Source organism: Carcharodon carcharias, chromosome 2, assembly GCF_017639515.1.
Source record: "Carcharodon carcharias isolate sCarCar2 chromosome 2, sCarCar2.pri, whole genome shotgun sequence".
Taxonomy (NCBI): Eukaryota; Metazoa; Chordata; class Chondrichthyes; order Lamniformes; family Lamnidae; genus Carcharodon; species Carcharodon carcharias.
Window position 1 is genome coordinate 236,898,539 of NC_054468.1, and position 72,089 is coordinate 236,970,627.

Consider the following 72,089-nt stretch of genomic DNA (forward strand, 5'->3'; position numbering starts at 1 on the left):
CAGACACACACACACACACATGCACAGACATACACGTAGACACACACACACATGCACAGACATACATGCAGACACACACAGACATACACGCAGACACACACACACACATGCACAGACATACACGCAGACACACACACATGTGCAGACATACAAGCAGACACACACACACAGACACACCTGCACAGACATAGACGCAGACACACACAGACATACATGCAGGCTCAGACACACACACAGACATACACACAAGCAGAGACACATGCACACAGACACAGACATACAGACACATGCACACACAGACAAACATACACACACTGCCTTCTTTACAGAATAACAATATTCCCTAAAAATATCAAAAAAACCTCCATTTCTCACAAAATCTATCATATAACCTGGAGCACTTGCTCAGAACTTACTCTCAAAGTAATCCTGCAGATTCATATTTCAATCACTTTTTTTTAAAGTACATATCCATTGTTCTCCATTCATTGTGAGTTTAATAGAAGAGATATATTCTTTCCCACTGACCGGACAGCCAGCGGAGGCTCTGATAGGAGATTGGTTGGCTGGCAGAAAGCAGAGAGTGTGCATAAATGGGTCTTTGTCTGATAGTCAGGATGTGACGAGTGGAGTCCCACAGGGGTCTGCGCTGGGGCCTCAACATTTTACGATTTACATCAATGACTTAGATGAGGGGAGTGAAGACATGTTAACTAAATTTGCAGGTGACACAAAGGTAGGAATGTTTGTTGTGAAGAGGACATAAAGAGGCTGCAGACAAATATAAATAGATTGAGTGAGTGGGCAAAGATCTGGCAGATGGAGTTTAATGTGAGAAAATGTGACGTTGTTCGCTTTGGCAGGAAGAACAAAAAAAACAGACTATCGCTTAACTGGTGAATGGCTGCATAATTCTGAGGTGCAGAGGGATCTGGGTGTTCTAGTACATGAGTCACAAAAAGTTAGTATGCAGGTACAGCAAGTAATTAAGAAGGCTAATGGAATGCTATCCTTTATTATGAGGGGGATTGAACATAAAAGTAAGGATGTTATGCTTCAGTTATACAGGGCATTGGTGAGACCGCACCTCGAATACTGTGAGCAGTTTTGGTCTTATTTAACGAAGGATGTAAATGTGTTGGAGGCGGTTCAGAGGGGGTTTACTAGATTGATACCTGGAATGAGTGGGTTGTCTTATGAGGAAAGATTGGACAAATTGGGCTTGTTTCACTGGAGTTTAGAAGAGTGAGGGGTGATTTGATTGAAGTTTACAAGATCCTGAACGGCCTTGACAAGGTGGATGTTGAAAGGATGTTTCCTCTTGCGGGTGAGTCCAGTACTAGGGGTCACTGTTTTAAAATTAGGGGCCGCCCTTTTAGGACAGAGATGAAGAGAATTTTTGTCTCTCAGAGGGTTGTGTGACTTTGGAACTCTCTGTCTCAGAAGGTGGTGGAGGCGGGGTCACTGAATATTTTTAAGGCAGAGGTAAATGGATTCTTGTTAGGGAAGGGAATCAAAGGTTATCGGGGTTAGATGGGAATGTGGAATTCGAAACACAAACAGATCAACCATGATTTTATTGAATGGTGGAGCAGGCTCGAGGGGCTGAATGGTCTACTCCTGTTCCTATTATGTCCTTGATGCTCTGCGGACCTGGGTTCAAATTCCACCATGGCAGAGGGTGAAATTTTAATTCAATAAAAATCTGGAATTAAGATTCTAATGGTGACCACGAACCATTATCATAAGAAACCATCTGGTTCACTAAAGTCCTGGTCTGGCCTACATGTGGCTCCGGACACACAGCAATGTGGTCGACTCTTAAATGGCCTAACGAGCCACTCAGTTTTCACCACCGCCTTTTCAAGGACACTTAGGGATGGGCGATTAATGCTCGCCTAGCCAGCGAAGCCCACATCCCTCGAATGAATTTAAAAAATGTCAGTTTTAAGAGACTTGCATGCTGTGCCAATAGCACATTGGTTCTGCGTATAGTGGGAAAGTGGGTATGGAGGATGCATAGGGGTAATGGAAGGGGGGAGTGGGGGCACGGGGTGGGGGTGGTGGTGGGTGGCAAGAGCTTGAGGGCCCGGCAGTCATGATTACAACTGGGCTGATGTCCCGGTAAACAGAGGCAGGCCTCGTAGCCGTCTGTCTGCCTCCATTGCTGCCTTGGGCTTGGGTAAGGAGGCAGCAGGACCTGACTCGTCCCTGTCCCCGCCTCACCAGAATGGAAATACAGCCTCTTTAACAGAGACGGGCCCGTACCATTGGGGAACTTCCTGACTTGCTCCCACCTCCTTCAGGAAAACCTGGGCCCCAGCCTCCATTGTTAGTCCTTTGGCAATTCCCTCCCACCATGTGCAAAAGAATAGTGAGATTAGTGAACCGTGTCCAGGCTTGTTCATCATGCGGGTTCCCACACAGCAACACACAGTCAGATTTTAATGTTTCTTCATTCTGAACGTTTTATGGTGCTCTAAGGACCAAGGCAGCTGTGGATTATTTTAAAACTGTCCACTTCAAGCAGTAGCCACCGAACCTTGATCTGACATCTAAATTCCATGACATCTCCTCCTCCCCAGAGGAACTCTTCACCCCTCAGTCAGTGCCCCGATTGAGGACAGATCTGTCCACTCTCAGCTTCTCTCTGAGTCCGAAAAGCACTCCGCTTTTGAAATTACTGCTCAAACACTTTTTTGTATTGGTCTGGCATTCCTGTAGTAAATGGATTTGTATCTCCAATAAAACAGCAGCCAGTGGAATACCATCTGATTATATTAGCCCTTGGTATGTGAATGTCAACAATGCTAATCCCTCAGCTCTGGGGGATTTTTTTTGTTCTTGTGCTGGTTGAGTCTGCACTGACACGAGTAGAGTTCTTGGTCATGGGCAAGCATCTGTCAGGCTTCCAAAACTAAATGGGCCACAGATACACTCCAAATTCCTGTTGGTATGGGCCAGTAGACAATAAAAATGTGCCTCGGATGGCCTTGTTGCATTAGCTCCTCAATGTAAATGAGTATCCCCCAGACTCAACCCCCAGATGGACAGTGTTAACTGCATTATCATAGACACATTAGTTCATGCATCTCTATCATTTCTCCCTAGAGACCTCTCCAAGTCACAATTAGTCACTAAAATATTATTGATTGGTTAGTTGTGTTAACATTTGTAAACTTTGGGCACGATAATATAAAACCAGTCAAAGTTGAGCTAAATTTTATAAAGTTTATAAACTTTAATGCTAATTCTGGAAAAGCATTAATTGGGATTGATGTAAAGGGCCACAGAAACAAACTGCTGACACTAGTCTCAGATTTAGAACGGTAAAAGGCTTGTTATGTCAGGACCACAACCCACATCAATCATTGTGGATTAGAGAAATTTGTCAGATGTGTTAAAGTGTCTGCAACACTGGTGTCTACCCCACAACGTGGAAAATTGCCCAGGCAATGTCCTGTTCACAGAAAGGACAAACTGAATCTGAGCAATTATCACCCGACCTGTTTATTCTCGATCAGCAACATGGTGGAAAGTGTCGTCCACAGTGCTATCAAGCAGCACTAATGCAGGCAATAACCTCCTCACTGACGCTCAGTTTGGATTCCGCCAAAGAACCATAGAAAAGTTACAGCACAGAAGGAGGCTGTTTGGCCCATCTTGTCCATGCCAGCCTGAGGACACCCAGGTGCTTTTTCTAATCCCACCTTCCTGCACCCGGCCCATAGCCCTGCAGCTTACAGCTCTTAAGGTGCAGATCCAGGTACATTTTAAAAGAGTTTAGAGTTTCTGCCCCTATCACCAACTTGGGCAGCGGATTCCAGACACCCACTACCCTCTGCGTAAAAAAAAGTTCTTCCTCATGTCCCCCCTACACCTTCTGCCACTTATCTTGAATCTATGTCCCCTGGTTCTAGATTTCTCCACCAAGGGAAACAATTTTATCCTGTCCATTCTATCTATTCCCCTCATAATTTTGTACACCTCAATCAAGTCACCTCTCAGCCTTCTTTGTTCTAAGGAAAATAACCCCACCCTATCCAATCTCTCCTCGTAGCTACACTTTTCTAACCCTAACATTCTTGTAAACCTCCTCTGCACTCTCTCCAGAGCTATTACATCCTTCCTGTAAGGTGGTGACCAGAACTGCACACAATACTCCAGTTGTGGTCTCACCAGTGCTTTATACAATTCCAACATTATATCCTTACTTTTATATTCTATACCTCTGCCAATGAAGGAGAGCATTCCATATGCCTTCTTTACAACCTTGTCTATTTGAACTGTTGCCTTCAGGCACCTGTGTACTTGTATGCCAAGATCTCTCACTTCATCTACTCCTCTTAGTACATTCCCATTTATTGTGTAATCCCTGTAATCTCCAGTGACACTCAGCTCCTGACCTCACACAGCTTTGATCCAAGCATGGACAAAGGAATTGAATTTAAGAGGTGAGTTAAGAGCGATTGACCTTGCATTTGACTGAGTGTGGCATCAAGGAGCCCTAACTAAACTGGAGTCAGTGGGAATCGGGGGGGGGGGGGGGTGTTGGAGTCATACCTAGCATGAAGTAAGATGGTTGTGGTTGTTGGATGTCAAACAGCTCAGCCCCAGGACATCGCTGCAGGAGTTCATCAGGTTGGTGTCCTAGGCCCAACCATCTTCAGCTGCTTCATCAATGACCTTCCTTCCATTACAAGGTCAGGAGTGAGAATATTCCTGGAAGATTACACAATGTTCAGAAACATTATTTTAAATTCTATCACCTTAGGATCAGTGTTTGCAAGATGCTCCCTTACTGTCAGGTTTTTAATGAATTCTAGCTCTTTACTCATTACTCAATCCAGTATATCTCCTTATTCCCAAATCAGGGATTATGAATGGTGCTCACCAGTAAGGGAGCATCTCGTAAACAGTGATCCTAGGATGGCAGAATTTAATATAACATTTCAGACTGAGAAAGATCACACACAAACCAACATATTCAATTTAAGTGAGGCTGACTTCAAAGGATCAAAAGCTGAAAATATCAAACTGCAAGAGTGTTTCATAAATAAATTGATAGAAAAACAGTGGAACTCATTCAAAGAAGTATTTAGCACACACAAGGTGATTCATATGCTCATCAACCCTGTCTGTCATTTCATTGAAGAACTCAAACAAGCTGTCAGACACAATTTGTCTTTAATAACCTACTCTGGCTGTTATTATGAACCCATATCTATCCACATGATAATGAATTCTGTGCTGGGTTATTGTTCTAGAAGTTTTCCCATTATCGTCATTGGATGTCTGAAGTGGATTTATCTGCTTTATCTCCCTCGCCCTTTTTCAATAAGGGTGTAACATTCAAAATTCTCCAACTTCTTGCACCGTAGTTCCGTAAATGAGGAATATTGGGAGATTGAGGTCAGAGCTTCCGGCATTTCCACCCTCACTTCCCTCAGTAACCTACAATGTCATCCATCTGGACCTGGTGACTTTTCTCCTTTGAGCTCAGTCAGTCTTTTAATTACCTCCTCCTCATTTATTTAATCGCAGTCCAATTTCTCTGCTCAGTCCTCCTTTACTGTTACATTAGCGTTATCCACTTCTTTAGTGAAGATTAATGCAAAGTGCACATTTATTGCCTCAGCCACTGTTTGCAGCAGTTTGCTGTCTGCCAAATAGCTGCTGGACTTCTTACAAGAGTGACTAAACTTCAAGTGCTTAAATGACTGTGAGGGTCTCTGTGACGTCCAGGGGCTGTGGCAGGTGCTATGGAAATGCAAGTTAGTCAGGTTGGATGGAATAGGTCAACCTTCCTTTCTCGCAGGTTTGGTTGTTAAACCGGGGCGAGTTTACAGTATAAAACTGGCCTGTTGTCTCTCTCTCTCTCTCTCTGATCTCTATGGTTTGCTCACTTGCAGTAATGAGCTTCATTGATACACACTCAATGTATTCGCAGCATTTAGGCCTGTATATAAATTATATGAAATTTAAACTAATAAAATCCTGAGTGTGGGCAACAGATAAGCACACAATTCTCACATATAAAAAAAACGTAAGAGTGAAACAGCATTTACACCACCCAAGTAAAGGTGCTCAGCTTGGCTCTAGAGGACAGTGCGGCATCCATACTCTGAAATAACCTCTGAGCTGTGACAATACCCCGAGAACAGGCTGTTTCTCCTTTTTCTGTTCCGTTTGCTGAATTTGCAGCTGTTTCCCTGAGAAGGCAATAACTCAGCTCATCGAACCATAGAATCACAGACTGCTCACAGCGCAGAAGGAGTCCCTTCGGCCCATTGTGCCCATGCTAGCTCCCTGCAACAGTGACTCATCAATCCACTCTGAAGAAGAGTCGTATGGACTGCAGACAAAGGTAACTTCTGTCCCTAGTAGTTTTTGAGGCAATTCCTCTGCAAGTGGAGTATCGGTGCTTTCTGCTTTGCCAAATAACTCCTGCTTTAGTGGTCTCCTGGTCTCCCTCTTACTTTGCATTATTTCTTTTCCAGAGAGATCGAGCAGCTTCATAACTGTGAAGCAATGGGAGTGTTTTAATGTAGCAAGTTAAATGTTATTGATTGTAGGAGATTGTCGTGTATGTTGGCTTGACCCAGTTGGCAGAACTCACCTCTGGATTACAAAGCTGTAAATACAATAACTTTGAAAAAATTGTAGGTAGCTTTTCAAATCCACCCTAACTATACTGCCTCTGACTGAATTCCATTATCCCACTAAATGAATGACAGGGAGGAATGGGAGAACGCTGGGTTTACTGCTCCACGATCCCAGCATGAGTAGTTCTGTGTCAGGTGCCCCAAACAATCTCAATATAGTGATAAATTCTCCTTATAATGCTCATGTGCATTTCTGAATGCCACACAAAATGGGAGCAGGCACACACTGTAGCACAAACCATGGAAAGTTCTTTCACAGCAAGTTTAACTTCTCCAAACCAAACTAAAAGCCGTACTTACCCCCAGCAACGCAGAGGGACAGGGTCACACTGATTACCTCAAAACACAGTTCATCCACGCAGCTTATTGTACGTCCAGTTAATACATTGAAACGTGTGTCCCCGCTTTTTTAGTATCCTCTTTCTCAGAGGTTAAAGAATTAGCTTCAAGCAGATAAACAGGAAGTGCAGCTCTCTGTTCTGGCACCTGATGAGCGAATGCAGCTTGAGCCAGTTCCTCTACACTTGATAGTGAAATAGGAGCGAACTGGGATTGACAAAAACAGGTTTGAGTTTTGTTTCACTGGTTAATTACTGTATAGTGGGGCAGAATTTCCGGCCTGTTGAGCAGGAGGAGCAGGAGCGACTGCGATCTGGGCCGCGCCGCCATTTTGTTGCGGGCGGGCCAATTAAGGCCCCTCTCCAGCGCATTCCCGACTCCTGTGAAGAGCGGGAGCAAGTGGCTGCGGCCGGCGTGCACAGACAGCCAGCTCCAATGGCGACCCGGTACTCTGTTTAGATGAAGGCCTGGGAGCCTCCTGTAGACAGGGTCTGTCCCCAGGAGCAGGGCCAGGCTGCAGGGTCTGTCCCCAGGAGCAGGGCCAGGCTGCAGGGTCTGTCCCCAGGAGCAGGGCCAGGCTGCAGGGTCTGTCCCCAGGAGCAGGGCCAGGCTGCAGGGTCTGTCCCCAGGAGCAGGGCCAGGCTGCAGGGTCTGTCACAGGGACAGGGCCAGGGCCAATGTGCCCCTCGTTTTGCAGATGACCGCCTTGCTGCCCTCCTCCAGGAGGTGGCAGCACGGTGGGAGGTGCTGGTTCCTCAGGAATGGGGGGTGGGGGGACGTGGGGAACGAGGAGGCCCCCTCCACATGGTGAAACGTGCCTGGGAGGAGGTGGCGGAGGTGGTGAGCTCCCACGATGTGGTGCAACACACCTGGATCCAGTGCAGTAAGCGCTTCAATGACTTGTCGCGCTCTGGAAGGTGAGTACCGTGTTGGCATTGGGCATTTAACCCAGCAGGTAGCCTTAGCCTTTGAGGACCCCCCCCCCAGCCACCCACTCAAGCCTTACTGTCGCGACTACGTTGAATCGTGTCGGGCATTTCTTGTACGCTGGGGGCTAGATAGTGCCTATGCGTACGTCAGCCTGAGGGATTCATGAGGAGATGAGTTCTTCCCCGCACCATGTGTTGGTCTTAGTCGCACATGACCAGTCCGGGGGCAACCTGCAGGAGATGCAGCTCGTCGCACACTCAGAACTCCAACACATGTCCTGTTCACGGGGATGAGGTGGTGGAAGGGGAGCCTCAAGGTGTCGTGGCCAAGAGCCATCTGCTGGCCTCGGTGCCAGACCTGGTTGCGCCTCCTTGTCATGGGAGCAAATATAGTGTGGTTCCTAAAGTGACGGACGCAGAATGTGTCCAAGGGGCCGTTGGGGGGGGGGGGGGGTTGGGAGCAGGCGTACTATCTTTGTGTGAGTGATCAGCAGTAGCAGGGAGAGGAGGCACTGGAGGTCTGATATGGGCCACTGTGGTTGGGGTGTGGTGTGCGTGTGCAGAGTCCATATGTGATTAGCCACAATGAATGATGTTCTCTGTTTCTCAGGAGAGGAATGCTCACAATGTCTCTGAGCATTTGAGGACTGGAGGTGGCCAGACTCACCTCCTCATGTTAAGCCACTTCGAGCAGGAGGCCCTGGAGCCTGAGAGACACCATGTGCCCAGGTCAACTGGTGTCGCTGAGGCTGGGGTGGGACAGCCAGGTATTTGAGGTGAACAGTGAGATCCGGTCTGTCGTCCCAACATCCACAGCTGATGATTGTTTGATTTGTTATTCTTGCAACATTGCTCGGTCACAGGGTGATAGAGTCAGAGTGTGGATCATAGAAAATGGTTCTTTGGCCCCTCGAGGTTGCACGTGTCAAATACCTTCCTATATCTCCTAATCCCATTTCCCAGCACTAGGCCTTGTATGCCATGGCTTTGCAACTGCACATCCAAACACATATTACATGTTAGGAGGGCTCCTGCATCCACCACCCTTTCAGGCAGTGCGTTCCACATTCCCAACACCCTCTGTGTGCCAAAGTTGCTCATCACTTCCCCTGTAAACCTCATGCCCCTTACCTTAAATCAATGCCACCTGGTTATTGATCCAGCAAGGGGAAAAGTTCCTTTCTGTTGACCCTATCTATGCCCCTCATAATGTTATAAACCTCAATTATGTCACCCCTCAATCTCTTCTGCTTCGTGGGGAAATAACCCCAGTCTATGCTATGTCTCCTCATAAGTCAAACTGTCCAGCCCAGCCAGCACCCTGGTCAGCGACCTCTGCACTCTCTCCACTGCAATCACATCCCTCCCGTGAAGCGCTGATCACAACTGCACGCAGAACTCTAGCTGTGGCCTAGGCAGTGCTTTCTGCACTTGTAACATGACCTCCCTGCTCCTATATTCTATTCCTTGGCTAATAAAGGCAAGTATGGCATTTACCTTCTTAAACACCTTATATACCTGTCCCACTACCTTAACAGACCTGTTGACATACCCAGCAAGGTCCCTCTGATCCTCTTTACTTTCCACGGTCTTACCATTCCTTGTGCATTCCTGTACCTTGTTTCTCCTGCCCAAGTGCAGCACCTCACACTTATCCACATAACATTCCATTTGGCATTCCTTAGTCCATCTGACCAGCCCGTCTGTATCCGCCTGTAATGTAAGGGTATCCTCCTCACTATTTGCCACCCCACCAATATTGGTGTCCATAGGTTCTGGAAGGTTGAGTACATTATGAGCCAGGGGGAAAGGGATGAAGTGTGTCACTGTGTGGACGCTAACTGATCCACTGTCCTTGTTGTTCATTTCAGCATCATCAGAGCCTGCCCAACAGGAGCAATTCCAGATGCCCCTTCTCACACCTGAGGGCCCTCAACTGTCACCAGCGTCACACCATCTCTGCCAGGCAGGCACCAGCGCAGATACTAGCACCTTGGTGGGAGATTGAACATCGGCTAGTGTCCCGGGGCACAGCGGTGAGGGCACTTCACAGTCACTGGAGGAGCTGGCAGAGACAGAGAGTACCCATGGTGCCAGCAGTTGGAGGATAGCAGGGGACCAGGTACATGCTCAGTCGGTGCCTGATGATGAGCCTCTGGAATCGTCCGCGATGCAGCAGCTGCAGGAAATGCGGCCGGGTGTGCGGGAGCATCTGGGGGAGATACATGAGGCTGTGCTTGGCTTGGTATCCATGATGGAGGGGTCCACATGGAGCATCACTGATGCAATAAGCCTCGTGTCTAAGCGCCATGCTTCCTTCCTGGAGAAAGTGGTGACTCTCGTGGAGAGGCTCCTGCAGGAGAACAATCAGCTTCTCCCAGGGTTACACTCGGATGTGCAAACCCTCACAGTACCAGTGGCCACAGCTGGTCAGTGCCAATGTGGGAGATGGAGTGAGCTTCAAATTTCCCAGCTCGGTGCCCGTGCATCTGCGGTGAGCAGGGACGTCCAATGTGACCTCACGTTGGCGCAGCAGCTGCCTGGCGTCTCTGCGAGCTCCTATTAGGGCGCTTAGGATGAGGGCAGCATCTCCTCCGCCCCTCTGCCAGTGACCATTTCATCCAGTGAGGCTGCGATGACTGGGGAGGTGCCAGCTGTGGAACTGGCAGCTCCCTCCCAGGCGGGACCAGCACAGGCTCCAGGGTCCAGAGGACGTTCGCCAAGGTCATCGAGGCCGACAGGACAGCAGGGTCAGCAGCTGGCTCAGATACCACTCCCAGCGAGAGGGCAGCACCAAGATACAGCACCTGCAAATGTTAGCATAAGGCACATTAGACACACCGGGAGTTTATCACTGGTTCTTTTGTGTTGGCCCGAGATTAGGGAATTTATATTTGTTTCTGTTTGAATAACCTTTTGTTTTGACTCTGTGAGAACTTCTGGTGGTGAAAATTAAAACCAGATGTGTTCCCATGGCTGAGGGCAGCTCCTTTGTTCTGCATTTCTATGTTTTACATACATGTCATGAGTGTTTGAGTGGACATTGAAGTTTATGTCCAAAGCCCTTAGATGCAGCTGATGACCTGGCAGATTTAGCACTGAAGTGCTGTGTATGAAAGCACCAGGCAATGCTGCTCCTGCTGATCCATGTGTGTGGAGCTAGCTGAAGGTTCTGGATTAAAGCCTCCTGGGTGTCCCTGCCTCCCTGGAGTATGCCCGGGTCAGCGTTTACCCCCTCAGCATTTCCCTGTCTGTGCTCATCCTCGGACTCACTGCTGGACTCATCGTGTGCAGCTGCAGCCACAGTGTCTACATCTTCATCGTCAACTGCATCCCCCCTTTCCAGAGCAAGATTGTGGAGAGTGCAGCATGCAGCCACTATCACAGAGACATGATCTGGGGGGTACTGGAGTGCACCCCCTGAATGGTCCAGGCATCGGAAGCACATCTTGAGAAGACCGATGGTTCTGTCCACCACAGCCCTTGTGGAGGCGTGACTCCTATTGTACCGCTGCTCAGCTTCTGTTCTTGGATGGTGGAGAGGCGTCATGAGCCACCTTCTGAGGGGATAGCCCTTGTCACCCAGCAGCCATCCATCCAGCCGGGCTGGAGCACTGAAGAGCCCCGGCACCTGGGAGTGTCTGAGGATGTAGACATCGTGGGAGCTGCCTGGGTACCTTGCACAGACTTGTAGAATCAGCATCCTGTGATCACACACTATCTGCACGTTCATGGAGTGGAAGCCCTTCCTGTTGATGAAGGCACCAGGCTCACCTGCTGGTGCCTTGATGGCCACATGTGTACAGTCTATAGCACCCTGGACACGGGGGAAGCCAGCAATGGCCGTGAAGCCTCTGGCTCGCTGTGTCTGACTTGCCTGGTCCCAGCGGAAGTGGATGAAGGTCAATGCCCGTCTGAACAGAGCGTCTGTAAACTGCCTGACACAAGTGTGGACAGCTGATTGGAAGACACCACAAAGATCACCCACCGAGCCCTGGAAGGAGCCAGAGGCATAGAAGTGGAGGGCAACTGTGACCTTCAGAACCGCTGGCATGGGGTGTCCACCCACACAGTTAGTGGAGATCTCAGGGCCAATCATCTGACAGATATAGTTGACTGTCTCCCTTGAGAGTCGGAGCCTCCTTTGGCTCTGCACCTCAGACATATTGAGGTAGCTGCTTCTCCGCCTGTAAACCCTGGCAGCAGGATAGTGGCATCATCTGCGGCCCCTTTTGCCTTGGACAACCTCTTGTCCCTGCGCCCCTTGTGCCTGCACCTGGCCTCCCAAAGGTGGGTCCCCTGGAGGCTGATTGTCCAGTCTTGCCCTCCTCCTTGTTCTATCCCTCCCTTCCTCCTCAGAAGAGCTGCCTCCAGTGGAGAGGTCAGAACCCGTACCCCCAGGCTAAATGGAGGCCTCTGGAAAGCTGCAGGCCTGAGAAAGATTCCTGACTGCAGAGAGCTGAGCTGAAGGTACAAAGGACAGAGAAAGCTGCTGGAATTTATTCTGAACTGTTACAGATCACACAGGCAAGTTTCAAAAGCTTTCTGCATTAAATACTCACAGACCAGATTCACCACCCCACTGAACCCTCATGTCCCGCCAGTGGATGAGTTTTGTTAAAAACTATCTTACCCGCCTGCCCTTGTCCCGACCAGAAGATGGCACGGGTGTCTGAAAATTGCCATTGATTGATGATTTAAGGGTCTTAACAAGCCTGTAATCAATGGCGGGCACGCGTTGATCTTCACCCTGCGCCCGCCCAGCGAAATATCACAATGGCCCAACCCCCTGCACGTCAAACAGAAAACTCTGCCCAAGCTTTCCTTTCATTATCACTGAAATCATGTGTCTGATGGTCTCCATGGTGTTCACATTCCTGAAGAGGAATTCCCTCCCCCTAATATGTGTAAGCTGATTTTTAAAAATTCATTCGAGGGATGTGGGTCTTCGCTGGCTGGGCCCAGAATTCATTGCCCATCCCTTGTTGCCCCTTGAGAAGGTGGTGGTGAGCTGCCTTCTTGAACCGCTGCAGTCCCTGTGTTGCTGGTGCAGGGTTTGATGATTTGTCAAAAGGAGGGAGCATTACTGTCTGTCTGATAGAACAGTGTCTGCAGCACAGAACTGGCTTCGCACTCTGACCTTCTGCTCTTCATTGAGTGAACACTTGCTTCAGTTTAATGTTAGGACTGTTAACACTGATAACAAAAGCTACTAGTTTTGTTCAATGTGTTCGACATTTATGGTTTCCATTATTGGTGACAGTCCTGTAACAGGTGTATATTTCACAGAAAACTCACAATGCGTTAGGTTTCTCAGCCTTTGAGTTAACTTTCCTTTCAAGTGCTGTTGTCTGAGCTAGTTGGATTACTGTAGCAGTTCAAAACTTGAAGAGGTGGAGAAAAGGTTTAATGGAATCGCAGCATTCCATCGAGTATGTGTCCTGAGAGATGGGGGAATTGAGAATCAGGGAGTTGACTAAATCACATTACATAGGAACACAATGGCCCACAGCTCTTCCAAGGGGGAGGGGCCATACCTGTGAGGTACACCAGGAGATGCGCTGCGGGACCCCGAGAAGTCCTCAGGCAAGGGGACTTCCCAGGAATTGCCTGGGAAGTTCAAACTTCCGTTCAAACTTCCATTCAAATCCTGTATTGGGAACCATCCAATTTAAATCACAGACTTCAGACAGTCCTGACTCACTGAGCAGGATAGTTACCAGCTGGAAGAATTAAAATCACTTCTAACTCTTGGGTAACTACAGTACTGAACCCTCCCGTTAGACCCCTCAATTACTTCATTACTCCCCTGGCTTCCCCCCCAAACCCCTGACTACAACCCTCAAACCCACCGACTACATCCCTCAAACCCACCAACTACAACCCTCAAACCCACCGACTACAACCCTCAAACCCACCGACTACATCCCTCAAACCCACCAACTACAACCCTCAAACCCACCGACTACAACCCTCAAACCCACCGACTACAACCCTCAAACCCACCGACCATTCCTCAAACCCACCGACTACAACCCTCAAACCCACCAACTACAACCCTCAAACCCACCGACTACAACCCTCAAACCCACCGACTACAACCCTCAAACCCACCGACTACAACCCTCAAACCCACCGACTACAACCCTCAAACCCACCGACTACATCCCTCAAACCCACCGACTACATCCCTCAAACCCACCAACTACAACCCTCAAACCCACCAACTACATCCCTCAAACCCACCGACTACAACCCTCAAACCCGCCGACCATCCCTCAAACCCGCCGACCATCCCTCAAACCCGCCGACCATCCCTCAAACCCACCGACCATCCCTCAAACCCACCGACCATCCCTCAAACCCACCGACCATCCCTCAAACCCGCCGACCATCCCTCAAACCCGCCGACCATCCCTCAAACCCACCGACCATCCCTCAAACCCACCGACCATCCCTCAAACCCGCCGACCATCCCTCAAACCCGCCGACCATCCCTCAAACCCACCGACCATCCCTCAAACCCACCGACCATCCCTTGTTGTGGAACAGCCGATGGGAAACGCTGAGCTGCTCAAATCCAAGGGAAACTTGAAACTGCTCCCACAACTCTTTTGTAATTTATATTTTTATTTCGAGATGCATGCCTTGAATTCAATAGTAATAAGTCAACCAAGTCTTAGAGGTCTTTTACAAGACTAAATTAAACATCTATTAATAAAGGGAAAGATTTTAAGCACATACATAGATCTACAAATTGCTACTATGATAACTCCTAGCTCCCCTAATTAATCCAACCCCCAGTTATATCTCTGTTAAGGCAGCAGTAAAAACAAAATAGATTTTAACAGACCCAGGCAAAGCATACAATGCCCTGGACAAGGATATCACAGTGAAATCTCTTAGCTTCGGTTCCTATAGGCAGCAGTTTGGTACATAGAGGCTGGAGGCTTTTCACACTTGTTAGATCATAGAATGCCTTCCTCCTTACACATAACCTCATCTCCTCTTTAAATGTTTCACCCTTTTTAATATAAATTTCATTGTTCCAATATGACTTTGCAACTTTGCTTTTACTAGAATATAAATCTTTCATGGTGCTCATATTATGAGTAATCATTGGGAAAAATAAACACATTGTTTGGCTTAGTCTCTGCTGGCTAGGTGTAACATCTTACCATCTCTTTGAAATTCAAACTAATCTAATTTAACTAAAAATGCAAATGTTCTTCACACCTCACATTCTAAAATTTCAGCCATGTTTATGTATTTAGCATTTCAAACCTAGTTTCCCTTCTCATACATCAGTCTCTGGATAAGGGGGGAAAAAACGTGCCCAACATCACCCTCATACTGATGGCCACCTTTGTGTGTGGCTGCATCAAGCTGTGTGTAGACCCTGGGTACGCAAACACCAAGTGTCACTACATGCTGAGGTTCTACCTGTCCCCGGTGTTGTGAAGGATGGGTCTGGTCACGCTGCCGCGGAACACTCCAAGTAGTTGGACCGTGCTGTACCACCTGTCCCTCGTGGGAAAATTTATGCAGAGAAACACCTTTGACCACAAGTCCATCAGGCAGTGGTCGGCACGTAACGTCTTAAAGGCCCTGAGGGACAAGGAGAGGGTGGATCCTGTGGGATGGTTCCCCAAGCAGACTGACAAAGTCATTTGGTAGAATGCCTCATCGCCAGAACTTTCCAACAAGCACCAAGACGTAGCTTGGCTGGTGGTGAGAAAGACACTCCCCGTCAGATCCTTCCTACGCACCATGAGTCTCACCCCCTCTGCATGTTGCCCTCGAGGTGGCTGTGGTGGGGACGAGACCGTTGTTCACCTCCTTGTGGATTGTGCCTTTGCAAAGAAGGTCTGGAGAGAGATGCAGTAGTTTCTGTCGAGGTTCATCCCGAGCAGTTCTGTGACACAGGACTCTGTGCTCTATGGACTGTTCCCAGGGACACACACCGAGACAAACATCAACTGCAGCTGGAGGATCATCAACTCAGTGAAAGACGCTCTTTGGTCTGCCCGAAACTTATTGGTTTCCAGCGCAAAGAGTTGTCCCCGACCGAGTGTTGCAGACTGGCACATTCCAAGGACTATGTGCTGAGGGACACAGTAAAGCTTGGGGTAGCCACCAATGAGGAAAGGTCGCTGTCTAAGACCTTTCTGCCACAGTGCACCGAGGGACTGGGAAAGGGATAGACCCCTCGGTATGGCTCACAATGAATGTACGTTGTGAATACTAAATGTATCATCATTGTATTGAAGCACTGCAGAGTGCAACATGATGTATGTGGATAGTGCAATGGGATTGGAGTTGTCTATCTGTAATGACCATATTGAAATGTCTGTAATAATTCATTGACTGTACTGAAGCACCTCATGATCCATATGTAAAAGTTGATCCTGATTGTACTTTTTGTGATGGTGATTTAGAAATGGTTTGTAATGTTCTTCCAGATATTTTGAGAATAAAGTATATTTTTTCAAAAAAAAAAGTGCATGGAGATTCTCTTTGAGTGTATGACTCACACTGAATGCGTGCAGTGAATATTACAGGTGTTAGCACCTCAGAGTGTATCACAATCTCTGGAGACACCTTAAATACCATTGCACTGTCTGTTATGACCATGTTGAAATGTCCGTCATGTTCCTTGATCATACTGAAGCAGTTTTGGATGCCACATGATCTAGGTGGAAAACTAAAATCTGATTGCGCTTTTTAGTGATGGCCATTTGGAAATGGTTTGTAATGTTCTTCCAGAAATTTTATGAATAAAGTATAATTTGCAAAAAAAACCCCACAAAGTTCAGGGAGACGGCCAGTCGCCAGATCACTAAGTTTCCAATGACTTAAGTACATTTTAGGATGATGAAAGGGACAGGTCTTCTGCTCTGCTGTGTTGGTTCTCAGACTTGCCCTTGAACATCAACTCCCCCAACAGTTGTCTCAGCCCTTGTGGTTGATGTGTGATCTTGCCCCTCACAGTGGCTGTTTCTTACTTCCTCTTAATGCTTTGATGTCACTATTGGTTAGAAGTAGAGAGTTTTGCAGTTTCATTTTGACACATTGCACGCTTGGACACACCACAGCATGCGGACCAACAATTTGTAAAATAATCGTCCAAGATGATCATTATTATCCTCGTTGTCACCTTGATACTGACCCTCTCTGCTGGTGTCGGCAAGTACAGTTTGAGTGGTTGTTGCACTGATTTCTGTTACTAACGATGCTTGTGGGTTTTAGGGTGTCTTTTTTCAATCACTATATCTCTGTGTGTGTTTGTCAGACAGATAATTCGTCGAAGAGGTCATGCTGGTCTTGTTAATGTAGATCACAAGCTAGCCGTGTTGTATTGCGACTATTCTAATCGTTAAGATAAAAGCCAAAAAACTGCGGATGCTGGGAATCCAAAACAAAAACAGAGACAGAAATAGCTGGAAAAACTCAGCAGGTCCGGCAGCATCTGCGGAGAGGGACACAATTAACATTTCGAGTCCAGATGCTGTCAGACTTTGCTGAGTTTTTCCAGGTATTTCTGTTTTTATTCTAATCGCTAAATCAGTGAGGAAATTGCCAATAGGTGAAGGGATTTGATAGGGTGGATGTGGAGACTTGTGGGTCACTCTAGAATAAAGGGGGCCACGAATATAAAATAACCAAGGAAACAGGGATTGGCAGCTCACTGTCGCTGGGGGTTGCTAACACCAGTGGATAGGTCATGTGAAAAGGGGAGGTTTGCTGTCTTTGTGAGGGATGGGGGTGGGGGAATAAGAGCGAGTGTGAGAACACTAGCACAGACCCGCTGGGCCGAATGGCCTTTTCACATGCCGGAGATTCAACGGAATCAAACTCCACGTTATTGTTTGAACAAAGCCGTGTAGAAACCAGGACAATCGTTGAGCATTATTGCAAATGCTCAACACAGAACAAAGAGATAAATTGGGAAGTTTAATTAACCTATAACATCGAAATCGAGACTAGATTAGACAAGCGAATGAAGAGAAACGAGTTGAAGGGATAGGGGAAGAGGGTGGGTAAATCACAAAGCGTTTGCTGACGGCGAGGTGAAGGCCGATTATGAAGTGGTTGAGTTAATATCCTTGTAACTTGTGTGTGATCCTGTGCGAGAACGTAAAAAAAACAATCCTATTGGCTTTTATAACCTCAATGAATTTGTGAAGGGGATTGGGGCTAAAGGGGATTGGGACTAAAGGGACTGAGACTAAGGGGATTGGGACTAAGGGGGATTGGGACTAAGGGGGTAGCTGTTTCAGACAGAGGCTGCAAGTACATTGGGTTCAATAAGCCACTACCTACACTCCTAACATTCTGAAATTATAAAGAGGGAGAATTAGCTGAATTATCTCCACAAAACCAGCAAAGCCTGATAGTGGTCTTATAACAACACAAAAATAGATGTGAATATTCTGGGACAGGGAGGTGAAGCTTGGGTTTCAAGGTGCGGTGAACTTCTGAGAAACCTAAACAGAATATTCCATCACTTATTCTCAACTAGAAACAAATTCAGCTGCACAAAAACTCACAGAGCTTTGATAAATTTGAGTTGAGAACCTGCAGAAGGAAAATGTAAATGCTAGAGACAGAAGAGTTCATAAGTGGAAAATACTGTTTTTAATTTCACATGGATCACGACATAGGAGCAGGAGTAGGCCATTCAGCCCTCGAGCCTGCTCCACCATTCAATAAGATCATGACTGACTCCCATGACTTATCTATCAAAAATCTGTAACTCTGCCTTGAATCAGTTCAAAGATTCAGTCTCCACCACTTTCTGGGGAAGAGAATTCCACACAGCAATGACCCTTTAGGAGAAACAGAATCCACATCTCTGCCTTTAAACTGTGTCCCCTAGTTCTAGTCTCCCCCACAAGAGGAAAGATCCTCCCACTACCCACCCTGTCAACTTCCCTTGGGATCTCATATGTTTCAATAAGATCACCTCTCATTCTTCTAAATTACATTTTGAAACAGCCTATAATAAACTTCACACCATAAATCGGGATCATACAATGACCTTGCATTATTTCCCAACACACCATCTGACTGTTTTATCTAAACATCCAAAGTATTGCACCTTGTAAACACAGCTACAGTCTATACAGAGTAATACACCGAGTAACTGATGGAATCACCTCACAGCACAGAGGAAAGCCATTTGGTCTGTTGGGTGTCAGCACTCTGTAAAACCCATCCAATTAGTCCCACACACATTGCATTTTCCTGAGAGCATTGCAAATCCTTCCTCATCAGGTATATATCCAAACTCAGCTCCTGACCTCATTACAGCCTTGGTTCAAACATGGACAAAAGAGCTGAACTCCTGAGGTGAGGTGAGAGTGACTGCCCTTCACATCAAGGCTGCATTTGACTGAGTGTAACGTCAAGGGGTCTGAGCACAACTGGAGTCAATGGGAATCAGGAGGAAAACTCTCCTCTGATCGAAGTCATACCTAGCACAAAGGAAGATGGTTGAGGTTAATCACCTCAGCTCCAGGAGTTCCATCAGGGTAATGTCCTCAGCCCAACCATCTTCAGCTTTTTTTTATCATTCATGGGATGTGGGTGTCACTGGCTAGGCCAGCATTTATTGCCCATCCCTAACTGCCCTTGGTCAGAGAGCATTTAAAATACCAACTGCATTGCTGTGGGTCTGGAGTTACATGTAGGCCAGACCAGGTAATGATAGCAGATTTCCTTCCCTAAAGGACATTAGTGAACCAGATGGGTTTTTACAACAATCACTTCATGGTCATCATCACAATTTCAATTCCAGATTTTATTGAATTCAATTTTTACCATCTGTTGTTGTGAGATTTGACCACAAGCCCCCAGAGCATTACCTGGGTCTCTGAAATACCAGCCTAGTGACAATACCACTACGCCAGCCCCTTCCCCTTCCTTCTGTCCTTCCTGCTATCATGAGGTCAGAAGTGGGGCACTCGCTGTTGCTTACCATTGAAGTAGCCCGGGATAGCAGGTAACAAAATCTGTACAACATCCAGGCTTGGTCTAATAAGCATTTGTGTCTTGCAAGTGTCCCCTGCAGCAAGGACCATCTTTAAAACGGGAGAGTCTAACCATCTCCCCTTGACATTCAATCGTGTTACTGTTGCTGAATCCCACACTGTCAACATCCTGGGGGTTACCATTGATCAGAAAGTGAACTGAACCAGCCACACAAATACTGCAACTACAAGAGGGAAGGCAGTGGTGTAGTGGCAGTGTCACTGGTCTAGTAAGCTAGAGAGCCAGGGTAATTCTCTGGGGACCTGGGTTCAAATCACCCCATGGGAAATCTGGGATTAAAAGTTTACTGATGACCTAGAACCATTGCTGGTTGTTATAAAAAGCCAACTGGCTCACTTTAGAGAATGTTTAGCCGACATATGACTCCACACCCAAGCCATGTGATTGACTTTTAAATGGCCTAGCAAGAACCACTCAGTTCTTAAGGGCAATTCAGTTGGTAATAAATGCTGGCCTAGCCAGAGATACCCCCATCCCATGAATGAATTTTTTAAAAAAAGAAGCAAGTCAGAGGTTAGGAATTCTGTGGTGAGTAACTCACCTCCTGACTCCCCAAAGACTGTCCACCATCTACAAGGCACAAGTCAGGAGTGTGATGGAACACTCTCCATTTGCCTGGATGAGTGCAGCTCCCACAACACTCAAGAAGCTCAACACTATCCAGGACAAAACAGCCCCGCTTGATTGGCACCACATCCATAAGCATTCACTCCCTCCACCACCGATGCACAGTAGCAGCAGTGTGTACTGTCTACAAGATACACTGCGGCAACTCACCAAGGCTCCTGAGACAGCACCTTGAAAATCAGAGACTGCAGCCACACAAAAGTACAAGGGCAGCAGATAGATGGGAACACCACCACCTGGAAGTTCCCCTACAAGCCACTCACCATCCTGATTGGAAATATATCGCCGTTCCTTCACTGTCGCTGAGTCAAAATCCTGGAACTCCCTCCCTAACAGCACTGTGGGTGTACCTACACCACATGGACTGCAGCGGCTCAAGAAGGCAGCTCACCACCACCTTCTCAAGGGGCAATTAGGGATGGAAATAAATCTGGGCTTGCCAGAAATGCCCACATCTAGGAACCAATATAAAAAAGTCCCCTCAAGATGCATTTTGTTTATCAGATAATGGGTGATTGGCCACAGTTCAATCCATTGACACAATAAAGTTATCAGTGCAGCATCACAACTTACAGCAACCAGCACTGCCACACCAATTAATGGAGGCTCTTTATTACAGAATGATACAGCACAGATAAAGGCCATTCTGTCCATCATTCCTGTGCTGGCTCTTGGAAATCTATTCATCTAATACCACTCACCCTGTTATTTCCCGTAGTCCTTCAAAAATGTTCCTTTTATACAGAATTACAATCAATTACATTAAAAACACAACACAGAATCAGGTCACTTTACCCAACTAATTTGCAGTTTCTTTACTGGCTCACGAGACGTGGGTGTTGTGAACAATGGCAGCATTTATTGCCCATCCCTAAATTCCCCCTGAACCATGGTCCTGTAGTCCATCCCCATTCAATTCACTCTTGAAAGTGACTGGGTGGATAAAGGTGAACTGGTTGGTAAGTGGCGAGTAGCTGCTGATCAGACAGGTGGTGAGATTGGGAGTTTAACTGCAGTAAATGGGCTTCTCTCTGAGCAGGAAACTGCTTTGGACTGGGCAGTTTATAATGTCGAATTTTTAGGCAGTGCAGAGGGTGATGTCAGACAGAGAAACCTAATTATATTTCTTACATCTCATTCAAATGAGAGTGAATGATGCAAACATGCTCTTTTCCAAATTCTTGTTTTCTCTATTCCAGAGGTTGTATAAAATGTTAATATTCCAGTTTCAATGTTAGTTTTGATTATTTTCAGTTCTGTTTATTTTCCAGCTACAGTGCAGAAACCAGTGCTGGTTCAGTCCCCGCCAGTGCACAGTGTGAGAGTGGGTTGGACAGTGAGTTTCCAGTGTGTCATGGGGAATGCCAATGTTAGCCACGTTACTGTCACCTGGTACAAGGCGCAGCCTGGATCAAGCAGAGAGTTGCTGATCACACATGATGCTCGGAACCACGTTCACCGTTACCCGGGTGTTACATCACGCTTTCAACCTTCTAGGGATGTCACCAATAACAGCTACGTACTGACCATTACAGGCGTGGACCCCAGTGATGTTGCTATATACATTTGTAGCGTGCGGGGATCAAGCTATGGAGCAGGGACCCTGCTGAATGTGACCAGTAAGTAAATCTTAGCATGTTCACAGTAACAACATCACACCAAGCAACTGTTAATGATCAATTAGCAGGGGAAGGGTTTTGGGTGGGGTGAGTACTGGGGAGTTGCAGGGGAGAGTCCATGATCATGAAGGAGGTTCTCCCAGGACGAGGCTATCCCATTGCACTTCGGATGTGCTGATGCCTGCGATGTCCCCAAATGCAGGATACTCGACTGCAAAATTTGTGGCAGTGGGGAGACTGCGTTCACGCTCTCCCCTGAAAAAATAACCCCAGGAAGGAGCTGCTCAAGGTTCATGAGATTTCTGAGAAGAGCAGGAATCTAAAATCCTGCACTGCTCCTGAAGCAATCCTTGGACCATATAAAAAATGCAATTGACAACTGAGGTGAAAAACTGCAATTGGACACAGGAAAGTAGACAAAAATAGATACAGAAATACCTGGAAAAACTCAGCAGGTCTGGCAGCATCGGCAGAGAGGAACACAGTTGACGTTTCGAGTCCTCATGACCCTTTAACAGAACTGAGTAAAAATAGGAAAGGGGTGAAATATAAACTGGTTTAAGGGGGGGTGGGGGGTTTGTTGGGACAAGCAAGCCAGTAATAGGTGGAGATAACCAAAAGCTATCACAGACAAAAGAACAAAGAGGTGTTGAAGGTGGTGATATTATCAAAAGGAATATGTTAATTAAGAGTAGAAGACAGGACAGATAAGGCTATATTGGGGGTGGGGGAATACTAAAAGGTAGAAATAAACAATAGGTGGAAATACATTTAAAAATAATGGAAATAGGTGGGAAAAGAAAAATCTATATAAATTATTGGAAAAAACAAAAATGAGGGGGAAGAAACGGAAAGGAGGTGGGGATGGAGGAGGGAGTTCAAGATCTAAAATTGTTGAACTCAGTATTCAGTCCGGAAGGCTGTAAAGTGCCTAGTCGGAAGATGAGGTGCTGTTCCTCCAGTTTGCGTTGGGCTTCACTGGAACAATGCAGCAGGCCAAGGACAGACATGTGGGCATGAGAGCAGGGTGGAGTGTTAAAATGGCAAACGACAGGGAGGTCTGGGTAATGCTTGCGGACAGACCAAAGGTGTTCTGCAAAGCGGTCACCCAGTCTGCGTTTGGTTCTCCAATGTAGAGGAAACCGCATTGGGAGCAACGAATGCAGTAGACTAAATTGAGGGAAGTGCAAGTGAAATGTTCCTTCACTTGAAACGAGTGTTTGGGCCCTTTGATGGTGAGGAGAGAGGAAGTGAAGGGGCAGGTGTTACATCTTCTGTGGTTGCATGGGAAGGTGCCGTGGGAGCGGGTTGAGGAGTACTGGGTGATGGAGGACTGGACCCCCTCCCACGGCACCTACCCATGCGACCGCAAAAGATGCAACACCTGTCCCTTCACTTCCTCTCTGCTCACCGTCCAAGGGCCCAAGCACTCCTTTCAAGTGAAGCAACATTTCACTTGCACTTCCCTCAATTTAGTCTACTGCATTCGCTGCTCCCAATGTGGTCTCCTCTACATTGGAGAGACCAAACACAGACTGGGTGACTGCTTTGCAGGACACCTGCAATCTGTCCACAAGCATGACCCAGATCTCCCTGTCGTTTGCCATTTTAACACTCCACCCTGCTCTCATGCCCACATGTCTGTCCTTGGCCTGCTGCATTGTTCCAGTGAAGCTCAACACAAACTGGAGGAACAGCACCTCATCTTCCGACTAGGCACTTTACAGCCTTCCAGACTGAATATTGAGTTCAACAATTGTAGATCTCGAACTCTCTCCTCCATCCCTACTAGAGCCTTATCTGTCCTGTCTTCTACTCTTAATTAGCACATTCCTTTTGATAATATCACCACCTTCAACACCTCTTTGTTCTTTTGTCTGTGACAGCTTTTGGTTATCTCCACCTATCACTGGCTTGCTTGTCCCAACAAAACCCCCCACCCCCACCCCCCACCCCACCCCCCCCACCTTAAACCAGCTTATATTTCACCCCTTTCCTATTTTTACTTAGTTCTGTTCAAGGGTCATGAGGACTCGAAATGTCAACTGTGCTCTCCTCCGCAGATGCTGCTGGACCTGTTGAGTTTTTCCAGGTATTTCTGTTCCTGTTTTTGTTTTGGATTTCCAGCATCCGCAGTTTTTTGCTCTTATCACAGGAAAGTAGAACCGGCATGTTATACCCGTTGCATGTTTGTATGTTCAGTACGTCTCACTAAGAGATTCTGAGGCTTGTATAGTTGTGAACATTAAGGCCCGAATTTTTCAGACGGGTGGGTGTGTAGGTGGGCTCGGTGGGAGCAGACAGGGGTGGTCGTGCAGCCAATCACTGCCCACGATCCACTCCACACCCCCATATTACGTGGATGGGCTAAGTAAGGCCCATGCAGAGTAAGCGCTACCTGTGCGGGTGGGGGGAGGAGGGAGAGTCGGAGCAAGTGCTCTTTCATGCACCTGCGCAAAACAGCGCTTCAACCTCTCTGAGACACGGAGCTGTCTCTGGGAGATTGAAGGGCTTTTGAAACGATTAAATAAAAGGTTTAAAAGTTAATTTAAACATGTCCCCTCATGTAACTGTGTCACCTGAGATGAGCCAGGTTTTTATATTTATGAACGTTTTTAAATGTAATTAATAAACGATTTAGGAAACCTTTTCCCCCTCGTGGATGAGGTTTCCTAAAAAAGTTCACGGCCGCTTGGCCTTTTCGCCTGCCCCCCAACGTAAGGCTGGACAGCCAGACGTTTACAATTTCCTTAATGGCCTTAATAGGCCCTTTACACATCGGCGAGTGCGCAGCCAACTCCAGCGCTCGCCTGTTGAACGAAACATCGCAACTCAGCGCGATGACATCAGGACATACACCCGATGTCAGCGTGCATCATTTTACACATCGGCGTGTTGGACCCGTCCCCGCAAGCCCACTTAAAAATCCTGCTCTAAGTGTTTATTGATAACACAACATGATATACATGTGTACAGGGTATATCCCAAGCTATGAGCTAACACCATGCTTGCTACTACACAGGTCTCTGTCCAGTCTGCAATTGAGCCTAGTCTCAGGTCATGTGTCCCTTGACATCGCTCTGCGGATGCTACTATTTCCCAATCCACATTAACCCTCACTGTGTTGGATACCCTTATATTAAAATATGGACACATAGCACCACAACCAACCTCAGTGTTCCTGGGCTAGGCAGAAAAAAAAATCATTTTTCAGTAATCCCAGTAAGCACTGGACATAAACACAATGGACACGGGTCTCCACACCACCTCAACTCACCCACTGCTGAAACTCTCATTCGTGCCTTTGTTACCTTTGGACTCGGCTATTCCAACACACTCCTGGCCGGCCTTCTGCTCTACAGAAGCTCATTCAAACCTCTGCCGTCAGTACCAGACCCCTTTCAACCATCACCCCTGTACTTACTGATCCACATTAGATCCAGGTTGAACAATGTCTTGATTTTGGAATTCTGGTCCACTTATTCAAATCCTTCCTTTGACTTGCCCCTCCCGATCTCCGTAACCCCTTCCAAACCCACAATCCTCCGAGATCTCTGTGCTCCTCCAATCCTGGCCTCGGACATGTCCCCCATTCCCATTGGCCCACCGGGCTGCTCAATTGTATCTGTTTGGTTCTGAGGTGCCCGTGGTGACCAGGTTTGTTGTGATGATGCCAGTTGGGCACCTCTGTGTCATTGCGCCAGCATCATTGGAGGGGCAGCCTCTGTCACAGAGCCTGACTCACCCATCGGAGGGGCCATGGAGGCTGATGATGCTGACGGAGCAGATTGAGGCACGGCCCCCTCATTACCAACTGTTGCTCCTTCAGCCCTTCCATGGCACCCTAGATTTTTGGAGGGGGCGACCCACTGGGTAGCAGCCGGCATCTACTCCATTCTTTGTTGAGCCATTTGCACAACTGACTGGCGGATGCTTGAGGCTGCAGCGCGTATCCTGTGCATGTCAGGCTGCAGCGTGTATCCTGTGCATGTCAGGCTGCGGCGTGTATCCTGTGCATGTCAGGCTGCAGCGTGTATCCTGTGCATGTCAGGCTGCAGCGCGTATCCTGTGCATGTCAGGCTGCAGCGTGTATCCTGTGCATGTCAGGCTGCGGCGTGTATCCTGTGCATGTCAGGCTGCGGCGTGTATCCTGTGCATGTCAGGCTGCAGCGCGTATCCTGTGCATGTCAGGCTGCAGCGCGTATCCTGTGCATGTCAGGCTGCGGCGTGTATCCTGGGCATGTCAGGCTGCAGCGTGTATCCTGTGCATGTCAGGCTGCAGCGTGTATCCTGTGCATGTCAGGCTGCAGCGCGTATCCTGTGCATGTCAGGCTGCAGCGTGTATCCTGTGCATGTCAGGCTGCAGCGTGTATCCTGTGCATGTCAGGCTGCAGCGCGTATCCTGTGCATGTCAGGCTGCGGCGTGTATCCTGTGCATGTCAGGCTGCAGCGTGTATCCTGTGCATGTCAGGCTGCAGCGCGTATCCTGTGCATGTCAGGCTGCGGCGTGTATCCTGTGCATGTCAGGCTGCAGCGTGTATCCTGTGCATGTCAGGCTGCAGCGCGTATCCTGTGCATGTCAGGCTGCAGCGCGTATCCTGTGCATGTCAGGCTGCGGCGTGTATCCTGTGCATGTCAGGCTGCAGCGTGTATCCTGTGCATGTCAGGCTGCAGCGTGTATCCTGTGCATGTCAGGCTGCAGCGCGTATCCTGTGCATGTCAGGCTGCAGCGTGTATCCTGTGCATGTCAGGCTGCAGCGTGTATCCTGTGCATGTCAGGCTGCAGCGCGTATCCTGTGCATGTCAGGCTGCAGCGTGTATCCTGTGCATGTCAGGCTGCAGCGCGTATCCTGTGCATGTCAGGCTGCAGTGTGTATCCTGTGCATGTCAGGCTGCAGCGCGTATCCTGTGCATGTCAGGCTGCAGCGCGTATCCTGTGCATGTCAGGCTGCGGCGCGTATCCTGTGCATGTCAGGCTGCAGCGCGTATCCTGTGCATGTCAGGCTGCGGCGCGTATCCTGTGCATGTCAGGCTGCGGCGTGTATCCTGTGCATGTCAGGCTGCAGCGCGTATCCTGTGCATGTCAGGCTGCAGCGTGTATCCTGTGCATGTCAGGCTGCAGCGTGTATCCTGTGCATGTCAGGCTGCAGCGTGTATCCTGTGCATGTCAGGCTGCAGCGTGTATCCTGTGCATGTCAGGCTGCAGTTCCTGCATCTGCTCTCAGTACTTCCACATATGGTTCCCCATGAGGTTTGCTGCCCTCTCAAGAGATGAGCTCCTGTACTCAAAGCTCTGAATCATTGTGTAGCTCATGAGATGAGTTCTCGAGGTAAAGCTGCCAGGATCATGATCTGGGAGCTTCTGCATTTCCAGGTTGCTGAACAGGGCAGCTCCTGTCCTCAATCCCCCGAGGGAGACTGGACAGAACTGACCCTGACACAGCACCGCGCCCGTCCCCACCCCCACCCCACCCCACCCCCAGACCCACACCAACCCCCACCCCAACCCCACCCCAACCCCACCCCACCCCCAGACCCACACCAACCCCCACCCCCACCCCACCCCACCCCCACCCCCACCCCAATCCCACTCCACGCCACCCCAACCCCACCCCCACTCCACCCCCACCCCCACCCCCACCCCGACCCCACCCCACCCCCAGACCCACACCAACCCCCACCCCACCACAACCCCAGAACCACACCAACCCCCACCCCACCACAACCCCAACCCCACCCCCACCCCCACCCCAACCCCACCCCAACCCCACCACACCCCCAGACCCACACCAACCCCACCCCACCCCCAGACCCACACCAACCCCACCCCACCCCCAGACCCACCCCAACCCCAACCCCACCCCCAGACCCACACCAACCCCCACCCCACCCCAACCCCACCCCCAGACCCACCCCCACCCCCACCCCACCCCCAGACCCACCCCAACCCCACCCCACCCCCAGACCCACCCCAACCCCACCCCACCCCCAGACCCACACCAACCCCCACCCCAACCCCACCCCACCCCCAGACCCACACCAACCCCCACCCCACCCCACCCCCAGACCCACCCCAACCCCACCCCACCCCCAGACCCACCCCAACCCCCACCCCACCCCCACCCCAATCCCACCCCACCCCCACCCCCACCCCCACCCCAACCCCACCCCAATCCCACTCCACCCCACCCCCACCCCAACCCCACCCCAATCCCACCCCCACCCCAATCCCACTCCACCCCCACCCCACCCCCACCCCACCCCCACCCCCACCCCAATCCCACCCCACCCCCACCCCAATCCCACCCCACCCCCACCCCCACCCCAATCCCACCCCACCCCCACCCCAACCCCACCCCAATCCCACACCACCCCACCCCCAGCCCACCCCCACCCCAACCCCACCCCAATCCCACCCCCACCCCAATCCCACTCCACCCCCACCCCACCCCCACCCCACCCCCACCCCCACCCCAATCCCACCCGACCCCCACCCCAATCCCACCCCACCCCCACCCCCACCCCAATCCCACCCCACCCCCACCCCCAACCCCACTCCATCCCAACCCCACCCCCACCCCAATCCCACCCCACCCCCACCCCAATCCCACTCCACCCCACCCCCACCCCCACCCCAACCCCACTCCACCCCCACCCCAATCCCACTCCACCCCACCCCCACCCCCACCCCGACCCCACCCCAATCCCACCCCCACCCCCACCCCAACCCCACCCCCACCCCGACCCCACCCCAATCCCACCCCCACCCCCACCCCAATCCCACTCCACCCCCACCCCCACCCCCACCCCAATCCCACTCCACCCCACCCCCACCCCCACCCCCACCCCCACCCCCACCAAAATCCCACTCCACCCCACCCCCACCCCAACCCCACTCCACCACAACCCCACCCCAATCCCACTCCACCCCACCCCCACCCCCACCCCCACCCCAACCCCACCCCAATCCCACTCCACCCCCACCCCAACCCCCACCCCCACCCCAACCCCACTCCACCCCAACCCCACCCCAATCCCACTCCACCCCACCCCCACCCCCACCCCCACCCCAACCCCACCCCAATCCCACTCCACCCCCACCCCAACCCCCACCCCCACCCCAATCCCACTCCACCCCACCCCACCCCACCCCAACTCCACCCCCACCCCCACACCCACCCCACCCCCACCCCAATCCCACTCCACCCCACCCCCACCCCAATCCCACTCCACCCCACCCCCACCCTAACCCCACCCCCACCCCAATCACACTCCACCCCACCCCCACCCCAATCCCACTCCACCCCACCCCCACCCTAACCCCACCCCCACCCCAATCCCACTCCACCCCCACCCCCACCCACACCCCAATCCCACTCCACACCACCCCCACCCCCACCCCAACCCCACCCCAATCCCACTCCACCCCCACCCCAACCCCACCCCAATCCCACTCCACCCCACCCCCACCCACACCCCAATCCCACTCCACCACACCCCCACCCCCACCCCCACTCCCACCCCACCCCCACCCCCACACCCACCCCCACCCCCACCCCCACCCCCACCCCCACCCCCACCCCACCCCCACCTCCACACCCAGACCAACCCCACCCCAATCCCACTCCACCCCACCCCCACCCCCACCCCAACCCCACCCCAATCCCACTCCACCCCACCCCCACCCCAATCCCACTCCACCCCACCCCCACCCCCACCCCAACCCCACCCCAATCCCACTCCACCCCACCCCCACCCCAATCCCACTCCACCCCACCCCACCCCCCACCCACCCCCATAACAACCGCACCCCCACTCCAACCCCACCCCGATCCCAACCCCACCCCATCCCAACCCCACCCCAACCCCAATCCCACTCCACCCCCACCCCAACCCCACCCCAATCCCACTCCACCCCACCCCCACCCTCACCCCAACCCCACCCCACCCCAACCCCACCCTCACCCCAACCCCACCCCAACCCCACCCGCACCCCAACCCCACCCCACCGCCACCCCAATCCCACTCCCACTCCACCCCCACCCCCACCCCCACCCCAATCCCACCCCAATCCCACTCCACCCCCACCCCCACCCCAACCCCACCCCAATCCCACTCCACCCCACCCCCACCCCACCCCACCACAACCCCACCCCCAACCCCACCCCATCCCACCCCCACCCCACCCCCCACCCACCCCCACAACAACCGCACCCCCACTCCAACCCCACCCCGATCCCAACCCACCCCCACCCCCACCCCAACCCCACCCCCAATCCCACTCCACCCCCACCCCAATCCCACCCCAATCCCACTCCACCCCCACCCCAACCCCAATCCCACTCCACCCCCACCCCACCCCAATCCCACTCCACCCCACCCCCACCCCCACCCCCACCCCCACCCCAATCCCACTCCACCCCCACCCCACCCCAATCCCACTCCACCCCAACCCCACCCCAATCCCACTCCACCCCACCCCCACCCCCACCCCCACCCCCACCCCAATCCCACCACCACCCCCACACCCAGACCAACCCCACCCCACCCCCACCCCAACCCCACCCCCACCCCCACACCCAGACCAACCCCACCCCAATCCCACTCCACCCCCACCCCACCCCCACCCCCACCCCAATCCCACTCCACCCCCACCCCCACCCCACCCCAATCCCACCCCCACCCCCACCCCAATCCCACTCCACCCCCACCCCACCCCCACCCCAACCCCACCCGCACCCCCACACCCAGACCAACCCCACCCCAATCCCAGTCCACCCCCACCCCCACCCCCACCCCAATCCCACCCCAATCCCACTCCCACTCCACCCCCACCCCAACCCCACCCCAATCCCACCCCCACCCCCACCCCCACCCCAATCCCACCCCAATCCCACTCCCACTCCACCCCCACCCCAACCCCACCCCAATCCCACCCCCACCCCCACCCCCACCCCAATCCCACTCCACCCCCACCCCAACCCCACCCCAATCCCACCCCCACCCCCACCCCAACCCCACCCCACCCCCACCCCAATCCCACTCCCACTCCACCCCCACCCCCACCCCCACCCCAATCCCACCCCAATCCCACTCCACCCCCACCCCCACCCCAACCCCACCCCAATCCCACTCCACCCCACCCCCACCCCACCCCACCACAACCCCACCCCCAACCCCACCCCCACCCCACCCCCCACCCACCCCCACAACAACCGCACCCCCACTCCAACCCCACCCCGATCCCAACCCACCCCCACCCGCACCCCCACCCTCATCACAACCCAAACCCCACCCCCACACCAACACCACCCCCACCCCACCCCCAGCACCACCCCAACCACACCCCAACCCCACCCCTACCATCAAGCCACCCGAACCCCCATCTCACCCCCACGCCACCCCAACACCACTCCAACCCTACCCCCCACCACCACCATGCCCCAATCCCACCCCAACCCCACCCCACCTCCACTGCACCCCAACACCACCCCCACCCCACCCCCACCCCCACCACTCCAACCACACACCCACCACCACCCCAACCACACCCCAAACCCACCCGCACCCTCACCCCACCCCCACCCCCACCACAACCCCACCCCCAATCCCATCCCACCCCGATCCCAACCCACCCCCACCCCACCTCCACTGCACCCCAACACCACCCCCACCCCACCCCCACCCCCACCACTCCAACCACACACCCACCACCACCCCAACCACACCCCAAACCCACCCGCACCCTCACCCCACCCCCACCCCCACCACAACCCCACCCCCAACTCCACCCCCACCACAACCCCACCCCCAATCCCATCCCACCCCGATCCCAACCCACCCCCACCCCACCTCCACTGCACCCCAACACCACCCCCACCCCACCCCCACCCCCACCACTCCAACCACACACCCACCACCACCCCAACCACACCCCAAACCCACCCGCACCCTCACCCCACCCCCACCCCCACCACAACCCCACCCCCAATCCCATCCCACCCCGATCCCAACCCACCCCCACCCCACCTCCACTGCACCCCAACACCACCCCCACCCCACCCCCACCCCCACCACTCCAACCACACACCCACCACCACCCCAACCACACCCCAAACCCACCCGCACCCTCACCCCACCCCCACCCCCACCACAACCCCACCCCCAACTCCACCCCCACCACAACCCCACCCCCAATCCCATCCCACCCCGATCCCAACCCACCCCCACCCCACCTCCACTGCACCCCAACACCACCCCCACCCCACCCCCACCACTCCAACCACACCCCAAACCCACCCGCACCCTCACCCCACCCACACCACAACCCAAACCCCACCTCCACCCCAACCCTACGCCCACCCCCAACCCCACCCCCACCCCCACCCCACCACAACCCCACCCCCACCACCACCCCAAACCCACCCCTTTCCAGCCCCACCACAACCCCACCCCCACCCCAACCCCACCCCATCCCCGCCCCCACCCCCAACTCCACTCCCATCCCCACCCCAACCCAATCCCCATTCCCCACCCCCACCCCCAGCCCGCATCCCCAACCCACCCCCACCCCTGCCCCCAGCCCCCCACCTCCATCCCCATCCCCAGCCTCTACGTCAACACCCAACCCCACCCCCAACCCCACCCCGCACCCACCCTTGTTCCCACCCCCACCCCTGCCCACACCCCCACCCCCGTCCTTGATCCCACCCCCACCCTTACCCACATCCCCACCCCCGCCCCCACCCCCCACAGTCTACCTGACTCCAAATATAATTAATGACGCAGACAGGACCAACGATATTCACACCCATAAACCTGCTTTACAATAAACCAGAAAAAAATTATGAAAATTATTTCAATTTTGTAATACCCCATCACCTGGAATTTCCCCTCCAAGTCACTCACCATCCTGACTTGGAAATATATCGCCGTTCCTTCACTGTCGCTGAGTCAAAATCCTGGAACTCCCTCCCTAACAGCACTGTGGGTGTACCTACACCACATGGACTGCAGCGGCTCAAGAAGGCAGCTCACCACCACCTTCTCAAGGGGCAATTAGGGATGGACAATAAACGCTGGGCTTGCCAGAAATGCCCACATCTAGGAACCAATATAAAAAAGACCCCTCAAGATGCATTTTGTTTATCAGGTAATGGGTGATTGGTCACAGTTCAATCCATTGACACAATAAAGTTATCAGTGCAGCATCACGACTTACAGCAACCAGCACTGCCACACCAATTAATGGAGGCTCTTTATTACAGAATGATACAGCACAGATAAAGGCCATTCTGTCCATCATTCCTGTGCTGGCTCTTGGAAATCTATTCATCTAATACCACTCACCCTGTTATTTCCCATATTCCTTCAAAAATGTTCCTTTTTATACAGAATTACAATCAATTACATTAAAAACACAACACAGAATCAGGTCACTTTACCCAACTAATTTGCAGTTTCTTTACTGGCTCACGAGACGTGGGCGTTGTGAACAATGGCAGCATTTATTGCCCATCCCTAAATTCCCCCTGAACCATGGTCCTGTAGTCCATCCCCATTCAATTCACTCTTGAAAGTGACTGGGTGGATAAAGGTGAACTGGTTGGTAAGTGGCGAGTAGCTGCTGATCAGACAGGTGGTGAGATTGGGAGTTTAACTGCAGTAAATGGGCTTCTCTCTGAGCAGGAAACTGCTTTGGACTGGGCAGTTTATAATGTCGAATTTTTAGGCAGTGCAGAGGGTGATGTCAGACAGAGAAACCTAATTATATTTCTTACATCTCATTCAAATGAGAGTGAATGATGCAAACATGCTCTTTTCCAAATTCTTGTTTTCTCTATTCCAGAGGTTGTATAAAATGTTAATATTCCAGTTTCAATGTTAGTTTTGATTATTTTCAGTTCTGTTTATTTTCCAGCTACAGTGCAGAAACCAGTGCTGGTTCAGTCCCCGCCAGTGCACAGTGTGAGAGTGGGTTGGACAGTGAGTTTCCAGTGTGTCATGGGGAATGCCAATGTTAGCCACGTTACTGTCACCTGGTACAAGGCGCAGCCTGGATCAAGCAGAGAGTTGCTGATCACACATGATGCTCGGAACCACGTTCACCGTTACCCGGGTGTTACATCACGCTTTCAACCTTCTAGGGATGTCACCAATAACAGCTACGTACTGACCATTACAGGCGTGGACCCCAGTGATGTTGCTATCTACATTTGTAGCGTGCGGGGATCAAGCTATGGAGCAGGGACCCTGCTGAATGTGACCAGTAAGTAAATCTTAAACACAAACAGAATTACCTGGAAAAACTCAGCAGGTCTGGCAGCATCGGCGGAGAAGAAAAGAGTTGACGTTTCGAGTCCTCATGACCCTTCGACAGAACTTGAGTTCGAGTCCAAGAAAGACTTGATCAAGTTCTGTCGAAGGGTCATGAGGACTCGAAACGTCAACTCTTTTCTTCTCCGCCGATGCTGCCAGACCTGCTGAGTTTTTCCAGGTAATTCTATTTTTGTTTTGAAATATAAGCTGGTTTAAGGTGTGTGTGTGGGGGGGGGGTTGGGGGGAGGTGGGGGGGGTGCGGAGAGAGAGAGAGAGAGAGAAGTGGAGGGGGTTGATGTGGTTGTAGGGACAAACAAGCAGTGATAGAAGCGGATCATCAAAAAATGTCACCAACAATAGTACAAAAGAACACATAGGTGTCGAAGTTGGTGATATTATCTAAACGAATGTGCTAATTAAGAATGGATGGTAGGGCACTCAAGGTATAGCTCTAGTGGGGGTGGGGTGGGCATAAAAGATTTTAAAATATTTAAAAATAATGGAAATAGGTGGGAAAAGAAAAATCTATATAATTTATTGGAAAAAAACAAAAGGAAGGGGGAAACAGAAAGGGGGTGGGGATGGGGGAGGGAGTTCAAGACCTAAAGTTGTTGAATTCAATATTCAGTCCGCAAGGCTGTAAAGTGCCTAGTCGGAAGATGAGGTGTTGTTCCTCCAGTTTGCGTTGGGCTTCACTGGAACAATGCAGCAAGCCAAGGACAGACATGTGGGCAAGAGAGCAGGGTGGAGTGTTGAAATGGCAAGCGACAGGGAGGTTTGGGTCATTCTTGCGGACAGACCGCAGGTGTTCTGCAAAGCGGTCGCCCAGTTTACGTTTGGTCTCTCCAATGTAGAGGAGACCACATTGGGAGCAATGAATGCAGTAGACTAAGTTGGGGGAAATGCAAGTGAAATGCTGCTTCACTTGAAAGGAGTAAATCTTAGCTGACACTGGCATGTTCACAGTAACAACATCACACCAAGCAACTGTTAATGATCAATTAGCAGGGGAAGGGTTTTGGGTGGGGTGAGTACTGGGGAGGTGCAGTTCTCGAGGTAAAGCTGCCAGGATCATGATCTGGGAGCTTCTGCATTTCCAGGTTGCTGAACAGGGCAGCTCCTGTCCTCAATCCCCCGAGGGAGACTGGACACAACTGACCCTGACACAGCACCGCGACCGTCCCCACCCCCACCCCACCCCAACCCCACCCCACCCCCAGACCCACACCAACCCCCACCCCAACCCCACCCCACCCCCAGACCCACACCAACCCCCACCCCACCCCACCCCACCACAACCCCAACCCCACCCCACCCCCAGACCCACACCAACCCCCACCCCCACCCCACCCCACCCCCACCCCCACCCCAATCCCACTCCACCCCACCCCAACCCCACCCCCACCCCCACACCCACCCCAACCCCACCCCACCCCCAGACCCACACCAACCCCCACCCCACCCCACCCCACCACAACCCCAACCCCACCCCACCCCCAGACCCACACCAACCCCCACCCCCACCCCACCCCACCCCCACCCCCACCCCAATCCCACTCCACCCCACCCCCACCCCCAACCCAACCCCACCCCACCCCCAGACCCACACCAACCCCCACCCCACCCCACCCCACCACAACCCCAACCCCACCCCCAGACCCACACCAACCCCCACCCCACCCCCACCCCACCCCCACCCCACCACAACCCCAACCCCACCCCCACCCCCACCCCCACCCCCACCCCAATCCCACTCCACCCCCACCCCCACCCCCACCCCCACCCCAACCCCACCCCAATCCCACTCCACCCCCACCCCACCCCACCACAACCCCAACCCCACCCCACCGCCAGAACCACACCAACCCCCACCCCACCACAACCCCACCCCCACCCCCACCCCAACCCCACCCCACCCCCAGAACCACCCCAACCCCACCCCACCACAACCCCAACCCCACCCCCACCCCCACCCACACCCCACCCGCACCCCAACCCCAACCCCACCCCAACCCCACCCCCACCACAACCTCCACCCCAACACTCCCCTCCCCACCCCAACCACACCCCAACCTCCACCCCAACCCCCACCCCAACCCCAACCCAACCTCCACCCCAACCCCCACCCCAACCCCACCCCAACCCCACCCACACCGCCACCCCCACCCCACCCCCACCCCAACCCCACCCCCAACCCCACAACCATCCCCACCCCAACCCCACCCCAAATCCACCCCCACCCCCACCCCCACCCCACCCCAACCCCAACCCCACCCCAACGCCACCCCCACCCCAACCCCACCCCACCCCACCCCACCCCAACCCCACCCCACCCCCAGACCCACACCCACCCCAATCCCACTCCACCCCCACCCCCACCCCAACCCCACCCCACCCCCAGACCCACCCCAATCCCACTCCACCCCCAACCCCACCCCCACCCCAACCCCACCCCCACCCCACCCCCACCCCCAGACCCACCCCCACCCCACACCAACCCCACCCCCACCCCCACCTCCACCCCCACCCCAACCCCACCCCAATCCCACTCCAACCCCACCCCACCCCAACCCCACCCCACCCCCACCCCAATCCCACCCCACCCCAACCCCACCCCCACCCCACACCCACCCCACCCCACCCCCGCCCCCACCCCAACCCCGCCCCCACCCCACCCCACACCCACCCCACCCCCACCCCACACCCACCCCCATCCCCACCCCAATCCCACTCCACCCCCACCCCCACCCCAACCCCACCCCACCCCCAGACCCACCCCAATCCCACTCCACCCCCAACCCCACCCCCACCCCAACCCCACCCCCACCCCACCCCCACCCCCAGACCCACCCCCACCCCACCCCAACCCCACCCCCACCCCCACCTCCACCCCCACCCCAACCCCACCCCAATCCCACTCCAACCCCACCCCACCCCAACCCCACCCCACCCCCACCCCAATCCCACCCCACCCCAACCCCACCCCACCCCACCCCACCCCAACCCCACCCCACCCCCACCCCAACCCCACCCCACACCTACCCCAACCCCCACCCCCACCCCAACCCCACTCCACCCCCACCCCACCCCCACCCCAACCCCACCCCAATCCCACTCCACCCCCACCCCCACCCCCACCCCAAACCCACCCCAAACCCACTCCACCCCACCCCCACCCCCACCCCAACCCCACCCCAATCCCACTCCAACCCACCCCCACCCCCACCCCAACCCCACCCCACCCCCACCCCCACCCCAATCCCACTCCACCCCCACCCCCACCCCAACCCCACCCCAATCCCACTCCACCCCACCCCCACCCCCACCCCAACCCCACCCCCACCCCACCCCAACCCCACTCCACCCCACCCCCACCCCCACCCCAACCCCACTCCACCCCAACCCCACCCTCACCCCAACCCCACCCCAACCCCACCCTCACCCCAACCCCACCCTCACCACAACCCCACCCCCACCCCAACCCCACCCCCACCCCACCCCCACCCCAACCCAACCCCACCACAACCCCACCCCCACCCCCACCCCACACCCACCCCACCCCACCCCCGCCCCCACCCCAACCCCGCCCCCACCCCACCCCACACCCACCCCACCCCCACCCCCACCCCCCACCCCCACCCCACCCCACCCCACACCCACCCCACCCCCACCGCACCCCCCACCCCACCCCACCCCCACCCCCACCCCCACCCCCACCCCAATCCCACTCCACCCCACCCCCACCCCCACCCCATCCCAACCCCACCACAACCCCACCCCCACCCCCACCCCACACCCACCCCCACCCCAACCCCGCCCCCACCCCCACCCCACACCCACCCCACCCCCACCTCACCCCCCACCCCACCCCACCCCCGCCCCCACCCCACCCCCGCCCCCACCCCAACCCCGCCCCCACCCCCACCCCACACCTACCCCAACCCCACTCCAAACCCATCCCAACCCCACCCCCACCCTTACCCACATCCCCACCCCCACCCCCACCCCCCACAGTCTACCTGACTCCAAATATAATTTAATGACCTAGACAGGACCAACGATATTCACACCCATAAACCTGCTTTACAATAAACCAGAAAAAAATTATGAAAATTCTTTTACTTTTGTAATTTCCCCTCCAAGCCACTCCCCATCCTGACATGGAAATATATCACCATTCCTTCACTGTCGCTGGGTCACAGTCCTGGAACTCCCTCCCTAACAGCACGGTGGGTGTACCTACACCACATGGACTGCAGCAGCTCAAGAAGGCAGCTCACCCCCACCTTCTCAAGGGGCAGTTAGGGATGGGCAATAAATGCTGGGCCCAGCCCAGCGACACCCACATCTCAGGAATGAGTAAAAAATAATGAGATAACAGCTCAGGCATTCCCTGAACATGGAGACATTGAGATGTCTTCACACTGTCTCTGGCACACTCCTGCTTCTCTGTCCCCAGCCTCCCTCAAGATGGACATACCACACCAAGCACCTCCTCTTTAAAGTGCATCAGTATTCTGAGCCGTGCCAACCCACCTTCCTGCTGTGCCTCCCTGGGTGCTCTCACTCCTGTTTGTCCTGCAAGGTGAGGAATGATCCCATTACGTCTATTCCTTTCTGCCTCGTCACTCACAGCTTTTCGTTCACATACACTGCAGCATCTGTCGTCCGGCCTCTTGACCAGCAGGGCTGGGGCTCTGACCTATGCCTGTGAGTCAATGAGGCACTGTAGCAAACCTCACTTCCATTGTGAGGAGACCACTATTTGCCCTCAGGTATCTCTCTCCCGGGCACTCCAGTGACCAGTAGGTTTGGCACCTGGCTCTCTCTTATCACTCACCACACCAGACCTAATGAGATAATCGTAACACATTTAACACAGCAGCCAGCAGCTCCTCACCCACTGCTCTCCTGCTGACCCCATGAAGCACCTCTAACCGTGCCCCATCGGTCAGTCTGAGGACCCTCCTGTTAGCGCTGAAAGGGACGAGACAGAATGTTCCTAGAAGCATTGGCCACCTCTGCAGGATCTGCAGTGAAGAAAAACACAGACCTGCCCTGGTACAGGAGCTTTCCCTACCTCAGCCCTCCCTCAGCCCTCCCTCAGCCCTCCCTCCCTCAGCCCTCCCTCCCTCCCTCAGCCCTCCCTCCCTCAGCCCTCCCTCCCTCCCTCAGCCCTCCCTCCCTCAGCCCTCCCTCCCTCCCTCAGCCCTCCCTCCCTCAGCCCTCCCTCCCTCCCTCAGCCCTCCCTCCCTCAGCCCTCCCTCCCTCAGCCCTCCCTCCCTCCCTCAGCCCTCCCTCCCTCAGCCCTCCCTCCCTCCCTCAGCCCTCCCTCCCTCAGCCCTCCCTCCCTCCCTCAGCCCTCCCTCCGTCAGCCCTCCCTCCCTCAGCCCTCCCTCCCTCCCTCAGCCCTCCCTCCCTCAGCCCTCCCTCCCTCAGCCCTCCCTCCCTCCCTCAGCCCTCCCTCCCTCAGCCCTCCCTCCCTCCCTCAGCCCTCCCTCCCTCAGCCCTCCCTCCCTCCCTCAGCCCTCCCTCCCTCCCTCAGCCCTCCCTCCCTCAGCCCTCCCTCCCTCCCTCAGCCCTCCCTCCCTCAGCCCTCCCTCCCTCAGCCCTCCCTCCCTCAGCCCTCCCTCCCTCCCTCAGCCCTCCCTGCCTCAGCCCTCCCTCCCTCCCTCAGCCCTCCCTGCCTCAGCCCTCCCTCCCTCCCTCAGCCCTCCCTCCCTCAGCCCTCCCTCCCTCCCTCAGCCCACCCTCCCTCAGCCCTCCCTCCCTCAGCCCTCCCTCCCTCAGCCCTCTCTCCCACAGCCCTCCCTTCTACAATTCTCCCTGCCCTCAGCCCTCCCTCCCTCAGCCCTCCCTGCTCACAGCCTCCCTTCCTCAACTCTCTCTCCCTCAGCCTCCCTCACTCAGCCTCCCTCACTCAGCCTCCCTCACTCAGCTCTCCCTCTGCCCAGGTTGTGGTTCCATTTTGTGAGGGAATGGCAGCCTCAGTAATGGCCTTGACTACATGAAGAGACTTAATGACTACTACAAAACAAATCCTGTTAATGCTATCACTCGCAGACTGTTCAACGTTTAATCAATTTATGAGGAAAATAGTGTTAGGAAATAGAGATAGTTCAAACAAGTTAAATTTGTATTTGTGGGTGTTAGGAATGAATATTAGCCATAAAGTTTAAGTTTGATTTGTTTTTCTGTATCTGTATGTTAAGAAAAGTTAAAGTTGAGTTTTAGTTTCACTTTAAAAGCTGACTGCAATTCTAATGAGAGTTTTACAACTCTTAAGAGAAGTTAAAGCAAACAAGGGTAGAAAAAACTGTGCTGTTGCCTAGCAACAGGGGCCCAGAGATGTAGGCCCCACCCACACACACACAAAAATGAAAGAAACAGCAGCTCTAATGATCAGTTGGAGGCAGCTGCCAAGCAGAAGCAACCTAGAAGGGACAGAGAGCCAATCCCAAGCTAAAGAAGAAAGTCCCCAAAATCCAGGGGAGTGGAGCAGGAGAAAGTCACAAGCAGAACTTCTAGTCAAAGGAAGGACAAGGACCTGGAAAAGGTCCTGTTAAGTGAAGTTAAGAATGAGGAGCAGAGGAAAGCTCCAAGCTATAAGCTTAAATCTCCATGCTACAGAAAGCAGAATTAAAGTGGGATAAAGGCTTGTGAGAGGTCAGAAGATCCAAAGAGGCAACTAAAGGTCTGTAATTCTTTGCTATGGGCATGTGAAGCGGTGGCATACTGTTGACAGCTGCGTCACTGAGAAAGAGAGTGCATGGAAGACAACTTGAATGCACATGATGATCTAAGGGAGAGGGACATTGGAAGGAGTGTTCGAAACCCTGGAGGTGAACCCTTGCAGAAGGCATCTGAAAGGAAGTGTCAGTTTGGGAGAAGATCCCAAGGTGAGTTCTTAGAGAGTGGAGATTGAAAACCCTTGAGTGAAAGATGGAATTCAGTGAGACTGGTTGGCTCACAATGTGACAAGCATCTGGGGGGAGTTGTGGAGAGACCCATAGCATCTCTTTGGGGTGGTATCTGTCACTTGGTTTCAGAGTGTGGTGTGTGTGACACAGGTCACCTATTGGTTTACATGGACTATGTACTTTCTGTGAACATTAAAATATAAGATAGTTTTTGTAGCTAGTGTTATCCTTACAAATCTGTATATATCTGTGAAGGTATAGTTGTGGGTGAAGGAGCATTGTAATATAGTTCATCTTTACTCGTTAAATAAATGTTTTGTGTTTTTGTTAAAAGTTCATTAGCTGACTCCGGTGACTGTTCAGTAGCCACTCTCCACGTATCCAAACTAACAAATAAAAGTTAGAATCTATCAAGCTGAATTCTACCCTGGGATCAGACTTGCCCAGTGGTAACCTCAACTGGGATTGTAACAATATCAACCAAGGACAGAATCGTGCACAGCTGTGTTGCACATCCAGGTTGAATACCCTGCTAATCCTCACTCTGTGCTCTCAATTCAAAGTCTAACCACTGGGTAAGGTGGCAGAGGGAATTGTATTACACTCATTGGAAAGAAGGGGAGAGAGCTGGGAGGATAAACTAACCCGCCTTCCGTTTTGGATGAATATTATTCAGTATAACGAGAGAAAAAGTTACTGTTTAGAGCCCAATGTATTCACAATGTCTCATCCTTTGCTGTCAGCTTGTTCCCATTCACTCCCACTGATGTTCCCGTTCCCAGGGTGGGATTGTCCACCCCTGCCCCCACCACTGGGAGAGTCCAGTCCCAACGAAGGTCAAAGGAATTTTGTCTGAGCGGCTGAATCTCCCAGGACAGGTCCTGTCATGACCGAACCAGAAAACCCTGGCCTTGTCCACTATTAGGAGTTTATTCTACTCACAATAAAATCAGCTGGGAGTCTATTTTAATTTAATTCCCCATCCATGTCATATTGGAGCAATTACATCAGCGTTAGTTTCATTCTCTGCATTAACTTCATTTCGTTCTCTTGTTTACTTGTTTCTCTGTTACAGTTTCAAACGCGCGAATGGCTGGAGAGCTGAGAATTGTCTGGATCAGTGTGGGGGCTGCGCTGGGAGCTTTGCTCATTGTTGGAGCTGCTCTTCTCTTCTGGGTCTGCCCAGCTCGAACGAGGAAGCGACAGTCCTGTAAGGTTCAAATCAATACTTCACCGAAACGATCAGATCGGGAGCAGTCTGCCCAGTCGTTGAAGGGGTGAGAACAGAAAATGCCGGAAATACTCAGCAGGTCTGGCAACTTCAGTGTGGAGAGAAACAGAGTTAATGTCTCAGGTCAATGACCTTTCACCCGAACTGGAAAAAAGCCTGAGATTAAGCCCAAATCTTCCGGTCTCTGGACCATCGGAGACCAGAGACTGAGATGCATGTCAGGACCCTGTGGAAGTCCGGACACACTGACCTCCGTGGGAATTGTCCAGGAAGTTTCAACTTCTGATGGACAATTCCCCTGTTCCCAGGGATGTTCAGCAAAAGTCTCTAACTCCAAGGTAGAGTCAGAGACTTGGGACAGATCCATAGTATTTATCTGGGCAGTTACCCAGGAAATAAGACCATAAGACATAGGAGCAGAAATTAGGCCATTCGGCCCATCGAGTCTGCTCCGCCATTCAATCATGGCTGATAAGTTTCTCAACCCCATTCTCCCGCCTTCTCCCCGTAACCTTTGATCCCCTTACCATTCAAGAACCTAACTATCTCGGTCTTAAATACACTCAATGACCTGGCCTCCACAGCCTTCTGTGGCAATGAATTCCATAGATTCACCACTCTCTGGTTAAAGAAGTTTCTCCTCATCTTTGTTCTAAAAGGTCTTCCCTTTACTCTGAGGCTGTGCCCTCGGGTCCTAGTCTCTCCTACTAATGGAAACATCTTCCCCACGTCCACTCTATCCAGGCCTTTCAGTATTCTGTAAGTTTCAATCAGATCCCCCCTCATCCTTCTAAAATCCATCGAGTATAGACCCAGAGTCCTCAAACATTCCTCATACGTTAATCCTTTCATTCCTGGGATCATTCTCGTGAACCTCCTCTGGACCCTCTCCAGGGCCAGAACATCCTTCCTGAGATACGGGGCCCAGAATTGCTCACAATATTCTAAATGTGGTCTGACCAGAGCCTTATAAAGCCTCAGCATCACATCCCTGCTTTTATATTCTAGTCCACTTGAAGTAAGTGCCAACATTGCATTTGCCTTCCTAACTATTGACTCTACCTGCAAGTTAACCTTAAGAGAATCCTGGACTAGGACTCCCAAGTCCCTTTACACTCCAGATTTCTTAATTCTCTCCCCATTTAGAAAATAGTCTATGCCTCTATTCTTCCTACCAAAGTGCATGACCTCACACTTCCCCACGTTGTATTCCATCTGCCACTTCTTTGCCCATTCTCCTAACCTGTCCAAATCCTTCTGCAGCCTCCCCACCTCCTCAATACTACCTGCCCCTCCACCTATCTTTGTATCATCTGCAAAGTTAGCCAGGGTGCCCTCAGTTCCTTCATCTAGATCATTAATGTATAAAGTGAAAAGTTGTGGTCCCAACACTGACCCCTGCGGAACTCCACTAGTCACCGGCCGCCATCCTGAGAAGGTCCCCCTTATCCCCACTCTCTGCCTCCTGCCAGACAGCCAATCTTCTATCCATGCTAGTACCTTGCCTCTAACACCATGGGCTCTTATCTTACTGAGCAACCTCCTGTGCGGCACCTTGTCAAAGGCCTTCTGGAAGTCCAAGTAGATAACATCCATTGGCTCTCCTTTGTCTAAAATACTCATTACTTCCTCAAAGAATTCTAACAGATTTGTCAGGCATGACCTCCCCTTGATGAAACCATGCTGACTTTGCCCTATTTTATCATGCACTTCCAAGTATTCTGAAATCTCATCCTTAATAATGACTCTAAAATCTTACCAACAACCGAGGTCAGGCTAATTGGCCTGTAATTTCCCGTCTTTTATCTCACTCTCTTCTTAAAGAGGAGGGTGACATTAGTGATTTTCCAGTCCTCTGGGACCCTCCCTGACTCCAGTGATTCCTGAAAGATCACCACTAACACCTCCACTATCTCTTCAGCTATCTCCTTCAGAACTCTGGGGTATGATTCATCTGGTCCAGGTGATTTATCCACCTTCAGACCTTTCAGTTTTCCTAGCACCTTCTCCTTGGTAATGGCCACCATACCCACCTCTGCCCCCGACTCTCTTGAACTTTGGGGATGTTACTCGTGTCTTCCACTGTGAAGACTGACGCAAAGTACCTATTCAGTTCCTCCGCCATTTCTTTGTTCCCCACCACTACTTCTCCAGCGTCATTTTCCAGTGGCCCAATGTTCACTTTTGCCTCTCTCTTAGCCTTTATATATCTAAAAAAAACTCTTGTAATCTTCTTTTATATTACTGGCTAGTTTACCCTCATATTTAATCTTCTCCCTCATTAATTCTTTTTTTAGTTGGCCTCTGTTGGTCTTTGTAGGCTTCCCAATTCCCTGATTTCCCACTGCTCTTTGCCGCATTGTATACTTTCTCTTTAGCTTTTATGCTGTCCCTGACTTACCTTGTCAGCCATGGTTGCCTCATCCTCCCTTTAGTATGCTTCTTCTTCCTTGGGATGAATTTTTGCTGTGTCTCCCAAATTACTCCCAGAAACTCCTGCCATTGCTGTTCCACTGTCTTTCCTGCTAGGCTCATCTCCCTGTCAATTCTGGCCAGCTCCTCCCTCATGTCTCTGTAGTTGCCTTTATTCAACTGTAATACCATTACATCTGGTTCCAGCTTTTTCCTCTCAAATTGCAGGGTAAATTCTATCATATTATGGTCACTTCCTCCTAAGGGTTCCTTCACCTTAAGCTCCCTTATCAAATCTGCCTCATTACACATCACTAAATCTAGAATGGCCTGTTCCCTAGTGGCTCCACCACAAACTGCTCCAAAAAGCCATCTCGTAGACATTCCACAAATTCCTTTTCTTGGGATCCACTACCAACCTGATCTTCCCAGTCTACCTGCATATTGGAGTCCCCCATGATCACTGTAACCTTGCATTTCTTACACACCTTTTCTATCTCCTGGTGTCTCTTGTGCCCCACGTCCTGACTACTGTTCGGAGGCCTGTACATAACTCCCATTATGGTTTTTTAACCTTTGCGGTTCCTCAACTCTACCCACACAGATTCTACATCATCTGACTCTACGTCATTTCTTGCTATCGATTTAATTTCATTTCTTACTAACAAAGCAACCCCACCCCCTCTGCCAACCTGCCTATCTTTTCGATGGGATGTATATCCTTGGATATTTAGCTCCCAGTCCTGATCCCCTTGCAGCCATGTCTCCGTGATGCCCACCACATCATACCTGCCAATTTCAATCTGCACCACAAGCTCATTTACCTCATTTTGTATACAGCGTGCATTCAGATACAACACCTTCAGTCCTATATTTCCCATCCCCTTTCTCATTGTCATTCCTTTATCTGATGTGTTTGAAGTTAGATTCCTAGCCCTTTCCAAACACTCTGTCCTATTGTGTGTTCTGGAGACTTTAATAGCCTCTCCTGGGCTCTCCTTTCTTTTCAGTATTTTCATAATTTTCCATGAAGTTGAATCCACCCCCCACACGCTAACCTGCTGCTTTGTTTCCCATTAGTCATACTTCTTGAAGTTTTACCCTTCCCTCCTCCGCTCCCTCCAATTTCTAGTTTAAAGTTGTTAGACAGCTGTAAACCTAACTCCAGGATAACTACAGAACTAAACCCTGCCATCCCCACGACCCCCTCACCAACTGCCCCATAGACTAACAGGCCACCTCACCCACCTTCTCCCTCACCCACCTTCTCCCTCACCCACCTGGTGCCTCACCCACCTTCTCCCTAACTCACCTGCCACCTCACCCACCTGGTGCCTCACCCACCTTCTCCCTCACCCACCTGGCACCTCACCCACCTTCTCCCTCACCCACCTTCTCCCTCACCCACCTTCTCCCTCACCCACCTGGCGCCTCACTCACCTGGCACCTCACCCACCTTCTCCCTCACCCACCTTCTCCCTCACCCACCTTCTCCCTCACCCACCTGGTGCCTCACCCACCTTCTCCCTAACTCACCTGCCACCTCACCCACCTGGTGCCTCACCCACCTTCTCCCTCACCCACCTGGCACCTTCCTCACCTGCCACCTCACCCACCTTCTCCCTCACCCACCTGGCACCTCACCCACCTGCCACCTCACCCACCTTCTCCCTCACTCACCTTCTCCCTCACCCACCTTCTCCCTCACCCACCTTCCGCTTCACTCACCTGCCACCTCACCCACCTTCTCCCTCACCCACCTTCTCCCTCACCCACCTGGCGCCTCACCCACCTGGCGCCTCACTTACCTGGAGTCTCACTCACCTGGCGTCTCACTCACCTGGCGTCTCACCCACCTGGCGTCTCACCCACCTGGTGCCTCACTCACCTGGAGCCTCACCCACCTGGCGCCTCACCCACCTGGCGTCTCACCCACCTGCCACCTCTCTCACCTGGCGTCTCACTCACCTGGCGTCTCACCCACCTGCCACCTCACCCACCTGGTGTCTCACCCACCTGGCGCCTCACCCACCTGGCGCCTCACCTCACTCACTCTCCCTCACTCTCACTGTCCCTCACCCACCTGCCACCTCACTCACCTGCCACCTCACTCACCTTCTCCCTCACCCACCTTCTCCCTCACTCATCTGCCACCTCACCCACCTGCCGTCTCACCCACCTGGCGCCTCACTCACCTGCCACCTCACCCACCTTCTCCCTCACTCACCTTCTCCCTCACTCACCTGCCACCTCACCCACCTGCCACCTCACTCACTTGGTGTCTCAATCACCTGGCGCCTCACTCACCTGCCACCTCACCCACCTTCTCCCTCACTCACCTTCTCCCTCACTCACCTTCTCCCTCACCCACCTGCCACCTCACCCACCTTCTCCCTCACTCACCTTCTCCCTCACTCACCTGCCACCACACCCACCTGCCACCTCACTCACTTGGTGTCTCAATCACCTGGCGCCTCACCCACCTGGCGCCTCACCCACCTGCCACCTCACCCACCTGCCGGCTCACCCACCTGCCACCTCACCCACCTGCCACCTCACTCACCTGGTGCCTCACCCACCTGCCACCTCACCCACCTGCCACCTCACCCACCTGCCACCTCACTCACCTGGTGCCTCACCCACCTGCCACCTCACCCACCTGCTACCTCACTCACCTGGCGCTTCACCTCCCTCACTCTCACTCTCCTTCACCCACCTGCCGGCTCACTCACCTGGCGCCTCACCTCACTCACTCTCCCTCACTCTCACTCTCCCTCACCCACCTGGCACCTCACCCACCTGCCACCTCACCCACCTGCTATCTCACCCACCTGGCGTCTCACCCACCTGGCCTCACCCACCTGGCGCCTCACCCACCTGCCACCTCACCCACCTGCCACCTCACCCACCTGCCACCTCACACACCTGCCACCTCACCCACCTGCCACCTCACACACCTGCCACCTCACCCACCTGCCACCTCACCCACCTGCCACCTCACACACCTGCCACCTCACCCACCTGCCATCTCACCCACCTGATGTCTCACCCACCTGGCGCCTCACCCACCTGCCGGCTCACTCACCTGGCGCCTCACCTCACTCACTCTCCCTCACCCACCTGCCGGCTCACTCACCTGGCGCCTCACCTCACTCACTCTCCCTCACTCTCACTCTCCAAGACCCACCTGCCACCTCACCCACCTGCCACCTCACCCACCTGCCACCTCACACACCTGCCACCTCACCCACCTGCCACCTCACCCACCTGCCGTCTCACCCACCTGATGTCTCACCCACCTGGCGCCTCACCCACCTGCTGGCTCACTCACCTGGCGCCTCACCTCACTCACTCTCCCTCACTCTCACTCTCCCTCACCCACCTGCCGGCTCACTCACCTGGCGCCTCACCTCACTCACTCTCCCTCACTCTCACTCTCCCTCACCCACCTGCCGGCTCACTCACCTGGCGCCTCACCTCACTCACTCTCCCTCAATCTCACTCTCCCTCACCCACCTGGCACCTCACCCACCTGCCACCTCACTCACCTGGTGCCTCACCCACCTGGCGACTCACCCACCTGCCACCTCACCCACCTGCCACCTCACTCACCTGGTGCCTCACCTACCTGCCACCTCACTCACCTGGTGCCTCACCCACCTGGCATCTCACCCACCTGCCACCTCACCCACCTGCCACCTCACCCACCTGGCGCCTCACCCACCTGGCGTCTCACCCACCTGGCGCCTCACCCACCTGCCACCTCACTCACCTGGTGCCTCACCCACCTGGCGTCTCACCCACCTGGTGCCTCACCCACCTGGCATCTCACCCACCTGCCGTCTCACCCACCTGGCGTCTCACCCACTTACCCATTCATTACCATTCAAACTGACATTCAAACATGTCACAAGGCAGCTGGTGCTTTAAAAAGTGGAGATTGTCCCATCTTCCTCTGAACTCTGCTCTGCTGTGCTGGAGGCCTCCGAGGAATGCTGCACTCAGCAATCCTGGGAAAGCCAGGCTTGGAAGGTCCCACGAGAAATGTGGAGCATTGTTGAGTCAGGACAGTGTTGGAGCAGAGCAGCTTCTCAACATTGATTGCTGCTTCTCTGAAGATCCAGGCCAAGGAGTTTTTAAAGCAAGTACAGCAATATCTCCAGCTGCTTCATCAATGACCTTCCTTCCATCATAAGGCCAGAAGTGGGGATGTTCACTGATGATTGCACAATGTTCAGCACCATTCACAGCTCCTCAGATACTGAAGCAGTCCATGTCCAAATGCAGCAAGACCTGGACAATATCCGGGCTTGGGCTGACAAGTGGCAAGTAACAGTCACACCACACAAGTGTCAGGCAATGGCCATCTCCAACAAGGGAGAATCCAACCATCACCCCTTGACATTCAATGGCATTATCATCACTGAATCCCCCACTATCAACATACTGGGGGTTAACATTGACCAGAAACTGAACTGGACTAGCCATATAAATACTGTGGCTACAAGAGCAGGTCAGAGGCTAGGAATCCTGTGGTGAGTAACTCACCTCCTGACTCCCAAAGTCCACCATCTACAAAGCACAAGTCAGGAGTGTGATGGAACACTCTCCACTTGCCTGGATGAGTGCAGCTCCCACAACACTCAAGAAGCTCAACACCATCCAGGACACAGCAGCCCCACTTGATTGGCACCACATCCACAAACATTCACTCCCTCCACCACCGATGCACAGTAGCAGCAGTGTGTGTACCATCTACAAGATGCACTGCAGGAATTCACCAAGGCTACTTAGACAGCACCTTCCAAACCCACAACCACTACCATCTAGAAGGACAAGGTCAGCAGATACAAGGTAACACCACCACCTGGAAGTTCCCCTCCAAGCCACTCAGCATCCTGACTTGGAAATATATCGCCGTTCCTTCACTGTCACTGGGTCAAAATCCTGGAACTCCCTCCCTAACAGCACTCTGAGTGTACCTACACCACATGGACTGCAGCGGTTCAAGAAGGCAGCTCACCACCACCTTCTCAAGGGCAACTAGGGATGGGCAATAAATGCTGGGCCCAGCCAGTGAAGCCCATACCCCATGAATGAATTAAAAAAAGTGACAGATACTATCTGACCTGCTGAGTGTTTAACTCCATTTTCTCTTTTGCGTTCTGATTTCCAGCATCTGCAGTATTTTGCTTTTAGTTCAGTTATTGAAAGTTGACAGTCTCAGCAAATTCAAGAGACAGCTGGTCAGGTTGTTTTAAAAAGAAGCATCAGGGTTATGTCCGAGTAGTTCAGTTTGACCATCCAGACACGTGCAACAGTCTTCCCCAGACTTGTGTTTTTGAGCTTCTATTTATCCACATGTTGGTGACATTTTATGATTTCTTTTACAGCCAAGACTATTCAGCCTACTGATAAATTGCCGGAATCCCATTATAAAAACATCTCTCTTCCTGGAGTCACACAGGTTTGTTGAGTTGCTTCACCTAGGGAGCTTGTAATCTCAGTTGGCTCAGTGCCTACAGTGTGATACAGCATGAAGCTGACAGCGTGGGTTCAATCCCCATACTACCCGTGGCAGTTTATGGAGGCTCTGCTTTCTTGCTTTGTCCTTGCACTTGTAAAGCGACGCTCCTCAAGCTACAGATAACCGACTGTCTCTCTTTAACGGAGAGACATTCTTAAAGAGGTAGGAACTAATTGTTTTGTGAATATATACCCTGGGGTGCCACATTCACTTTCACACCACAGGCATGAGCCAAGTAACAATGTGTTGATCTCCCAGCCAAATAGAGAGCAGCAAGGAATATACTTAATGAAGCTCCAGTATGATAATTCCTAACTTATGGGAACCAGAGACGTAACAGGTGTCTACGGTCCCCTGTGGATTTTGGCTGATCGCCTAACTTACTGAAGCCTTTTCTCAATGTTCCTTGAGTATTTGAATTATCAGGGTCCGGAGACTCAATAATGTCGAGTCCATTTTACAGACACAAAAGGAGTAAAATGCCCAATATAGTGGGCAAGCGAGCACGGGTGCATTCTGGGCTGGGTCTGTGCCAGCTGCCAGATTGGCATAGGCATCAAGTGAGGCATCCAAGGCCCAAGCCCGAGACAGGGATTCACCTATTGTCCAACATGGAAAAGGCCCAGCACCATCACCAAACGGGTTTGGGTTAGGCATAGCTGGTGTCAGACCAGAAAACCCAGGTCCCCATTCAATCTGAGCAACTCAAACTCAAAAGTTTCAATCAGGTCACCTCCCAGAGTAGCTGCTGCAGCCCATCAATCTAAAGGGGCAAGTGAATCAACAAAAACCTCCTTGAACCTGGAGTCGGCTGGCACAGGAATTGTTCCCCCCACCCCCCCCCTTCCCCCTCCCCCCATCCCCTCTATCCTCCTGATTGACCCCTGCTCCCCATCATGTCCCCTTGCCGTGAGACCTCCCCGGCCTACCGTTTATACAACAGCCACAAACTCGAATGTTAATGAGAAACCGGAAATGCTGGAAATATTCAGCAGGTCAGGCAGCACCAGAGTTAACGTTTCAGGTCTGTGACCTTTCACCAGAATGCATTCTGCAGGATTTGTACAGAACATACGAATTAGGAGCAGGCGGAGGCCATTCGGCCCCTTAAGCCTGCTGTGCCGTTCAATAAGATCATGATCTGACTGGGGCCTCAGTGCAACTATCCTTCCCCCCCTGATAACCTTTGACTCGCTTGTTAGTCAAGAATCTATCTACTTCTGCCTTAAAAAAGATTCAGTGACCCTGCCTCTACTAGTCTCAGAGAAAGAGAGTTCCACAGACTTACAACGCTCTGAGACTAAAGATCTCTTCTCATCTCCATCTTAAATGGGAGAACCCTTATTTTTAAACTGTGTCCCTCTAGTTCTAGTCTCTCCCACAAGAGGAAACATCCTTTTAACATCCACCCTGTCAAGACCCCGCAGGATCCTATATGTTTCAGTCAGGCCACCTCTCATCCTTCTAAATGGATACAGGCCCAGCCTGTTCAACCATTTCTCATAAAACAACAACCCCCCTAACCCCCCCTTCCCCCTTCCACCGCCCCCCTCCACCCCCACCCCCCGCCCCCACCTCCCCCACTGCCCCATCCCAGGTATCAGTCTTGTGAACCTTCTCTGAGCTGCTTCTAATGCATTTATACTCTTTCTTAGATAAGGAGACCAAAACTCTACACAGTACTATAGATGTGGTCTCACCAATGTCCTGTATAACTGAGGCAAAACATCCCGATTTTTATATTCCACCCCCCGCCCGCCCCTTGCAATAAACAACAAGATTGCATTTGCCTTCCGAATTACTTGTTGCATCTGCATACTAATCCTATATGACTCATGTACCAGGACACCCAGATCCCTCTGTACCACTGAGTTCTGCAATCTCTCTCCATTTAAATAATTTGCTGCTTTTCTATTCGTCCTGCCAGATTGGACAAGTTCACATTTTCTCACATTATACTCCATCTGCCAAATTTTTGCCCACTTTCTTAGCCTCTTTATATCCCTTTACAAATTCTCTACCTCCTCTTGACATCTTACTTTCCGACCTATCTTCCTGATTATTTGTTTCCAGCATTTTCTGATTTATTTCAGAATTTTGCTTCTGCTGTCGTGATAAATTCAAATGGTTTTTGACATGCTGCTGGTTGGAAGGTCCACTGCTTTGCCAGTTTATTATAAATGATTCCTGAGCTCAGTGTTGGTTGAGTCTGGAGCCTATCCATTCCTGCAGAGATTGTTCCCTCGACAGCTTAGGTTGGATAAGGGAGGTGTTAAATTAGCAAACATTTTTCCTAAAGTGACCTTTCTGAATGTCTTGCTTTCTATTTGCAGGTTTCCCAGAAACCTAAGGAGCTGAGATTTACCCGCACAGAGACAGGTAACCCCACAAAATACCAAACCACGTTCGTTCCAAACCAAAACTTGTTATACAACAGCTTTGAGCCAAACAATTACAGCAATGTCCAGCTGAAGGCAACTGAACCGGTGCCAGCGAAATCCAATTATCACAGAGGACAGAGGAACCAGCAGCTCCGACCAACACAACTACCACGCCAGCATGAGTCAGCACCAAGATGTCACCGGCAATCAACACTGAGGCGTTTTATAGCCTTTAAGAATTTAGCAGCGCCAACCAGTAGCAAGACTGTATCGACACCAGCCTGTGAAGATATCTATGCAAATCAAAGTCAGATTAGAGCTCATCTCCTCAAAGAGGTAATGCTCCACTCAGTTACGTAGGGTAAAAGCAAAATGCTGCAGATGCTGAAAATCTGAAACAAAAACAGAAAATGCTGGAAAAACTCAGTGGGTCTGACAGCCTCTGGAGTGGGAGTGAGTGAGGGTGTGGGCGTGTGAGTGAGCGGGTCTGACAGCCTCTGTGCAGAGAGAGCCAGAGTCAACATCTCAAATTCGTACAGACTCAAAACGTTAGCTCTGTTTCTCTCTCCACAGAGGCTGTCAGACCTACCGAGTTTTTCTAGCATTTTCTGTCTTTGTTTTAGTTACATAGGGCTCCCTTCACCCAGAGGAACCTTAATTCCCAACACGACAATGCTCCAGATACAAACAAGAAGTTGATAGAAAAGTGGCCCAAGGTCTCAATGTGCAAGTTCTATAGATCCCTGACCCCTGTGTAGAGAACTTCCTCCAGATTCTGAATAGATCACATCTGCTGGTTTGTGAGATTCCTCACGTCCACTGTCCGAAGGCCTGGTTTGAAAAGAAGGTCCAATGCAGCCCTCACACAGAACACCAATCATAAAAACCCAATTATCCATTACAGGGGTAATTGTGTCTGTCACAAAGAACACCCCAAACTACTTTTCAAGCTCAGGATCATCTATAATTTCCAGTTGTGTTCACCCAGAGGCAAGGCAGTGATTGGCAGTGGAAACTCATGTAGCCTCTGCCCAGTATAGCATGAACGGCAGCTGTGATATCCCCTGGCGAGCTGTACGAAGAAAATAGCTTTTTAAAAAAAAATAAAGGGGGCTGAAGTACATCCAATCAAAATATGGGTTTTTGAAATGGAAATGATTTCCTCCCCACCCTTAACAATCCTACAGAACAGCGGGAAATATGACCTCTTCTACCCAGTGTCGACATTGTGTAAATGGAAAGAAAAGCAGATGGTATAATTCAATGAAATGCATATGATAGTGCAGCCCACATATGAGTGGATACATAATCATTTCTGCTTGGCTGTTTTGAAGCAGTGAGGTAAAATTTTAGGGTAATAATCAGCTCAAGCTGCACTTGGGAATTAGTGCGACTTAAAACATAAAGTAATATAGATTGAAGGAAAGAGATGTGCTGCACAGGGATCAAAACCCTGAGTGTCTTGGTCCAAGAGAATAGGTAGATCGGCATATATAACACCAACGAATTTATCACAAAGATCTGCTTCAGTTAAGATATTGTGGTCAGTTTTGTTTTGTTCATCGAAGGGACAGGAAGCTGACGATGGCACTGAAATAGAGTTGGACATTTTATCAAGTCAGTTTGTGACCACAGTAAAGACCAAAACCAGACATGGCTCAGTAGCACAGGTTCGTGGATACATCAGCACTGACTGCATTGTCAGTGTTTAATGTGTACAATGAAACAACATCAACAGCTGTTACTGCAACTCTTCTTGGACAGGAACTGTTTTTTGGAACAGGTACAACGTGTGTAGTTTGAAGTGACGCAGGTGCTTGCTGTTGCAGGTGAAAAACCATTCTTATTCACCTGACAGACCAGGACCCTGCTGTAGCCTCAGTACACCCTGCAGCAGATATTAAGCTTCTACAGCATCCATTTGGAGTGAAGCTCAGGTCCTGGCATGATGTGCAAGTCAGCCAGTGCAGGATTCATAGTAGTGATGTACCAGGTGTTGGGCTGTCACTGCCAGTGACATGGCAATTGAGTCAGATTGCCACTTTGCTTGTAGTTCCTGATCTTGAAATCCAGCCGCTCCTATCTCCCCCAACCTTCCGACTCGGGCTGGGTGAGAACAGTCTGGTGCAGCGGGTTCCCAAAGCCCTGTGTTCAGGGCAGCTGAGTCAGAGATAAGGAAACCACACCCCCTTTTACCCCCTTTTTTTATGACACTAGCTGCTGTAAAGCAGGTGAGTTTAACGGTTGGGTCAGGGAGAAGGTAGGTTTATAGGATAAGTGGGCAGGATTTGGGGAGGGGATGGGCTGGTAGGTTGGGTCAGGTGGGGGGTGTTGGGTGTTAGGTAGCCAGTTCGGTGGTGGTGGGGAAGGAGGGTGTTGGATGGTCACTGGGGGGAGATCAGGGTGTGACAAGGGCAGTTGTGGGGATAGCTGGGGGGGTGGGGGGGGGGCAGACAGGGGTTGGGGGAGGGCAGTCAGGAGGTGTGGCCTGGGGTTGGGAAGCAAGTATGGGGATGGGGGTGTAGTCGGGAGTGAAGGGAGTGCAGTTGGGTGGTTGGGTATGTAGTTGGGGGTGGGGAGTGCAATCGGGGAGGTGGGTTATGTAGTCAGGGGGGCTGGGGAGTGCAGTTAAGGGGTGGGGATGTAGTTGGGAGGTGGGGAGTGCAGTCGGAGGTTGGGGGGTGAGGTGGGTGAGGGGGGTGTACTCTGGGGGGTTGTGGAGAGAGAACTGTAGAGCTCGGGGTGGGTCAGTACTACAGTTACCCAGAGGCTACAAGTGGTTTTAATTCTTCGAACCTTTTCTGGGTAACCATCGCTATAACCCAGTTGAGACCATCTGAAGCTTGTGATATAAATCTCAGTTTCAGACAGTTCCCGGTGCACGGTAATTGCCCATTAGAAATATGAACTTCCCTGGCAATTGCGGTGCAATCCTTACCTGGGGACCCCTGGGGGATTCCCCAACGCATCTTTGGGGTACCCCCGGGACACAGTACACTGCCTTGGAGCTCAGAAGTTACGGGCCAATGTGTCCCTCCTGTAATCCATGTAGAATGCTGCCTGAAGCTGTTTGTACCAATCTGGAGAACCATCACCAAAATATCTCAGCCAGCTGCCATCTTCATCTCTCCATTCCAGAAGCAGATTAGATCACAACCCCCACTCCAATGGTCAAGCTCTCAGCTAAGATGAGCTAGATGTACTGATTCAATCCGTCCGTGTGCTGCATCTGACTCCAACTATTTGTTTTTAAATCACAGAAATCGACTGATCCTCAAATGGATTCCAACTCAATATATATGGTAAGTCTATTAGTAATCATAGTATTTCAAACCAGCGGTGATTGATGACAATGTAGATTTCATATCAATGTAGTGATTTAGACCAATACAATGCTACTTCAAATCAAACTAATCCTTCAAACTAAAATATTAAAATATTGCATCTATGTTTTGTTTTAGAATTTTGATCCACGGTATTAAGTCAGTGAACAACAGGTACGTTTCTGTAAAACACTTCCTGATGTGAAACTTTGACTTATGTTTAATGGTCTACAAGCCACCACAGTGTGAAATTTATGTGGGGTTCCTGTTTGCTTGATATGAGCACTCTGATTTACAGAGATTATTTAGATGAGGAAAGACAGGAGGAGGCTCGAGTGGAGCATAAACACCAGCATGAAGTGGCTGGGCCAGATGGGCTGTTTCTGGTATGGTAAAGGCTCATAGAGTCGGGGGTAATGGGTAGAGGATTGGTTGATGGATAGAAATCAGACAGTGGCCATAAACAGGTCTTTTAAAAGTTGGCAGGCAGTGAATAGTGGAGTGCCGCAAGGATCAGTGCTGGAGCCTCAGCTATTTACCATCTATATTAACGACTGAGATGAAGAGATAGAGATTAAGGTATCTAAGTTTGCTGATGATACCAAGTTAGTTGGGGACAGAAGCTGTGGGGAGACTCTGAGAGGTTGCAAAGAGAGACAAAAAAGAGACATGTTGAAGCTTTTCATCTTGCACCAATATAAGGGGAAAACAATTTGTACTGTATGTGAAGAGAGTTCTGATTAGTTGGCAAGTGGACTCTGATTGGTAGAGGCGTTGCCATAGAGAATTGCACCAGCGATGGTGACTGACAGTTAACTGCCAAGTATTGTTTGAAATTTAAACCAGGCAGCTTGACCCTGATTGGTCAAGGCATTGTCCCGAGGAATGAGTCAGCGAATGGCTGTCACTTATTTTGTTTAGCTGAAACAGGCGCAATGTGTATACATGTTCTTTCTGTACATGCAAATGCCCCACATTGTGAGCGTGACTAACAATCTTAAATTGGTTGTCAGCATAATTCTTAGCTCATTGAAGATTATTTAGCCAATAAAAACAGAAAATGCTGGAAAAACTCAGCAGGTTTGACAGCCTGTGCGGAGACAGAAACAGAGTTAATGTTTCAAGTTTGTATGACTTCTTCAGAGCACTGAAGAATAAACATGCATTGGAGGTGGTACAGGAAAGCTTCACTGGTTTGGTCCCTGGGATGAGGGGGTTGTCCTATGATGAGAGGCTGAGTGAATTGGGCTTACAGTCCCTGAAATTTAGAAGAGTGAGAGGTGATCTCATTGAAACCAACACGGGTCTGGAGGGGCTTGATAGGGAGGAGGCTGAGAGATTGTTTCCCCTGGTCGGGGGCACAGTCTCAGGATAAGGGGGCTGATCATTTAGGACCGAGATGAGGAGAAATTTCTTCACTCAGAGGGTTGTGAATCTTTGGAATTCTCTACCTCAGGGGCCTGTGGAAGCTCCATCGTTGAATATATTTGAGTTTGGGATAGACAGATTTTTGGCCTCTTAGGGAATCAAGGGATATGGGAAGTGGGCAGGAAAATGGAGTTGAAATCCAAGATTAGCCACGATCGTATTGGGTGGTGGAGCGAGCTCAACAGGCCGGGTCATCTACTCCTGCTCCCATTTCATCTGTTCTTATATATATCCAATGTAATAAGGAATGCAAGCTCTCTCTGGTGGGGACAAATCCATTTCTCCACGCTCTGTGAGTTTACACCACAGGCTGATGGGAGCTGAGATTTAAAGGATTTCTATGTGTGAACAATGGCTTTCTTGCAAGTTAACCAGTTAAAACGACACTTCCTGGAAAATAGCTATGGAAAGCTGAGAGTACTCTACTGATCAGGTCATTGTCATGCAGGGTTGTCTGGTGTTGAGAGTGAAGCACCTCTGGTCCAAGTGAGAGGAACAGCACTCCATGCCCAGTGAGTGAGCCCTGCTGTATAGCAATGCTACCTGCCTCAAGACTCGATTGACAGAGCTTGCCATGGCAACCAGTTCCAGTTTCTCAATGTTGGGCATGTAACTGTTGAGACAACTGGACTCCAAAGAGACCCTACTTACTTCAATAGGATAGTCACTTTGTGTACAACTGATAATTGTGGAGCTAAGCCCTTGGAATGTGGGAACACCAGGGTAATGAGGATCCCATCCCAAGAGGATGGATGAGTAGAACCACTCATTGTAAATACTGAGTACAATGCTGCGTTCTGCTCACTAATGAGCACACACCACACCCCCCTCAACAAATGGTTGTACCAGGTGGAGATACAGAGCTTCAGCAGCAGATGTTCATGGTGCTATTTCAATCCAAGTTGTTGTTATCTTGAACTTTCTCTTGCACCAAACCCTCAGAGGTCCAATTCCACCAAACCTTTTTCTTAATTCCTCTGTAGGGTGTGAACATCGCTGGCAAAGCAAGCAGGTTTTTCCCATTCCTAATTGCCCTTGAATGTATTGGCTTGCTAGGCTATTTCAGAGGGCATTTTAAGAATCAGCTACATTGCTGTGGGGAGTCACATGTAGGCCAGACCAGGTAAAGACGACATGCCTAAGGGACATTCATGAACCAGGCGTTTTTTTTTGACAATCCAATAATTTTATGGTCACCATTACTGAGCCTGGCTTTTTAAATAACATCCAGTTTTATTTATAAATTGAATTTAAATTCCCCCAGCTGGCGCAGTAAGATTTGACCTTGTGTCCCCAACTACACGAGGAGGTGCAGAGTGCCCCTCACCTGTAAGGACACATCCCTCCTCACTGAGACCATAACTCAGGGGACCATAACTCCTTGGCCCAGCTTTTAAGAGAAAGAGACTTTCTGGGATGATTGGTGAATTCCCTTTAAAAAAATCATCCCCACCAATAAATATATCACATGTGACTAAACACACTAATAACTGTCTGACTTAACACCAGGTTATCTATAATAAACTAACTCTTTCTCATGTCTAATTTTGTTTTAAGAGGGCATTAAAGAGATGCTGAAGTGCCGTCAGCCCCTGACATACCTTAAGAGGACAAACTTTCCTTGAGACATCATTCTACAATTAACGCTGGAGGTTTTGCTCTGTATATTTAGACACAACTTTCTGTGAATTAATGTATTATGTTACCATAGAGTTGCTTTTGTTCCGACCTGAGAATGCTCGATGCTGACACTGTGTGGCTGAAATAGAAATGTATTCCAGTCCAAAATGCTAAGATCCCTCACTGAGAGCAGACAGAACCAAGCATGAGGGAACTTAGCGAGAGAGAGAGAGAGTTCTGAAGACAGAGAGAGAATGGATAGCTGTCAAATTATCTGTGAGGTTGCTAATATTTGCACTTTGTATCTTGACACACAATAAATAATATTGAACTCCATGAATGCTGTGTTGGATTGGTTTTCAATTGGTAAAGGAAATGCCCATCATGTTATGTGTTAGGGTAGTCTCCAGGCCAGCTGTGTTGGGTGGGTTGCATAACCTGCAGCTTCGCTAGCCTTTACCAGCTGCTGTGAGGGTCACCACTGGCCTCAATTCCTTTGCCTCTGGCTCCCTGCAGGATTCTACCCAAGATATCGAGTGTCTTCCAACTGGCTGTTTCTAAATGCATAAAGAGAGCCCAGGGATGGGTTACCTTGGCTGCAAGTTCCAGATATAAAGCCAGGCACAACAGCAGGCAGAAAATACACCCAAGGAAGTTGCAGCCTTAAAAGAACTGAGGAACCATTTGACAGAGGACACTCAGGAATGTTTCATATTCAGGATGAAGCCTAGAGATTCAAGAAAGAGACTTCTGAACTGAAGAAAATGGTTGGACATTTGGAAGAAAACTTGGGAAGCAGGACATTTCCAAAGATGTATATGAAGAGATGAAAATCAAGAACCTAGTAAGTGGAAGCTCTCACAAAAGAGCATGTGGAGTTCAGAAGCAATTGGCAGAAGTGCAGTTACAGAATGTGACTTGAAGGATAGGAGGAATTATACTTTACCGAGGGAAAACTGATCAGTGTCAAGAATCAGCTTTCACCGACAAAAGAGGAGTTTGATAAGAAAAAATAGGAACACTGGAATGTCGCTCACAGGAAGTAGAAAGAGGACTTGAGACTTCTAAATGATAATGTTGTAGAAACGAATTCAATGAAGATAGCTCTTCAATTAAAATTTGAGAATATTCAAGCATTAGATATCTCTACTAAGCATCGTGAACAATGCCTAGATCAGGAGAAAGAATTGCTGATGAATCAGAACAGTGGCTTGAATGCAGAAGTAACAACCAAAACTGATGAAACTCTTGAATTTCAACCCAATCTGAACAACATGAAGTTGAGATATGCAGGTATGAAAGTGCTAATCCAGACATTGGAAGCAGACAAGGAAAATTCTAAGAAACAGACTGAAGAAATAATGGATGAATTGAAAGAATCTTAAGAGCAGTCAGCGACCATGGAAGATAGATCCTGGAAAGAAATGAATGTCCAGGTGAAGTTCTCAAACTGATACAAGAGCCCCGCAGATGACTCTGAAACAACAACTCAATTTACCAGCGCAGTTGCCAACTGAATGAAAAGAGTTTTCACTCAAAAAACAATTGGAAAATAAGGGAGTAACCAAACACCTGGGTTAAATTGTGAAACAAATGGGAATGAATGAAACGTGAGCTTCTGCAAGCATCACCACAGCCGACACAAAGAAGGAAGAAGAGGAAGAACAACAAAGTGACGAGCACAATAGAAACATAGAAACTAGGAGAAGGAGTAGGCCATTCAGCCCTTTGAGCCTGTTCCGCCATTCAGTATGATCATGGCTGAACCTCTATCTCAACGCCATGTTCCCGCTTTCTCTCCATATCTCTTGATGCCCTAATATCCAAAAATTTATCAATTTCTTCCTTGAATATACTCAGTGACCCGGCCTCCACAGCCTCTGTGGTGGAGAATTCCACAGGTTGACCACCCTCTGGGTGAAGAAATGTTTCCTTATCTCGGTCCTAAATGGCCTGCCCCACATCCTGAGACTGTGGCCCCTGGTTCTAGACTCCCCATCCAGGGGAAACATCCTCCCTGCATCTAGTCTGTCTAGCCCTGTTTAGAATTTTATACATTTCAATCAGGTCCCCTCTCATTCTTCTAAACTCCAGTGAATACAGGCCCAGTCGAACCAATCTCTCTTCATACGACAGTCCTGCCATCCCCGGTATCAGCCTAGTGAACCTTCGCTGCACTCCCTCCATGACAAGTATATCCTTTCTTAGGTAGGGAGACCAAAACTGCACACAATACTCCAGGTGTGGTCTCACCAAGGCCCTGTGTAACTGCAGTAAGACATCCCTACTTCTGAACTCAAATCCTCTTGCAATGAAGGCCAACATCCCATTTGCCTTCCTAATCGTTTGCAGCACCTGCCTATTTACTTTCATTGACTGGTGTACGGGGACACCCAGACCCCTGATCTAGGAAGTATGGGTGGGCCAATGTTCGTCCATCCTGCAAGAAATGGGGTAAAGTAACTGCCACTGATCATTGCAACTGCTGAATCGACAAAGAGCATTCAATACTGAAGGACATTACCTCCCCAAACTGTAAAATGCAAGACATTAAACCCCAAACCCATGGGCAGGACTGCGTACTGGAAAATATAAATTGCAAAACTGCAACACAACATAGGGAGCTGATCTCTGCAGGCATGAGGGGTTAATTCTAACATTGCAGAGGGTCAGGGCACGGAGCAAACTGCAGATACAGAAAGATGTTAAACACTGGACAGTTCAGCAGGATGGCAACAGGAGATATGTTTTTGACATTATGATATGAATCATCATAAAAGGAGGCCGACCCCAGTGCGTGTACACTGCAGTCGGAGAGAAGGAGTACAGAGACTGGTCATCTCTAGGTCCAGGCCTACAATCAATACCAGTAATGGTTATAAATAATGTCGAATTAATAATATATAATGTACAGTATTGAAGAAGAGCCATACGCACTCAAAACATTAAATATGTTTCTCTCTCCACCGATGCTGCCAGACCTGCTGAGCTTTTCCAGCATCTTCTGTTCCTATTTCAGATTTCCAGCACCTGCGGTACTTTGTTTTTATACCAGTAATGGCCACAATTGTGAGAGTGATTGTAAGTTTCAGCCAAACTGTAGAGAATTTGTGCTGGGGTAATTTTGGAAGTTGCAGTCAAATTGCAGAGGAGTTTGAACTGTGGTAAATTTGTGTAAATTTCAGTGAACCTTGTACAGGGGTTTTGTGCTGTGGGCTTTGTGTAAATTCCGGACAAGTCATAGGGGGGTTTGTACTGAGAGGAGGGAGCTTGTGAGTCAATAAATGAATGAACCTGAGGTTTAGCCAAACTGTTGTGTGCATTTTGTTCTTGTAATCCCTAAGGAGCAAGAACTGGGGTGGGGGGGGGGTACAGAAAGCCTTACAGATAGTGGCAATCGCAGCAGGACCCTAACCTTAAGAATGTAATGATGGACGGGGTCAAGGGCAAGAGCCCCTTGATGGAGGACAGGACATCCTCGTATGTGTGAGGCTCATTTCTGAGCAGTGGCTGCTGGAAATGATGCATTCTGACAGTCTCCAGGAGAGGGCAGCAGTTTGGACAAGTAAAAGCCAACATAAGAGATCAGAGGAAAAGGTAATTTGGTTACTGTGTGCACAGAAACAAAACCAGATTCTCGAGGAGAGAGTTAGGAGGTTAGGTGAGGAGAAAAGGGAATCAGAAAACAGGGCAAGCAACAGAGAGGCCACAGTGAATCGGCTGACAGATGATCTAAGTTACGACAGGCAGGAGAGGAAAACGCAGGAAGAATCATCTCGGAATGTGATAGGCTACCTTCAATGTCAGGTCAGCGAGAGCAAAAGGGGAGTGTCCGGCTCAGTGCAAGGAAAGTGTCAGGAATTTGGAGACAATGCTGACAAGGCAGAGGGATAGTTGAAGGATATCAAGATGGCGTAGAGGGTAGCTCATAATTGGGTACATGAAGAGGCCGGCCACAGGCTCTGTAAGGAGAAAATGTGTAAGTGTTATCCAGGGCTAGGGCTGTGGCTTGTCTTATGGTGCCGAGGGAAGTTGGGGTAGACAGGGGTGAGGAGAGAAAGGGGCCCAATGATGGGACCCAGTGTAGTGAGTGTCGGCTAGATCCTGAGGCACTGGGACCACCGACAAGTTACGCAGGCCACCCTGAAACTCCCAGGGGGGAAATGGTATGTGGCCCACAACCCCCAGTCATCGGGCATAGCGGAACGGATGAACTGGACCATAAAGGAGAGGCTTAGGAAGGAGATAGGGGCGAATCCAAAGAAGTGGGGCAAGGTCCGGCCTCCGTTTCTTCTGGCCATCAGGGCCAGTCACTCCAAAAGCACAGGGCACTGCCCACATGAGCCGATGACCAGAGGACAATGAGGACCCCAAATCATGTGTTGGTGCCGATCCTGACCGAAGCTTAAAGTAGTGAGGTCACTCAGGAGAGATTTATAAACGATCTGTGTCAGGCACTGAGGAAGGAGCATTGGGAAGCAGAGCTGGCACCAGAAACAGAAAACGCTGTTAGAACCACAGAAAGTACAGGAGGAGATGGCAGGGGACCAGGTCAAAGTCAGTAGGGGCATTGAAACCACTGTACGTGGGGCCGTACAGTATGGGGAACAAGGTAAGCCCTATGGTATACGCAGTGCAGCTGCCAAAATGGACAAAATGGTTCTGTACTAAGCAATGCAAACTCTATTAGCCCCAGGAGAGGAGAGTAAAACAAGCCAGGGTCCAGGGAAGCATCATGAGTTTAATCAGTGTATGTCCCCCTCCCATGTTGTGGGATGATGGCAGTGGGGTGGTGAGAAGGAGCAGTCAGCCCCAATTCAGGGAGCCTTGGACGTCTCCTCACACACCAACCCCAAACCGCAAGGAGTCCCAACCCGAGAAGGAGAAAAGGGGGTGCGGTAATTGGGGCGCACAGGGTAAATGAATATAACAGGAAGTCTTGGTGGGTGGGACTATGTTCCTTTCTTTCTTTTCCACCAGGTATTCCAATCACACTGGTTTCAAGTTCAGTGGAGCATCTGTGCCCTGCTCAAGATTAAATTTCACAGGCAGCAATGTCCAGGTAAAGGAGGGAGGCCAGTGGGCTTAAAACATTAGTGAGCATCTCTGTGGGATGGCAGGGTTGGTTACAGAAGATGGATAAGGTTAAGGGTGATGTATTCGAGGATTGGGAAAGATTGAGGAAAGTCTTACACAGATGGATAATGGGGACTAAGGGGGGGATGAAATAACGTTGGGACAAGTGGTGGAAGGAGGAGCAAGGGATTTTTGTGTGTGTGGGAGGGCCAGAACGTAAATGCCAGAGGCAGTGGCCATTGCTTTTAAACAACAATGGCAAGACTCTGGATCTGGAACGGACTGGACTCAGAGTTTAGACTCTTATGCAGACCCAAGTCTTCCAACTACAGTCAAAGCTACTGAACTAGCAGCTTACGAAAAGAAGCCCCTACCAACAGCCCCAAAGACCCAGGACAAAGGGGTTAAGTGTCCCATAATGACCTCTGGGCCTAGGAATGGGTCGGTGCTGGTCCCAACAGGGAAGGTGTTGTACCATGGCGTACATTATGAGGTAGCGTCTGTCATCCTTAACATATTCGAGGCTCTGGCTGCCCCCTAAACGGAAAAATTGTACAAGAAGTAGATAAAGGGAATGTTCTGACAATTTAATGAGCTGAATTATGCGGATGGAAGTGAGGAGGGTTTATACAAACTAGTTGGCAATAGGAACCTTGGTTTGGGAAGAGGGAAGAGTATCAATGATGTAGCCGTGGTGTTTAATATAGGGGTGTCACTGGCCAATAGTAAAGATGGTGTCCAGCTCAAATGTAGGTCAATATCTTACAGAACCAGTTAAAGAAAATACTGGGGGAGATACTGGGCAAGGTTCAAGAAAGCAGCTCATCACCACCTCCTCAAGGATAAATAGTGATGGGCAATAAATGCTGGCCCAGCCAGCGACATTCACACCCTTTGAAAGGATAACAGATTCTTCTTACCTGACATTTCCAAGCAGGCAGTTTGCAGAAGGCGAGAGCACAGTGGGAAATGACCTGACCAGCAGTTTAGAGGGTGAGATTGGCAAGCCAGTGGTCTGTCACAATGAAAGGTTTGCACTGACAGGAGCTGTTCATTCAGTCTAGCCTCCTTGAATCCACTGGGGACAACAAGATTTCACAACTAATTTCAACTACCTTGGACACCTCTCAGGGACCTTTCACCTTTTTACCTGTGAGACTCCCTGTGACACGAGGGCCACCTATTTGGAAGTTGCTGGCTCCCCTGGGGAGGCTGCACAGTGTCCTCCAGCTCAGCATCTATAGTCAAGGAGCAGAAACTCCAGAAGCAGCATCCTCCTCCTCAGCCAGCCGCTGGATGGAACAAAGTAATAGAACTCCACCTTGAAGGAGAAAATACCCTCAGCACACGGCCTGCTTCCTTGAATCCTCTGGACAGCGGTGCCTCCGAATTCTCAGGCCATTGTGGCAGGTGGTCACAAACCTCTGTAGCCTCCTGGAAGAAGACCTCCAGTGACGAGGAGTATGTGGTCACCCATTGCCTGTGGCTGTTAAAGGTGACCACAGGCATCAATTCCTTCACATCTGGATTCTCCAGGGCGCAGCCAGCTGACATTAGGATCTCGCAAACTGTAGCAGTCAGGTCACTGATATCTTGTTAGCCAGGGCTTCCAACTCCATTAAATTTGAAATGGACGAGGCCAGAGAAACCCAGGGAACTTTCGGCTTTGCTTCCCTCATGGGATTTCCACAGGTTCAAGGGGTTGAAGGCTGTATCCATGTAGCAATGAAGGCACCATCAAGACAGTCAGGAGCATTTGCCAATCTGATGGGATTCCACTCATTTAAGAAGGGCTGGTATGTGACCACTAGAACCAGCTAGAAAAGTTCCTTCAGGCTAAACTCACTGATTTCATTGAGATCGGTAACTCATTTCAAGTGGATAATGCAATTTTGCATCAAGTATCCAGGGAGCTGCTATGATGTCTTGACCTATGGGCAGTCTCAGGTTCCACAGATCTTCTTTCCGGTGCAGACCCTCAACAGTTAGCACCTGGGGGACAAGGGATACCCACTGACCATAAGGCTGATGTCCTCAGTCAGAAAGCCCACCACAGAGGCACAGGAGAGATACAACGGGAGCCATTTAATCACCAGGGCCACAACAGAGCTAGCCATTGACCTACCTAAAATGAGGGTCCACTGCCTGGACTGATCTGGGGGAGCCCTTCGATATGGCCCAGTGAGGCTATCCCAGATGGCAATGGTGTGCTGTGCCCGGCCTAACATGGCACTGCGGAATGTATTGTTGCTGGCACAAGAATAATGTGGAGAGTGTCAGACATCCTTGATGGAGGAGGAGGAAGAGGAGGAGGATGTGTCTCCAGCTACAGACTTGCCTGTCAGAGAAGTCAACTCTTCAATTGAGAACTTCGATTGCTAGCCCCACTCCCTCCACCCCCACACCCATACCAGGAACCCTCCTCCTTACAGATGTTCATCCGCCCAACACATTGCCAGCCTTACTGCCTCATCTAAACACCTCATGTCATTTAGAGGAAGTAGCTGAGGTACTGGATGGTCCATGAATTGATAAGGAGGACTTATTAGAAAGGTTGGCAGTTCTTAGAGGGGTTAATCACCAAGACCGGATGTGATGCATCCAAGGATGCAGAAGGAAGTAAAAGTGGGAATTGAGGGTGGTACAAAAAAGGCTGGAGAATTGCAAACATTACGCTCTTGTTCAAATATGGTTGTAAGAATAAGCCCAGCAATTACAGGCCAATCAGTTTAACTTCAGTGGTATACATGGACTACAGTTCTGTCGAAGGGTCATGAGGACTCGAAACCTCAACTCTTTTCTTCTCCGCCGATGCTGCCAGATCTGCTGGGTTTTTCCAGGTAATTCTGTTTTTGTTTTTGTTTTGGATTTCCAGCATCCGCAGTTTTTTTGTTTTTATCTCTATGGTGGAGAGGGCAGGTAGGTGACAACTGAAGTTCAATACAGAGAAGTGTGAGGTGGTACAATGTGGAAGGAAGAACATGGAGACAATATAAAATAAGGGGCAGAATTTTGCCCCTGCTGGGCGGGTGGGCCCGACCGACTCAGCGGCAGCAATCAGCCCCTCGGGGAGAGAGAGAGAGGCAGCTGTCACAGGACAGGAGCAGGAGGGGGGGCAGGCTGCAGGAGAGGCCAGCGGCGGTGGGTTGGGGGGTCACTGTGCTCCCAGATTCTCGAACACCTGCCTTGCTGTCCTCCTCCAAGAGGTTTCCAGCTGTCGGGATATATTGTATCCGGAGAATGGGAGCAGGAGATCTCCCCCATGTCACCAGGCAGGTGTGGCAGGAGGTGGGTGATGCTGTCAGTGCCCATGATGATGTGTGGCACACAGGCACCCAGTGCCGCAAGCGATTCAATGATTTGCTGCGCTCTGGAAGGGTGAGGACCATGTCAGCCTTGGCCATTTGACCCAGCAGGTAGCCTTAGCCTTTGAGGCCCCACCACCCCCATGTCTTGCTGTCATTACTGCATTGGGCATTTGGCACACACTGGGTGGGCAAACAGATAGTGACCATGCTTACATCAGCCTTAGTGGTTGAGGAGAAGATGGGTTCTCCCCGCTGCATATGTTGGTGTTTGTCACATTTGAATAGTCTGGGGGCAACCTGCAGGGGAGGCAGCTAGACACACACTCAGAACTCCAACACATGTCATACTGCTGAGATGGTAGAAGGGGAGCCTCTAGGTGTCGTGGCCAAGAGCCATCTACTGGCCTCGGTGCTGCACCTAGTTGCACCTCCTTGCCATGGGCGCCAAGACCTGTGTGTTATTCATAGTGATGGACACCGAATGTGTCCAAGGTGTCCGTTGGGGGAGGGGGTTGGGAGCAACCGTACTATCTTCTGGGGACTGATCACCAGTAGTGTGGACAAAAGCCGCTGGAGGCCTCAGATGGGCCACTGTGGTTGGGGTGCGGCGTGCGGGTACAGAGTACATGAGCGATCAGCCCCAATAATTCCTCTTCCCTGTTCTGCAGGCAAAAACCGAACACAATCAAAGGGAGCGCCAGAGGACTGATGGTGGGCACGCCATGCTGCAGCGCCTCACCACCTTCCAGGGGCAGGCCATGGAGCTGGGGAGGAGGCAGGCGGCCAGGGAGGCAGACGTCGGCGAGGCTGGGGTCCAGCGGCCAGGTATTTGAGGTCCACAGTCTCATCCACTCTGTCTCCCCACCATCCAAACCACTGATGGTTGCTGCAATCATTAATGCAGCAACACTGCTCATTCACAGACTGAGACACTCTGACACGTGGCTCATACACAAAGGTCCCTCGTCCCCTTGAGGAATCACGTCTCCACCACCTTCCAAAGTCACCTTATCCCATTTCTGACCACTATCCCGATGGCCTATCATGCCAGGGCGTCATTGCTGCACAGCCAAAGACTTGTTGCATCTTAGCGGGGTTGGAACCTCCACCACCCTTTCAGCCAGTGCGTCCCACATTACTCTGTCCAAAAGGTCCTCAACACCTCACCTGTCAACCTCATGGCACTCAACATAAATAAATGTCACCATGTTATTCATCCCTGCGCCAAGGGGAAATGTTGCCTTCTGCCCACCCGGTCTATGCCCCTCATATGAAGATCAATAATGTGAACTCTCAATCTCCTGTGCTTCACGGCAAATGTCACAAGTTTCCTCATCACTCCAACTCTTCAGGTCAGCATGCATCCAGGTCAGGTACCTCTGCACTCTCCTCACTCCAATGCCACATAACATTCCATGTGATATTCCTTAGGCCATCTGACCAGCCTGTCTGTATGCGCGTCTAATGTTTGGGCCTCCTCTTTGACTCTTTTCCAGCTCACCAATGTTCGTTTCCTTAGGTTCTTGAAGGGTGAGCGACTTATGAGGCTGGGGGTGAAAGGGATGAAAGGTTTAACTGGCTGAACGCTAACTGATGCACTGTCCTTGTTAATTTCAACATCACCACTGCATGGCCGCGGCCAACAAGTCCAGAGCCCACCTGAGGGCCAAGACATGCAACTTGCAGCAGATCATTTCAGCCAGCCAGGCATCAGCGCAGACACAAAGACCTCGGTGGGGACTTTACCGTCGGCTAGTGTCCCAGGGCACAGTGGAGAGGTCACTTCACAATCGCTGGAGGAGATGGTAGGGACAGAGAGTGCCGATGGCGCCAGCAGCCATAGGGCTGCAGAGGACCAGGCACATGCTGAGTCCGGCAGTGATGATGGGCCTCTGGAGATGTCACCAATGCAGCAGCTGCAGGACAAGCGGCAGGATTCGTGGGAGCATCTGGTAGGGTTGCATGAGGGTATGCTTCAGTTGGTCTCTGCGATGGAGGAGTCCAGGCAGAGTGTCAGTGAAGGCATAAACCTCAGGGCAGAGCTTCAGGCTTCCTCCACTGAGAGATTGGCTGCTCTCATGGAGAGGGGCTTCGATCGGAGGGATAATCTTCTGATTGGGTTATGCTCTGATCTGCAAGCCTTCCCAGTGGTAATGGCCGGGGGTGGTCATTCCCAATGTGGGAGATGTTCTGGGCACCAAGTGTCGGCGCTCGGTGCCCATGCATCTGTGGTGAGCAGGGAGGTCCAATGTGACCTCACGTCGGCGCAGCAGCTGCCTGTCGTCGCTGCGAGCTCCTCTCAGGGCGCTCTGGCTGAGGGAAACAGCTCCTCCACCCCTCTCCCAGTGACCGTAGCATCCAGTGAGGCTGCGACAACTGGGGAGATGACAGTTCTGGAAATGGCCACTCCCTCCCAGGCAGGGCCATCACAGGATCCATGGGCCAGAGGACGCCCACCAAGGTCATCGAGGCCGACAGGACAGCAGAGTCAGCAGGCTCTCTCACAAGCCACTCTGAGCGATGGGGTGGCACCAAGATGTAGCACCCGCAAACATAAGCATAAGGCACGTTAGGCACTCCACGGGTATGTCACTGGTGATTTTGTGTTGGCCCTAGATTAGGGAATATATCATTATGTTTGTAAGAGAGACATTTGTGTTTTATTTTGGACTGAATAAAGTCCAGTTTTCTAACCATGGTCGAGGGTGTTTCCTTTGTGCTGCATTTGTCTTTTTCACAGACATCTCCTGAGTGTTTGAGTGGACATTGATGTTTCTGTACTGAGCCCTTAGTTGTAGCTGATAAGTTGGAAGATGTAGCATCTAAGTGCCATGTGTGGAAGTTCCAGGCAATGCTGGTCCTGCTGATCGATGTGTGTGGAGCGAGCTGAAGGCTTTTTGGATTAAATTGTCCCGGGTGACCCTGCCTCCTTGGTGTAGTAGCGGGTCGGTGTGCTGCCCCTCATCATCGCCCTGTGCTTCCTCATCCTCTGAGCCACTGCTGGATTCATCATGTGCAGCCTCATCCACTGCGTCAAGGTCTTCATCGTAAACTGCATCCCCCCTTTCCAGCGCAAGATTGTGCAGGGCACAGCATGCTACCACTATCACCGAGACACAATCTGGGGGGTACTGGAGTGCACTCCCTGAATGGTCCAGGCAAGGGAAGCGCATCTTGAGAAGACCGATGGTTCTCTTGTGGCGCTGTGGTTCCTATTGTCCCACTGCTCAGCTTCTGTTGTCGGATGGTGGAGACGCGTCATGAGCCGCCTCTGAGGGGATAGCCCTTGTCACCCAGCAGCCATCCATCCAGCCGGGCTGGAGCACTGAAGAGCCCCGGCACCTGGGAGTGTCTGAGGATGTAGGTGTCGTGGGAGCTGCCTAGGTACCTTGCACAGACTTGGAGAATCAGCATCCTGTGATCACACACTATCTGCACGTTCATGGAGTGGAAGCCCTTCCTGTTGACGAAGGCACCAGGCTCACCTGCTGGCGCCTTGATGGCCACATGTGTACAGTCTATAGCACCCTGGACACGGGGGAAGCCAGTAATGGCCGTGAAGCCTCTGGCTCACTGTATCTGACTTGCCTGGTCCCAGTGGAAGTGGATGAGGGTCAATGCCCGTCTGAACAGAGCATCTGTAACCTGCTTGACACAAGCGTGGACAGCTGATTGGGAGACACCGCAAAGATCACCCACCAACCCCTGGAAGGAGCCAGAGGCATAGAAGTGGAGGGCAACTGTGACCCTTAGAACCACTGGTATGGGGTGTCCTCCCACACAGTTAGGGGAGATCTCAGGGCCAATCATCTGACAGATATAGTTGACTGTCTCCCTTGAGAGTCGGACCCTCCTTCGGCACTGCACCTCAGACATATTGAGGTAGCTGCTTCGCTGCCTGTATCCTGGCAGCAGGATAGTGGCGTCTTCTGCGGCCCCTTCCACCTTGGACCTCTTGACCCTGTGCCCCTTGTGCCTGCGCCTGTCCTCCCAAAGGTGGCTCCCCTGGAGGTTGATTGTCCACTCCTGGCCTCCTCCTTATCCTATCCCCCCCCTTCCTCCTCAGAGGAGCTGCCTCCAGTGGAGATGTCAGAACCTACACCCCCAGGCTAAATGGAGGCCTCTAGAAAGCTGCAGGCCCGATAAAGATAACTGTCTGCAGACTGGGTTCAAAGTACAGAGAAAGCTCTTGGAAACCGATGTGAACTGCTAACAATCACACAGGCAAGTTTAAAACAATTTCTGCAATTAAAATTTCATGGAAAACATGAACAACCCCTCTGAGCCCACATATTCCAAAAGTGCATGAGTT

At 51.3% G+C, this 72,089-nt stretch overlaps 1 protein-coding gene and 1 non-coding gene across 2 annotated transcripts; both read left to right on the forward strand.

Moving 5' to 3' along the window:
- The first annotated feature begins 21,921 nt into the window (after nt 1–21,921).
- Nucleotides 21,922–59,685, forward strand: LOC121275259. Its single transcript, XM_041182695.1, has 8 exons — nt 21,922–22,233; nt 34,154–34,501; nt 42,547–42,681; nt 50,508–50,581; nt 52,975–53,358; nt 56,283–56,324; nt 56,484–56,519; nt 59,331–59,685. The coding sequence occupies exons 1-7, from the start codon at nt 21,969–21,971 to the stop codon at nt 56,502–56,504; spliced, it is 1,269 nt and encodes a 422-aa protein (XP_041038629.1). The 5' UTR covers nt 21,922–21,968; the 3' UTR covers nt 56,505–56,519; nt 59,331–59,685.
- Nucleotides 22,332–22,490, forward strand: LOC121275571. Its single transcript, XR_005942518.1, has one exon. It is a non-coding gene; the product is annotated as a U1 spliceosomal RNA (small nuclear RNA).
- Nucleotides 59,686–72,089: the final 12,404 nt, after the last annotated feature.

Coding starts and splice junctions, on each gene's coding strand:
- LOC121275259 (XM_041182695.1), top strand. CDS start 21,969: ATGGGGAATGCCAATGTTAGCCACGTTACTGTCACCTGGTACAAGGCG. Junction 22,234..34,153: donor GACCCTGCTGAATGTGACCA/GTAAGTAAATCT, acceptor TTTATTTTCCAG/CTACAGTGCAGAAACCAGTG. Junction 50,582..52,974: donor CTCTTCCTGGAGTCACACAG/GTTTGTTGAGTT, acceptor TTCTATTTGCAG/GTTTCCCAGAAACCTAAGGA.